The sequence below is a fragment of the Triticum aestivum genome, chromosome 6A (assembly GCF_018294505.1).
Source record: "Triticum aestivum cultivar Chinese Spring chromosome 6A, IWGSC CS RefSeq v2.1, whole genome shotgun sequence".
NCBI lineage: Eukaryota > Viridiplantae > Streptophyta > Magnoliopsida > Poales > Poaceae > Triticum > Triticum aestivum.
The window spans coordinates 283,218,190-283,290,278 of NC_057809.1; the positions used below are offsets into that span (position 1 = coordinate 283,218,190).

The following is a 72,089-nucleotide window of genomic DNA, read 5'->3' on the forward strand; positions in this document are numbered from 1 at the left end:
AGGAGATCTGATATGGATGAGCGTAGCTCTATCTCTAAGTATGAGCTAAACCAACGCTGCCCTAACTAGGAGGAGGTGGAGGAGTATATATAGTCTAGGCGAATGAAAGGGTAAGTGGCTTCGGCCCAACACACGGGCGGGCGCACAGGCGTCGGACGTCCGACAGGTACCGGACGCCCGGTGGCTCGCGAGGGTCCGGTCGTCCGGTGCATGTCGGACGTCCGGCGTTTTGGCTCTGGACAGGTGGTCTTGGACGTCCGGTCGGCGTCGGTCGTCCGGGCGCTGGAGAGTGTCGGACGTCCGGTGTCTGGCGGTCGTCCGGTCGCTGGGAGTCGTTGGACGTCTGGTGGCTCCGGTCGTCCGTAGATTCGGCTCGGGTCCTCAGGGGCCGGACGTCCGGGCTGGGCCGATCGTCCTGTGGCTGTAGCTTCGCGCAGCTTCTTCTCTTGGTCCTTGTACTTGGCGTCCTCGCTAGCTGTTCCATTGGATGTGGTGACTTCGTGGCTTTCCTCCAAGTACCTGATCATGCATAAAACACACGTTGGAGGTAGTAGCCATATCTCACATGCAGAAAGTGATGTTTCGGAGAGGAGCAAGTTCACCTTGTGTCCAATGGCGTATGTTCGAGGTCTCGTCATATGTCCACTTGGGGTTTGGAGAGTAGTCGGAGTGTACATGGGGATGAACGTGGGATGCTCCGCATCATCTCCCCTCCCTTGGGAAAGATCCGACCTCGGATCATGATCCTCATCACCATGGAAACGGTAGTCGTGGACGGACATGTAGTTGGACGGAGTGGAAGACGCTGCGCAATCCAAGTACTTCAAGGTGTCGCCGGAGTGGTATACATGCAAAAAGAGCAAACACAAACGACACTCAGAAATACAATGGTTAGAGCACACAAAGTGTCCATCATGTAAGAATGAGTCCGTGCAACAAGATTGATCATGACAAGGTGCATGAAGCTTATCCAAAAGATATGGAAATGTATGCACAACACTCATGGTAGCAAAAGCAAGAATATGATGAATGCAACCACGGTGCAAAATGATGTCATAGTGAGACGGTTTATCAAAAGCATGAATATGGCAATGGATGCTCAATATGATGTGATCATGCAATTGATGGTAGGCAATAAGATCATGATGTATGAATATGCCATGAAGGTATATCACAACAAATTTGCTAATGAAATGCACAAGCTCATATATCATGGATGACATGGGAATACAAGATGCAACAAGGCAATCATGATGTGAGTCAATCCATGCATAAGATGCAAATTTGTCATGTGTATGATATGTCCATCGAGCATGACATGTGTGAACACAATCAACAAATATGGAGGTGTTGGTATACCAATGCTCGATGTTGTGGCATGAGTGGAGGTTCGAAGGTGCATCCAATAAATCCGAGTGCTCCTCAACTTGAAGGTCCATGGGTTCCATCTCCAATGTCGGTCCTCCATCCAATAGATGTAACATGTAGACAAGAAGAAGGAAACAACAATGAAAGAGTGACCCATCCAATATGCATATTTGAGGATGGCTCAAAGGGAAGGAGTTCACCTTTAGGAGATTCTTGCAAATGTTGGTGTTGCACATCGTGTATGCCTCCACATGACCAAATTGTGTCATGACGGTATCGCCTTGTGAATCCTTCAACATGAAAGAACATGACAAACACTCGGAAAAACAAATGAGGTTAGCGGAAAACCTATCATTTGTGCGGTAAAATACCCAACAAGTGGATGCATCATGCTCATCATAAGAAAGGACAAGAGAGCATTTCATAGTATGGAGGCATATGACGTGAGAACAACCAAATAGAATAGGCGCAGGCAAGCAAGCATGCATCACAAGTAAGGTGTCCAAGTCTCCACGATCAATAAGCATAGATGCAACAATTGGAGGCAAGCGACAATGAACAAAATATATCATGTGAGAGGCATGAATATATACGTCATCAACCCAAGAAAGCAAGTAAGAATGGAACATGGGTGATGTGACAAAGCAAGCAATCATGTGAATCAAGGCAAGCAAGCTAGTAGTGCGAAGATGCAACGTACTAGAAGGAATCATGTCAAGTATGTCATGTGTGCAAATAGGGGTCATGAATAATGCACAAGACATTTCACAAGCATAAAGGCAAGATGTGAGCAAAATAGCATCAATAGCATGAGGCACATGATAAACATGGCAATAGCAACAAGGATCTCCACCAAGCATGCAAATACACATAGGAGTAGCATAATGGTGAATCATGGGTAGATGCAAGCAAGGGTCACAATTGCATGGCAAAGGCATAGGAGTAAAAATAACATGCAAAGTGAACACGGGAAAATGAGCATAAGGTGACAATTGGTAAATAGCCCATAGTCGTGTGAGAGACAAGTAAAAGAGATGCGCGTAGTCCTTGCGCAAAAGGAATGGTGGGAATGAAAGTCCACGGGATCCCAAGTCATCATTGCTCTCAAGAGCTCGTTTCGTCAACTCATGGGATTGAGAAGTTGACGAGTATACGTGAGTACCTACACAAAAGAAAGACAAAAGGAAAATTGTGTGTGCGTGGTAGATGTACACATCATCCATCATGATGTGCACGTGCGTGTGTTTGTTAGCACAAAATAGCCAATGCTCAAATAAATGAGATGCGTGATATAGAAACATGTCATCCATCATGAGAGGTTTGTTATGATGTATGTCATAATGGAAACTCAAAGGATGTAATGCATCATGAGAAATATCTAAAGCATTGTTATTCATGGAATGCATATGGTGTACACTATCATGGGAATCATGCAAAGTATGAAATGCATCAAGATCTCCTAATATGTATGAGGAAACTATGGGGGTCTCCTCATGAGCATGAGTAGCAACATCACATGGAGAATATTGACAACATCCAAAACAATGCATATTTGGAACAATGTGATCATGGCATGGTATAGTAGATGAATTGCGCAAATCATGTAAAGGAAGCATGGCAATATCATCACAAGAGAAGCAAAAGCCAATGACCATCATCTCGTCATCTATGCCATAAGTGTAAATGGGATGTATTTTAATGGGGCATGCATAGTTACTATGTTGAGATTGAAATGAGGCTATATGGGAGATCTCACTCATAGCATATGACAAGTTCAATGGATTGTCAAACATGAAGTGACCAATAGAATTTTCACATGATATCCTATGGAGTATAGCATCACAACTAGGCAAATCAACATGCTCATCATCATATTTATCATAAATAGGTGAGTCATGACATGAAGAAGTCGCACTAGCATGAAGCATGGGAATAGGTGTGTCAACATCATGCAAGCAATCATTCGCAAAATAGTCCACTAGTGGGACAAGAGAAGTACCATCACCTATGTTACCTTTGGAGCGTCGCTCATGTGTTGCAGGTGAGGTGTTGAAAATCGTCTCGTTGTCATCTTCATCTTAATGGAACCATGTGGGGGGTGCATCATCGTCCACCATGGCCATCATTGTCTCCATTGGAGGTATGGACTCGTCGAGGGTAGGCATGTCGTCAAGTAGGAGACCTAGCACCAAAGAAGAAAATACACTAGGAGTAGAGGTTAAGTCGTTAGAAATCAAAGTGGCCTCACATGCCGTGTCAACTACCTCGCTCACTAAGTGTTGTGGCTCACTCACTCCCTCTTGGATGCTCTCACTCATATGGTTGGTGGAGTCACTCAAATGGCTCTCAACCTCACATAGGATGTGTGGCATGCTCTCAAGTATGGGGCTAGTGGTGGTCACACTCATCCTCTCATAGGAAATGCTCTCAATGTCACGTGTGCTGGAGTCACTCATGTCACTCATGTGGTGGTGGCTCTCCTCACATGGCAATTGGGACATCTCGTCACATGTCGTTGTCGGAGAGATGTTGGTTCAAATGTCTCCATGCTCAATCATGTCGTGGTCGTAGCCATGGATGAAGGCCGAAGATGGCACATCATCACTCTCCCCGAAGACCAAAGATAAGGTCTCATGAGCGGTCTCGTAGCTTGACTCGGAGTATGAGTCCAATATGGGTGCCGTCTTCATGTTGTTGAAGAGGTTCATGCTCGTCGCCGTGGTCGAAGGGGATGGCCCTAGGTCGACCTTCTTGTCGCCGTCTTGTTGTAGGACGTCTATATGATGTGGCACCTCATAGCTCGTCTCCATGACCGAAGGGAAATTCCCATGCTCGGCCATCTTCCTTGAGGGGCTTCCGAAGATGGAAGTGTCGCCCTCACTTGTAGGTGGTCGCCTTGGACTTGATGAAGTCAATGTAGGCGTACTCGTGGGAAGTAGGTGAAGATGCCATACGTCTAAAGGCGAAGATGCCTTGATAGCACTTGGTGAAGATGCCGAAGTGGTTGTTGTAGCCGTAGCGTGCTCTTGGTGGTGCTTGTCTCGCGGTCTTCTCTTGTGGTCATGAAGTTTGGACTTGGCGTGAAGTAGGGCTTGTTGGGACTTGTAGGTAGGCGCATCTCGAGCATCTTCATGTTGATGTTGGCGTTGTCGCACTTGAGCTCGTAGTAGATGTCGTTTGTCGTCGTCGTGCACATGTTGCTTGGAGGTGACATGCCCTTCATGACGAGATGGATCACAAGCGTGATGGTGGTCGCCATGGAGTTGTGGACGTGGACGACTTGCGCTTGTGTCGCTTGGGCGCTCCGAAGAGGATCAATGTGCTTGCCGCCGCCTTGAAGATGACGAAGGGGAAGTAGACTTGATCAAGGCCCGAATCTCCTCCATCCTTGCATCTTGCTCCTCCTTTTGTGCGGAAAGCTTGTTGTCGATGTAGTCCCTTTTCCTCGCTTCGGAGTGGCGAATGTCAATGGAGAGGTTCTCGATGCGCTCTCGCAGTCTTGATTGTGTGCCTTGCATTTGTCGTTGTAGATCGAAGATTGACACATTGGTGATGTAGTTGTTCACGCCGTCGTTGTTGTCGAAGACCGGAGATGAAATGCCTTGCGTATCCATCACTCCAAGAGAAAAGTGTGAGTGGTAGAAAGAGAAGAACGAATACCAAATGTACCTTGACCGAAGTTGAAAGTGGATCAATGATCACTCCAATGTGGACAAGGAAATAGCACAATTGGTACCAATTCTTGTCGGTTTCTCGCACCTACACAAGTAAGGCTTATGGTGGAGCTCGATGAGGATAGTGGCACAAAAATTTGATGTAAAATGTTAGCAAGAGTCAATAATGTTGAAAGAGATTCACAAATTCGCAAGTGTAACAAGTAGACCAAATAGCAATATGGGTGGCACACGGAAACGCACACATGGATAGATAAATGGGGTCGTGCAACCAAGGATGAGCTCAAAATGTGGAATCCACGGAAAATGCTCTTGTTGCACAACTCTAGAGAGACGCTAGCATGATTGCTCAATAGGCGGATACGACACTTGTGCACAACCTATAGGAGACAAAAATGCAACGACTTCTATCCCAAGTATGCTATGTATATATGGTTCCCGGTGTTATGATCCAAGATGATCTTATATGACAATGTGGTATGATGCTATGGCTATTGCTTACAAGCTTCTTTGCTCTTTCTCTTTTGCTTAAAAGCTTATTCTCTTTTTTTTGTATGGCCACTTTGCGAAATGCACAAACCAAGGTAGCAATTGTATATATGCGGGAACAAACTTGAGGCACACGAGATGATATGATACCAATATGATATGGTATGTATGCAATGTATGGTGTAGATCACTAATGTGCACAAGTAATGTTGCCGGCAATACTCAAATGGCTAGTCTCGATAGGCAAGTGACGCAAAATGGGCTATGGGTTATCAATGCAATGGCAAGGGAATATACAAATGAAGGGATACCACGATACCAAGATGATATGGAGGTTACCGTCCATGTCGATGATGAGTGGCGGTGATCTTGATGGAGACTCGTCCCTAAGTAGCCGAAACACCTTAGGAAACGTAAAAGCCGCGAACTCAAAATCTCAAATGTCAAAATGGTGGTAGCGGGATGCGGTGGTGGTTGCAGAAGCTCAAAAGGATTGTGGAAATGCAATGATGGGTTGTGGAGTACGCAATGCGGGAGTGGAGGTTATGGTGGTGTACTATACACGGTGTCGGAGTAGGAAGCACGGTCCCTAAGTAGCCGAAACACCTTAGGAGACACAACTCACAACACAACCAAAATTGGGTTAAGTTGGGGTGGCGGAAGTGTATAGTGGTCAAGTCTATGCGGAAAGTGGTGGTGGTGGTTGATGAAGAAGCAGCCGTCCTAAGTAGCCTAGACACCTTAGGAGACTCAAATCACTCCTCAAGCAACCACTAATGTGATGGGGAACAAAATTGGTTAGGTTGCGGAAGTCGATGGTGGTGTAGCGGATGATGTGGTGGAAGCCCTAGGCAAAAATGGCAAAATTGTCAAAATTTGATGGAGTCAAAAGATGTTGGTTGTATTTTTGTGGGAAGGGGGATATCAAGAGCTGCAAAACGAGCTAAAGAACGTCAAAATCGGAGTTCGGATGAATTAGTTATGGCCTAAACAAAAATCAGCCGAAGTTAGTTTTTACAAGTAGCGGACGTCCGGAAATGGACGGATGTCCGGTCACCGGACGTCTGGTCGGGTCGGAAATCCGGTGATTCCTGCGGCTCCGGACGTCCGGTAAGGTGACGGTCGTCCGGTGGGTCGGGGTCAACGCGAAATTTCAGATCCGGGACGCGATTTTGGACGGAAAATGATGATTTTGGGGTCAAAATTGATGAGATTTCATGGATGAAAGATGGGGAAACTTGGGGAGATGCTAGATCCACTTGAAACCAAGCAAATCCATGGATCAAAATCAACAAAACATCATCAAACCAACAAATCACAAAAAAATTTGGGGCTATTTTTGGTGGGGATTTTCGAAATTGGGAAAGAACACAACAAAATCAAGCTAGAAAAAGGAGGGTAGGGGCTCCAAATTCGTGATAAACCTAAGCTCTGATGCCAAGATGATGTAGGGTAGGGACCCTATAGGCCGATCTTTCACGAAAGGAGCGGATCCCGCGATGAACACGAAGAACACAAGGAGGGAAATGAGGGGGAAATCACAAGGGGAACACAAGAGAACACTCAAACCAACAAGAATAATCACACATGCGCTAGATCCTCGAATACATAAGAGAAGATACACGATCCATGAACAACTAAGGACGATACAAGGGTAGCCGGTCTTCTCCGTGAGGAGGTCTTGAATCCACGGGGGGATCTTCCCTTAGAAAGGGGGCTTGAATCCAAAGGGATCTTCTCCGAAGAGGCCGCAGTCTCTCACACGGAGGAGATCTGATATGGATGAGCGTAGCTCTATCTCTAAGTATGAGCTAAACCAATGCTGCCCTAACTAGGAGGAGGTGGAGGAGTATATATAGTCTAGGCGAATGAAAGGGTAAGTGGCTTCGGCCCAACACACGGGCGGGCGCACAGGCGTCGGACGTCCGACAGGTACCGGACGTCCGGTGGCTCACGAGGGTCCGGTCGTCCGGTGCATGTCGGACGTCCGACGTTTTGCCTTTGGACAGGTGGTGTCGGACGTCCGGTCGGCATCGGTCTTCCGGGCGCTGGAGAGTGTCGGACGTCCGGTGTCTGGCGGTCGTCCGGGCGCTGGGAGTCGTCAGACGTTCGGTGGCTCCGGTCGTCCGTAGATTCGGCTCGGGTCCTCAGGGGCCGGACGTCCGGGCTGGGCCGGTCGTCCGGTGGCTGTAGCTTCATGCATCTTCTTCTCTTGGTCCTTGTACTTGGCGTCCTCGCTAGCTGTTCCGTTGGATGTGGTGACTTCGTGGCTTTCCTCCAAGTACCTGATCATGCATAGAACACACGTTGGAGGTAGTAGCCATATCTCACATGTAGAAAGTGATGGTTCGGAGAGGAGCGAGTTTACCTTGTGTCCAATGACGTATGTTCGAGGTCTTGTCATATGTCCACTTGGGGTTTGGAGAGTAGTCGGAATGTACATGGGGATGAACCTGGGATGCTCCGCATCAGGTAGGGCCCGCCGCCTGCAGGCCACACTGATTGCCTTTTGCTGTAGCCTCGCCCTTAATGACGGAGGCCTTGTCGGGAGCCGTATGGCTACAGTCCCGCCGCCTGGTCTGCGCTTACTGTAGCCATGCTTCGTCTCGTCGGATTAATGGTGCGTGGACTCCGAGAGGACGGAAGGGCCGGCTGCTGGAGGCTGGCCGCCTCTGAAGCCACCTTCTAGGGGAGCACCGTCTTCTGGGAGCTCACAGACAGGTAGGGCCCGCCGCTTGCGGGCCGTACCGACTGCCCGTCGTGGGCACATGGCCCCTGTTGAAGAGGGCCATGTCATGAGCCGCATGGCTATAGTGTTGCGCTGGGCAGGCAAGTGTCCGCTTGGTTAGCTTGTACCGTAGCCACGCTCCTCCGTGATCCGAGGGAGTGGGAGGCCACGTAGCCATGCCTCATCTTGTCATAGTGATGAGGTGTAGATTCCGAGGGGAGAAGGGGCCGTCCGCTAGGAGCCGCCCCCCTGAAGCCGCCTTTTAAGAGCGCGTCGTCTTCTGGGAGCCGGCCGCATGTTCGGAAGGTGTGAGGGGCTTTGCTAGCCCCGATGTCTTGAAATGCTAAGGGGAGTGAATGAGGCTACCTATGGCCAATCCCTCCGACAGCGAAGCAATTCCGCCTACATGCGTGGGTTGAAGAAGGTCGGGCCAAACGCCCTTCTAGCCCCTCATTTGTGATACGTCAGTCTTTTTGTTTCTTTCACACATGCATGCAAACAGGGATAAAAATAGATGATGTCAACGGGAATCTTTTAGGTTTTTTAAACTTTAAAATGCTTTATCTCTTAAATGAAAAATCTGATTGAAAATCCGTTTTCATCATTAAATCTGTCGCGACAAGGACTTCAAAACTAGATCCCATGTCGATATATTTCGATGATATTTTTGGCGATCAAAAGTTGCCATGTCTATTGCACATAAATTGCCATGGTGTTTATACTGAAGTTGCCATGATATATTTTTACTATTTTTTCTTCAACGTTTAAAGTAAATTTGACATGTTATAAAAAAGAGGATTAAGAAACTATACTTGCCAAGGAGAATTACTAAAATTTGCCATGATCCATGCAATAATTTTGACATGGTTCACAATTAAAAAGAAATCCGTCGTCAATTATTTTAAAAATGCATATTCAATGACTCAAATCTGCCATGAACCAGAAACTAAAATTGCCATGATGAATTACCTAAATTTGCCATGATACATGCACTAAATTTTGCCATGGTTCATAAAAAAATAATTTTCATGATCAAAATACTAGAATTGCCATGGTCAAAACACTAAAATTGCCATGATTTATAAACTAAAGTTGACATGATGAATTACTAAAAATAGCCATCGTTCACGAATTAAATTTGTTGTGGTTAATTATTAAAAATTGCCATGATCAATTAATAAAATTTCCTGAGAAAAGTAGTTGAAATACAATGCTAGCTATAAATCTAGAAAAAAATAGATGAAATATATCATGGCAACTTTAGTGTAAACACTATGACAACTTTAGTGTAACATCATGGCAAGTTTTGGCTCCAAAAAAGTCATCGAAACATATTAATATGAGATATCATTTTGAAGATCTATTCGAGACGGATTTAATGATGGAAACGATTTTTAATCAGTTTTTTATTTAAATGATAAAATACTTTTAAGTCTGACAAACCAAAAAAAAAATCCATCGATGTCATCTGTTTGATGATCTGTCGGTTTGTTTGACGTGGGAAAATAAATGATAATAAAAGCGTTTGGACCATGTCACTTCATATCACATGTGTGACACTTATCATTTGAGGAAAAAATACTCCTTCCGTTAAAATGAATGTATTTAGATGTATTTTTATTCTAGATACATCTATTTTCATCTATTTATGCGACAAGTAATTCTGAAATAATAAACATGGAAGGGCAAAATTGAGGAAGAAGGAGATCGTCCTGATGCGTGGCGTTGCGGACGGAAGTGGCCCATTCGAAATTCAGCCTGCTTAATGGGTTCCCTCCATATCCAACCCCGACGATACCCCCAAACGCCTAGTACTTAATTTCCCTCCCTCCTTCCCTCGTTTTCTGCTCTCTCCCTCTATTCCCCTCCTTTCCCACCTCCCTAACCCCACCCACCTACCTCCCGCCGCCGCCGCCGCCACGGGAACCCTATCTCCGGCGAGCCCCCCCCCGATGCCCTCCTGCCTTCTCTGAAGCCGAAGACGCCCATCGCTCCCGGGAGTCGGGGGTCCCGCAGCGCGCGATCGCGAGATCGGGCTTATGTCGGGGGGCGGCAGGCCGCCGGCTGCGCAGAAAATCCTGCAGTCGCTGCGCCCGCCCCCGGTGTTCTCCACGCCGTCGCGGCCTCCCTTCGCCTCACCCGACGACTACCACCGCTTTCATGCGCCGACTACCCCTTCTGCCACTGGCTCCGGCGGCATCGGCTCCGGTGGTGTTGGCGGCGATATTGATGAGGGGCTTGTTATCCGGACGCAGGTGAGATACTTCTGCTCCACAAGGAGATCTCGATTTATTCGTTTCTCCTTCTAATTTTTTGCGGGTGTTGCTGAGCTTGTGTGTGATTTGAGCTGTTTTTGTAGACACCAAATGGTTTCTGAGCTTGCGGGTTTTGTTGGGTGTATGTGCCGATTTGAGTGTATCTGAAGGATCCACTTGCAGATTCCTTATTTTTTTCTCAATTTCTTGTTCTCCCCAAAGTTGTCTCTGTTTTCGGAAGCTTGAATGCCCAGTGCCTACAATTGTTTACATGTTAGATAAACATGGACTATGTTAATTGTGTGACGTGGATCGACAAAATAAATATTCATGTCATATTGTCGTGCCACAGCAAGAATTGGAATGGTGGGTAAGTTTCATGTCAATTCTTCAATGGTACAAAGAGGAAGAGTTCTGTCACCTGTACATGTTGCCTGCAGCGAGGTCCTGAATAAACAGATACTTAGGCAACATATGGTAATAATATATAGCCTCATTAGTACTTGCCAACTGTTTCCGCATGACATGGCTGGCAGTAAGAATTGGTTGAACCGCAATTTATATGTATTTTTGCTCTGCAAAAACTCCTTTGAGCTCGAACAGAAATGATTTATCGGTTTATGTTGGTATGTATGTTTTGGGTTCAACCCTTCTCTGCAGCCTGTATGGTGGATGAAACATGTGTGTCTAGCACCTTGAACAGTTTAAGAATAATATAATATCATCAACTGAACAAGTTTCAGCAAGTAACAGTGAAGAGCAGCTGAGTTCCATTTGCCGCTTATACCTGATTCTGTGCAAGCTCGAACTACCAGATGAGTGCAACTGTTGAAGACATGCATAATGCTCTGATAGGGAGATAATTATCATGTAGTACAATATAAGATCGGTTTTCAAGCTTCAAGCTATGTTAGCTTGAAAAACAATCTTATATTGTGCAACGGAGGGTGTACATTTTATTGCCCTCAACTGAATAAAGATAGGTCAAAGCTTCAACTAGTCATAGGCTACACTGTTCAAATGGTTTATAAATACTCTGAATCTAATGAACTAATTTGGTGTAGGATTATCACACAACGTAGGCAACTATTTTGGCTGTCATTGCTGTTGAATAATTCTTATGCTGGTATCTTTTATCCTAATTGTTTGCTGCAAATACATACGAGCTGTTTACTCGTTTCGCAATACACTTATGTTTTCACATGCGATTTCTGTCATTGCAATACCACTGCACAAAGTTGTCTCTATGTGGATTCTAAGTGTATTAAATTAGGTTCAATTGTGCAATAAAATGATATAGTGCCACTATGGAGATGCCAGTTGCTCCTAGTTCTTTGTGTGTCTTCTAGGTTACATCCAGGAATTATGCTGTCAGGTCATTGGATTTTGTATGTGATTGAGCTGATGCATTTTCTCCAAAATCTGAAATAGTTAATGATAGACATCCTTGCCAGACGTCAGCTAGTCTGTCTTACCATCATATAACACAAGTCCCCTCTTCTGCAGCTAAAAAGAAAAGCCACACGCGAAGAAAATAATGCGGCTGAGTCGAGTGACTGTATGATTGTCACCACTGGAGTTACTGGCAATCCGCTACTCACCCCAGTGTCTGGAAAAGCTGTTAAGAATTCTAAATCAAAGACTAAGAACAATAAAGCTGGGCCTCAGACACCTACGCCAAATGTTGGTAAGTGAAAACTTCTTGAGTGCCATTTGCTCTGAAGTCCAAACACTTTTTTGCCTATTTATTCAGGCAGCAAAAGATTAAACATGGACATCTTTTCATGTACAGGCTCACCACTCAATCCATCAACTCCTGCTGGTACTTGCCGCTATGACAGTTCGTTAGGTGATGACAATACTCTCCGTCTATATGATTTTTGTTTTAGGATGAGATGTTACAATTCAGCATTCTGGAAGAACTCGAATTTCTAGTTACTCTAGGCAGCTATGGTAAAGTAAATACTCTGCACATTGGCTTGCTTTTTTTATCAGGGTTAAGTCCCTTCGTATAGGAGAACTAACTTGCCCATCAAGGCAAAACTAAACTGATTACAATCTGGACTCTTTCTCTCTATCTAATCAGACTATGAAGTTTTTAGCTAATTAGATTTGACCCTACAGCTATAAGTCTGGCCCCACATAACATCACTCCCCTTCTCGAAAAACAGCTCGCCCTCGAGCTGGAAGGAGGGAAAAACGAGCAGCGAACTCGTCAAACGGCTCCCAGGTTGTGTCATCTTCAGAAGTACCCACCATTGGACTAAGACCTGCTTGACACCATTACGTAGGCTTCCACGAAGAACTTTGGCAGGGGCAGGCGTGACATGACCATGCTCAATCTCAGGCAACACAAGAGTTGTGCCAGAGGGGGGTGGAGGGGGGGGGGGATCCCTGTGGAACTTCTTGAACAGGCTGATATGGTGCACTTCTAGTGAATGTGTACCAACAGGGAGGGCATGTTTGTACCCGACTGAGCCGATGTGCTCAAGTACCTGAAATGGCCTGTAGAAACGCGGTGCCAACTTGCCCTGCTGGTAGAGATGCTGCCGGCCGATGCTGAAGGAGAAGGCATGTCCACTCGCTGGTGTCAAAGGAGAGCTCTTGATGCCTACTGTCATAGTAGTGCTTGGACCTTTGGACTGTTGTTGGGTCTGAAGTAGATGCTCACACACATCGTGGAGGAAAGAATCACGATCCTGAAGGGCTGTGTCAACAGCTGCCACTTGGGAATTGTCAGGACTAGAGTCACAGAGACAAGGTGGAGAATGCCCATAAACTACTTCAAAAGATGTAGCACGTTGTGAGGAGTTGTGTGATGTATTATAGCAGTATTCTGCCCACGAAAACTACTTCAGCCTGCGACGCGGTTGATCTCCTGTTAAGCAACAGAGATACATGGCAATGACCTTGTTGACCACCTCAGTTTGTTCATCGGACTGCGGATGGAAAACTGAACTCATGTGTAGCCGAACACAGGACAATTTGAACAATTCCTGCCAAAAAGCGCGGGTGAACATAGGATCTTGGTCGCTCACAATTGACCGTGGAAGACCATGAAGGCGTACAATTCCCTCAAAGAACGCGCGTGCCAATGAACTAGCGGTATAGGGATGTTGCAGCGGGATGAAGTGTGCATACTTGGAGGAGCGATCGATGACGGAGAGAATCACAGACATGCAATGCATGCACGGCAGGGCCTCCACGAAATCCATGGAGATATCCTCTCACGTAGAGGAGGGAACCATCAAGGACTCAAGTAGGACAGCAGGGTGAAGGGTCTCCTTCTTGTTGCGCTGGTACATGGAACAAGTACGCACCAGATCAGCTACTAGGTGACGATCACACAACACATGGAAGTCAGCGCAAAGGCGATGTAGTGTCTTTTGCACACCCTCATGAGCCGCACTGGTGTGCTTGAGGATTGCAACCAATGTCAGGGACGTCTCCAGAATATGTACTCGACTTCCATGGAGGATCAAGTTGTCCGCACAACTCCATTGGGTCGCTAGCTTGCCTGCTAAGATGCTGTCACACATGGCTAAGAGCTTCAGGGCGATGTTGATCTCGTCCTGTAGATCGTCGAAGATGGAAAACAGCGGCAGTGACAAAGCACAAATTGTTGGAGAGCGTTGGTTTCACGGCTGGACAAGGCGTCAGCGACAATGTTCAGGCAGCCTGGCCGGTATTGAACAGTGAAATAAAATCTGAACAACTTGCTGGCCTGTTGGTGCTGCAGAATCGTCTAGAGTCGCTGGTCGAGGAGGAACTTCAGGCTGTAGTGGTCGGTGCAAACGGTGAAAGTGTGACCCCACAGGTATGGGTGCCAATGGCGGACAATCTGAACCAGGCTTATGAGCTCCTGCTCATATCTAGTCAGTTTAGCATGGCGAGGGGCAATGTGGCGGCTGAAGAAGGCTAGGGGACCAACGCCTTGATGCAGGACCACACCGAATCATGTCCCTGAGGCGTTGCATTCAACGATGAAGCGGTTGTTAAAGTTGGGCATGTGCAACACTGCACCTTTGCTGATGGCGCACTTGAGCTCTTGAAAGGTGGGCTCAGCTTCGACACACTAGCGGAAGATGTCCTTGGTGAGTAGGTGCGTGAGATGTGCGATGATCAGTCCAAAGTCCTTGATGAACTTGTTGATGAGAAAACCGCACAAGGCCCAAACTGAACGTGGAGTCGGCCAACTATTGCACACACCTTGTCTACGTCCATCGCAGCAGAGATGACATGGCCTAGGTCAGCCACACTTGTGGTGCTGAATGTGCACTTGCTTTGCTTGAGGAAAAGGACACGTTTGCCGCAAGAGTTGAAAGACAACACCAAGGTGGCGTAGGTGCTCATAGGTGCTTTCATTGTGATGAGCTATAAATCAGTATGTCATAACAAAATGAGGACGATGTGACAAATGAAGGGTTGCAAGATCTCGTTCATGAGAGCCTGGAAAGTTGCTGGTGTGTTGGTTAAGCCAAAAGGCATAACCAATTCATAGTGGCCATCATTAGTGCGGAAGGCTGTCTTGGCGAAATCATTTGGGTGCATGTGCACCTAATGATACCCCGAGCGCAGATCAAGCTTGGTGAAGAGCCTAGCACCATGGAGTTCATTGAGCAACTTGTCAACCACCAAGATGGGAAGTTTATCTTTGACAGTCTGCTCATTCAAAGCCTAGTAGTCGACATAAAATTGCCAGGAGCCATCATGGTTTTTGACGAGAAGGACAGGTGAAGAAAAAACGGAGTCGCTGGTGCAGATAAGGCCTTGGTGAAGCATATTGGCACATTGTCACTTGAGCTCGTCTTTGTGCAACCGCACATACCGGTATGGGCACACGACAACAGGGGTGGCGTTGGGAAGCAGACGAATGCGGTGGTCTTGGGTCCTGGCCGGTGGGAGCGTCGTAGTAGAGGTGGACGAACTCGTCGAGCATATCATCCATGGGTCCCGAATCCTGTCTCAAAAGTGTATGCACGACCCTCCCGGGAGGGGGGGGCATGTGACATGGGTGCTGTGGAGGTGGAAGGATACGTGAAAACGATGAAAGTCCCAAAAAATGGGCCCAAACTTCCGGAGTCAGTCGACACCAAGAATGGTGTCGAAGCTGCCGAGCAGAATGGTGAAACAGTCCTTGCGGAATGTCAAGCCTTCAATATGCAGTGGAATGTCAAGCCTTCAATATGCAGTGGAATGTCATAGGTAGAGTCCTGAATTGGCGACCTGATCACCGTTGGCCACCATCATACGGAGGACGGGGTCTACCTCCGGAGTAAGGCTGGTAGGCAGTAGAGCACTAGAGTCGATCAAGTTGTGTCAAGCCTGTATCTAGCAAGGCAGTGAATGTCGTGTCCTTGATGCAGACACGCAACTGCATTATGTCCATCGTGTGAAGGCTCCAAAGGCCGGTGATGGCACGAGACTGGGGGGTGGGGGACTTTGATCCATCCTTGTCGCAAAGGTCATGTGGAGCGAAGTCGTCAACCTCGATGAAGAAAAGCTTGGCGCACCAGTGGCCCGGGACATAAGGCTCATCACAGTTGTAGTAGATGTCTCACGACGCCGTTTGGCAAACTCGGCTGGAGTGAGATGGAGAAGTGCTGGTGGTGCCGGGGTAGCTGATGCCGGAGTTGGGGCAGGGGCAATACAAGGCGCCGCTACACGAGTCCAAGGAGGCTGTGGCTGTGGCGCCGAAGAAGGTGCACGATGGTGCCGCTCATTCGCCTTGGCGAAGGCAATACCGGAGTGGAGGTCAATGGCCGCTGAAGCTCGCCGTCTTGGCAAAGGCCCTCAGGCAACCTTGTGGTGTGCTGGAACTACTGCTGGGCTGGCGAAAAAAGCTCACTGTTACGGCAGAGAAGTGCCATGAACTTGCTGCTGTAGTCAACAACCGAGGGGGTGATGATAGGCGGGCAAATGTGTGAAGAGATGGCCCGAACTTGAGGTGGCAAGCCTCCTTGAACCGCTCCCATGTTGGTATGCCATAGTCACGCTCCAACTACAAGTACCAAAATTTAGCGTCGCCCTGCTGTCCAAACTTTGTCAACCTCGTGTGTGCGCTGACCCTGGAAAAGTTGGTCGCACCGGTTGAGCCAACCGAGGGGGTCGATGGAGCCATCATACGTGGGGAAATCCAGTTTGTGGAAGCGAGGACCGAACTAGAGCCAGAGCCAACATGAGTATAAGGGTATGGTGGGACGGAAGTTAGAGGCGAGGCATTATTTTGTAGGCTGGGTCGAGGGCGGCTTCCAGGCATTAAAGGGGTTGCTGCTGGGTAGGTTGAGGGAGGAACATGGTACTGTGGTGGCAGCAGCTGGTGGTACGCGGGATAAGCGGTGTGGCTTGGGTTGGGGCACAGGCTGGAAGCAATCTGGGTGGAGGTGGTGGGTGGGCAGGACGTGCCTCATGGTGGGCTGAGAGCGTGCAGTGAAGTCGTGCTGGTCTGGCCTGCGGGTGTGCCAGAGAAGACCCTGCCAACGCCAGGCCCTGCGCTGGGGTAGAGACGGGCGCCCCAAAGAATCCACTGTAGCCACCAGAGCTGAGGAAAGCGAGTGCTTGATCCTCCGTGCTGTGGGCCACAAAAGCTTTGAGTTGATCAGAGATTTCTGTGATCTGGGCTACGGCGTCGGTGTTGAGGACCTCGTCCCCAGGCATCTTAAATGTATCTAATACCAAAATTGGAAGAAATCAAATTTATAATTACTCTAGGCAGCTATGGTAAAGAAAATGCTCTGAATTGACTTGCTTTATTCACCAGATTAAGTCCCTTCTTATAGGCGGACTTACTTGGCCATCAAGCCAAAACCAAACCGATTACAATCTGGACTCTCTCTCTCTCTCTCTCTCTCTCTAAACGGACTCTGAAGCTTTTAACTAATTAAATTCTGACTCAAACTGAAGGCTAAGGGAAACCGAGTCTCCCTGCTATTTGCGCTTCCTATGGTGGCTCTGCTGTATTGTTGTGGGCCCTACGGCTATAAGTCTGACCCCACATTCATATGTATCTTGCAGACTTGGATCTTCCAGGATTTGGTTACATCTTAATTTGTGTTCCATGTTACTGTGCACTGTTACTTATATCTACCCTGATCCATCTTCAGGACTTCTGACAAAGAAGTTCATCAATTTGCTGAAGCAAGCTGAGGATGGCATTCTAGATTTGAATAATGCTGCAGAAACACTAGAGGTTACATACACACTGTTATCACTGCAGCTGATACTTAATTGCTTCCAATTGATACAAATTTCACATATTTTTCCTACTATTCAGGTTCAAAAGCGACGCATATATGACATCACAAATGTCCTCGAAGGAATTGGTCTTATAGAAAAGACACTTAAAAACAGAATTCGTTGGAAGTAATGCTATTTTCCTTTCTTGAACTTGTCTTCCTTCATTTAGTCTTATTTCTTTACCACTTGGTGTGTTATATAAAGCTAATCTCACATAACATTACAGGGGCTTGGATGATTCAGGAGTGGAATTAGATAATGGCCTTTCAGGTTTGCAGGTATCTGTTCATGTGAATTTATTATTCCTAATGAAATTGACATATTAATTCTACGCGCACCTGAATACTTTGTTTGAGATATATTATGATAAGGATATCAAAGCTCAGTATTGTATAACCTATTCTTTCAGACAGAAGTTGAAAATCTTAATTTGCAGGAGCAAGCCTTAGATGAGCGTATAAGGTTGGTAGTGTTGCAAACAACAAACTTCAAATTCTGGGCTTCTCTACAAAACATACAATCTGAGCATGATATAACCTGGAATCTTGTTTTTTTTTGCAGTGATATGCGCGAAAAGCTAAGGGGGTTAACGGAAGATGAGAACAGTCAAAGGTAATTGTATTTCTTGTGTTGTGTCAATGTTGAATGATGTATAAAACCTGACTTTCATTTGTCCATTAGATGGCTCTATGTGACGGAAGATGATATCAAGGGATTACCCTGCTTTCAGGTCTGCTACTCTACTTACATGGGTGAACAATGTCACACGTTAGTTGTTATCATTTGCAGTTGACTTTACAGTATTTCTACAGCAGTGATTCTGTATGTTAACATGTATTTCGGGCTTTTCAGAATGAAACTCTAATTGCAATAAAAGCTCCTCATGGTACTACACTTGAAGTACCTGATCCTGATGAGGTAGGATTAGTAAAATTAGTGGAGATTTGCACACACAAATGGTTTTGTGGACTGATTAATGACTTCTTGTGTATCTGCTCCCTATACAGGCTGGTGATTATCTCCAGAGGAGATACAGAATCGTATTAAGAAGTACCCTGGGTCCAATAGATGTTTACTTAGTTAGGTAATGCTGCATTCCTGTAGTGGAGCTAAATATTTGTACTGAATTTTACCTGATCAGAACCTGTTGTATTTTTAGTCAATTTGACGATGGATTTGAGAATTTGGGTGGTGCTGCAACACCTCCAAGGCATACAAATGTCCCAAAACCTGGACCTTGTGAAGACTTACATGCAACAAACGCTACACAAAGCAGCAAATCAATCAATGTGGAATATAATATTCAGCACAGGCAGAATACTCCACAAGATCCTAGTTCTTCAAATGATTATGGAGGGATGACAAGGATAATCCCTTCAGATGTTAATGTAAGTCCGGTTTTCTCAAAGTTTATTTTTGAAAATTTCTCCTGTATCATAAAATTCAAATAAAATGTTACAACATTATGCATGACTGTACAAACTTTTGTTCTGCTCTTTCTGTTAACCTTTTTTGTCCCTTGAACTCTCACATGCAAATCCTATTTGTAAAACTAACTATTAAGTTTGCAGAAGCATACAGTAAGTTTTTCTCTATAGTAATACTCCTCTTGTGCAAAGATATCAAAAATGATCATGACGGAACTATAATGCTACACAATTTTGCAGACTGATGCTGATTACTGGCTCCTAACAGAGGGTGATGTTAGTATTACTGACATGTGGGAAACAGCACGTATCCTTTGTTTGATCATTCATTAAACCTTATTAGGCTATTCACTAATGTTTGAAATATATACATGCTAAGTAGTGATTATCTCAACTTGAAGTTCTTAACATGGAAAATAGCAGAAGTGCAGTGGGACACCGCTGTGTTTTTACCTGAAGATGTTAGCATCCCACATGCACATCATAGTCCGCGGATGCAGGTTCCAAGCATGGATCAACCATAAGGTCATGGCGGTGAAAACTTGACATATGGAATTCCTGGAGTGCTGTTTCAGAAAATACTGATTTCAAAATGGAAAGATCAGGGCAGCAAGTTCAGACTGATCACCGTTCTGAATTTGCTGTTTGTTATGGAGACGATTGGTGCCAACTAACTTATCAGTCTGCTGCCTTGTTTGTTCTGGCACCTGTCCTTCAGTTGAAAAGGCGCCCATGTGCATATTGCACCTTGAATTCGGGCTGCTATGCACATTCGGTATCTGCTTTATTTCTCTAACTGAGTATATTTTGCAAGGCAATAGTGGCTCTGTAGCTCTCTTGGGAATTAATACGAATCTTTTTGAGCAAAAACAGTAGGGAAGTCCCCTGTTGTGACTCTTTCATTATATAAATGGAGTTTATACAAAGGGGTAATACAAGTGGAGTTGGGTGAGACAAGGGCATGTCACAAATGATCTAACCAAGATTGCATGCCCTCCACCAAACTATGTTTAGCTCTCTTTATGATTAAACCAAAATGTTCATTGAAGCTAATGTCACTGAAGCCTAATACCCAGCAATAAGAGCTTCCTAGTAGCACATGATGTCCAATCTGTTTCTAGCTTCAGTAAGCATCTTAAGCAGTTCCAATTCCGGTTTCCATTCAATCTTTAGGGACAACCAGAAGTTTTAACTGAATTCATAGCTGAAGAAGATATGAAGCAAATCTTCATTGGTCTCTTCAGTACACACATGTACTGTCATCAATATGTATGTTTTTTTTTTCTGGTTATGAGGTCTCTGGTGTTTAAATTTGTCATAAATTAGGAGGTAGAAGAAAAATTCTGATTTAAAAGAGATGAAGATTTCCATATCCATCTAAATGGAGCCGGGGCTGGTGGTCGGCCTCCAATCATCTCATTATATGCCTTTTTGTTTTTTTAATATGCCTTTTTGGTGGAATGAGCTTGAAAGAACCATATATCCATGTCAGTGGTGGATCCAGGATTTAAAGATACTCGGGACGGACTTTTTAAAAGAAACAAAAAAAATCGAAGCCATGATATAATCAAGTAACACAATCAATAAAATTAAATTGTCAATTGTGCATTCAGGCAACATGATCAACACAATTAATTATTCAAAATAGTTTCATTCTCAAGAACTAGAGAAAGAAACATAACACATTTTTTTTTAGTAAAGTCTAACTTGGACTCCCGCTTGTTGAATCTTTCATTATTTATCAAAAAATATCTAATTTTCAAGTCCATTGCAATACGCTAAAGATGTAAAAAAGTAGATCAATTTAAATCTTAGCACAACATGACACTTATTCAAACAAAAGATAAGACATGTTTTTGCCACTAAGTTGCCAATGTTGGCTCGATTGTAGTTTTGAGCCGACGGCCCTAGAAACAAGAGACTCCATTCTCTTTCTCCATCCAGTACTTGGACGAACCTGGCAACGCCACGGGAAGGCAGAAGTGGAGCGCCATGCCTTGCAATTGGAAACATCAAGTCCAGGTTGCGGATAAAAAGTAATGGGCTAATCTCATCTTTCATTGGGCCTTACTTGACTGGCCCATCTCCTAGTAAATCATGGCCTATCGTGTATCTCTCCTAGCGAACCGTTCATTTCCTCTCCTCTCGCTCGTTGCTCAACCTCATCTCAAAGCTAATCTGCTCGCCTCCCATGGTGGCCATGCCAAAACAGTAGGTGGGATACCCTAGATCCTCAAAATTTACCAAGGGCGGCCGCCCATACACGACCCCATGCTGGCGTCGCCCGTGATCCTTGTCATCATAGCTCATAAGGCCATTTAGTAGGTCATTGAGCATGAATTATATTACATTGTTGAACAACAAAGTAGACATTTGAAGATGGAACATATCATGTATATTTTCCTGGGCTTATATTCTTGGGCTCCGAAGACACAAATCTCCTTACCTCTAGAATAAGAATAAAGTTGAAGAAAAATGTGTTGGAGTTTGTTATCTTGCCAGAGATCATTCCATAGAAGAGCAAACGTCCCTTTGAAGACCTTGCATTTAGTCATATCTTTAAATGTCCCAAGATAGAACAACAACCCTTCCACCAAAAGGATCCTCTATTAGTAGGAAATGAGGGGACATTGGCATTGCCATGTTCTCTCCATATTAGATCAACCCAGGGAATGTCATGCTGGATAAATAACTTAAATACGTTCTTTGTCAATAGTGTTTTGTTTTGGTTCTGAGATCAGGAACCCCAAGACAACCTAAAGTTGAGTGTGGAATACCCAGTTAGGTATTGCCCTCCCATCCCCGTCTCTATGACACCATCCCCATGGGGAGAGAAAACTTCCCGTCCCTGTCCCAAACAGGCTTTTCATCCCTGTGGGGAAACCCACCTTCAAGCAACATTCTTTCTATAGGAACACTCATCAATCTTACACATGGCTTTGGAAATCAAAAGTGATCATGAAAATCAAAGTCTTTGGTTGGCTTCTCCTCTCAGAGAGACTCAACACTAGAAATATGCTCAAGAGAAGACATTACAACATTGGAGATAACTACAACTGCCTCCTATGTGACCCACCAATCGAGGAAACCCTAGAACACCTCTTCTTCACATGTCCATTCAGCCTACAATGCTGGTCGCACCTTGGCATCAACTGGAGATTACAAGACACAAGACTACAATGGATAGAAAAAGCAAAATCCACATGGAAAAGGCCCATGTTAATGGAAATTTTCTTACAGGCTGCTTGGAGCATATGGAAAGAGAGAAATAACAAGCACTTCAAAGGGATCATACCTTCAAAATCCTCTTGGCTAGCTCAGTTGAAAGAAGATCTCTCCCTACTTTGCTATAGGGTGGGAGAAAAACACAAAGCCTTTTTGAACTCTTTTGTAACTAGTATCTCCTAACTTAGTTCTCCTTTCTTTCTTTTTATCTTAACCCCACCACCCCAGCTTTTCTCATGGCGATGGATGTAAGGTTATGATTCTGTAAGACCTTTTGATACTTTAATTAATATATATGGTAGGAGCATCTCCTACTGTTTCAGGTGTCAAAAAACATTTGTTAGAAATTTAGCAGCATTCCACCCAAAAAATAGCAACATTTTAGCCCGAAAAAATAGTAGCATTTCATCACAAAAGCAACATTTCAGCACAATAAATAGTAGCATTTCAGCAAATAAACAACATCATTTTAGCACATAGAAAGTTCCCAAATCTCAAGTTCCACCCACACAAGTACACAACAGTTCACAATCTTATGAATGGACATTACAATTCAAAGTTTACACACAAATTTAAATTTCTTTTGCCTTTGCAAGCAAAAGAAGAGCAGCAAGCCATCAATGTCCAACATGGTAGCCTCCACATCTTGTTTTTTCATGAAGAGTCAAGCATAACTTCTTAGATTAGGTGGGCAAAATGAATATATGAGATCACACACATAATTAACAACAACAACAAAGCCTTTAGTCACAAACAAGTTGTAGGCTAGAGGTGAAACCCATAAGATCTCGCAACCAACTCATGGTTCTGGCACATGGATAACAAGCTTCCATGCACCCCAGTCCATGGTTAGTTCTTTGGTGATACTCCAGTCCTTCAGATATCTCTTTACAGACTCCTCCCATGTCAAGTTCGATCTACCTCAACCCGTCTTGACCTTATCACCAAGCTTTAGCCATTTGCTATGCACTGGGGCTTCTGGAGACCTGCGCTGAATATGCCCAAACCATCTCAGACAATGTTGGACAAGCTTCCCTTCAATCGGTGCTACCCCAACTCTATATCGTATATCATCATTCCAGACTCGGTCCTTCCTCGTGTGGCTACACATCCATCTCAACATGCGCATGTCCTCCACACCTAACTGTTGAACATGTCGCCTTTTAGTCGGCCAACATTTAGGGTATTTTTGGTTTGTGCCCCATCCTGCCCCACCAATTTTTTGGCATGACCAATGCAAGGGCATGGCCAAAAATTTGGCAACTTCTTGTTGTTTGGATCATAGCCGTTGTATCTTGCAAATTTTTGGCAAAATAGACTTCTGTTTGGTTTGTGACAGGGGTATGATGATTTATGTTGGTTCTAGAAAACATTTAAACAGATTGGTTATACATAATTGAGGATCTGTATATTGATCAAAAGTTAACGATTAGAAGGAGTCAACTTAAAAAACCCCCAGCAAAACAATGAACAGGGTTCTTACACTTGGAGCCGATAATCACATGCAACAACCGTGAATTGCTCCCATGCAGCAATACACGCACTAATCCCATGCATCAATGCACGCGCCTGCTAATCAGCTGAGTTGATAAAGGAAATAAAAAACAAATAGTATACTACATGTACTATCCTGACCCATGGAGAAACAGCGACGCACCGTCGCCAATGTTTTGGCGAACCTCTTCGGCGCCCTTGTTTCGCCCGTGCGTAACACGGAGGGGCTTGGGGCAAGCGGGGCGAGCCAAATTTTCTGCCCCGATCCAAACAACCGCCAAATAATGTTGGCTCACCAATTTTTTGGTATGGCCAGCATTGGTAGGTATCCAAATAGTCCCTTAGCGCCGTACAACATTGCGGGTCGAGTCACCGTCCTATAGAACTTGCCTTTTAGCTTTTGTGGAACTCTCTTGTCACAGAGAATGCCAGAAGCTTGGCGCCACTTCATCCATCTGGCTTTGATTTGATGGTTCACATCTTTGTCAATATCCCCATCCTTCTGCAACATTGACCCAAATATCGAAAGATGTCATTCTGAGGCACCACTTGCCCATCAAGGCTATCCTCCTCCTCTTCCTCCTCCTTGTGCCTAGTGGTACTGAAACCGCACCTAAGGTACTCGGTTTTAGTTCTACTAAGTCTAAAACCTTCCGATTTCAAGGTTTGTCTCCATAGATCTAGCTTCCTATTGACCCCCGTCTGCCTATCACCGGCTAGCACCACATCATCCGCAAAAGAGCAACACCATGGGATATCTCCTTGTATATACCTTGTGACCTCATCCATCACCAAAGGAAAAAAGATAAGGGCTCAAAGCTGACCCTTCGTGCAGTCCTATTTTAATTAGGAAGTCATCAGTGTCGCCATCACTTGTTCGGACACTTGTCATAACATTATCGTACATGTCCTTGATGAGTGTAATGTACTTTACTAGGAATTTGTGTTTCTCCAAGGCCCACCACATGACATTCTGCGGTATCTTATCATAGGCCTTCTCCAATTCAATGAACACCATATGCAGGTCCTTTTGCTCCCTGTATCTCTCCATAAGTCATCGTACCAAGAAAATGGCTTCCATGGTCGACCTCCCAAGCATGAACCAAACTGATTTTTGGTCATGCCTGTCATTCTTCTTAAGCGGTGCTCAATGACTCGCTCCCATAACTTCATTGTATGGCTCATCAGCTTAATGCCATGGTAATTAGTAGAACTTTGAACATCCCATAATTTAAAACTTGGAAAATAGGCACATTCGTTTGTATTAGCAATTATGAATTACTTCACATCTTTATTGTCTTGGAGGCAAGTCCAAAAGCTTGTTGAATTACCATTGTTACCATTTACAAGAAAACAATTTAGCATTAGTGAACATGTAAACAAACATGGCAGAAAGATCAAAGTGAATTATTAAAAAAGCACAAGCGAGTGCACACACGCACATAAACACCCCTTTATATTTGTTTCATATCCAATCTTGTGAGCACATTGGAGCTTTTAACATTTCTGGAGTTAGGCTACAATGATGGTCACTTAGAACTCTATCACTTGTGTTGATTGTTGATTCTGAAGCAACAATGCTGATCGTAATCGCAATATGTCACGTGCTAGCATACACAAAGTAGGATAGTGTGTTCCAACCACTTCCCACCAATCTAACACGTTAAAATTTTCTTTGGGGAGTGGAACTAACTCATCTTCCAAGTAGCGGTATAAGTTAGATTTCATCCTAAAGTTGTTGGCCTTTTTTGAGCAACACTTGCATTGAAGAGCGACATAAGGTTGTGACTCGCATTGAATAAAAAGAGGAAGAAAAGTCCATCACCCTCCTTCTCATGATTGTATTCCTCTAACAATTAACATAGCATGGTAACTTAATTTGCCACATACCCCTCACATTCTGCGGAAGGAGGATTGACACCATCCACCCTTGCAAAGCAAACAAGCAACATTTCATTTTTGTATCGAGGTCGAAGAATTGTAGCCATGCCCATTAAACTTCAAATATTAGTCCAATATTTGTTAAACTTCTGTCATGCTAGGAGAGGCTTATATCACAACATTGCCGCACATTGACCATTGTCTTGTGCTCCTCACAAATATTGGGAAATATATGTTGGCTGTTACATAATAGTTCAAAATAAACATTTTAATGTCACAAATCTTGGGAAAATATATTCTGGCTGCTACATAATTAGTTCCAAAAATAGTTCGGTGATGTCAAAGAACGACTGTGACCTCTCTAGAACATGAATGGCAAATCCCATTCTTCCTCACTAGGGAGACTCTCATATTGTTTGTAAACCTTCCCTAATCTCAGAAAAATAGATCTATTTGGGAGAGCCACACTAAGCATTGTGAAAGTTGAATTCCACTTAGTTTTGTAATCAAGTATTAACCTTTTTTTGTAATTTTCACCGTTAGATACTTTGCAATTTCCTCAAACTTCTTTACTCTTTTTGCTGTAGCAGTCTAAGAGGCCACCCTATCTCTAATATTCTCTATGGCTGGTTTCATAACATCTAAGCCATCTTTGACAATCAAATTAAAAATATGTGCACAACAATGCATATGAAGCAAGGTACCTTTCAACACGAGCTTCCTTTTTCCTATCTTAGGCACCAACAAGTTAATTGTCTTATCATTAGAGGAGCAATTGTCACGACTGGTAGCTTCTAATCAAGATTACAAGATATCAAAGTCTCATGAAGTTCTTCAGTATAACTTCTTCGATGTGAGGAGTTTGCACATAAATAAACCTACATGACCAACAAGTAAGCTTTAGAAAAAAGGAAACATGCACTTGAAGATAAACAACACCTTATATTGACAAGAATGTGCACTATACTTATACAACACCACCATATGTTGATAACACAAACCATATATTAATAAACTACACCCCATATTCATAAGAACATGCACTATACTAATACAACAACACCATATGTTGATAAGACAACAAGGTATATTGATAAAAACACCTCTTATTGACAAGAACACGCACTACACTAATACAACAACACCATATGTCGATACGATAGCGCCATATATTGATAAATAACACCTTATATTTGCGATAACACCGTATAGATCAATAAAGCAACACCATATATACCTAATGATAACACTCCTATGTTTGCAAGAATCATCAATGAAATGGCATGTGATTGCCAGTAACCTTTCTTTTGGTCAGTAGCCGTCCACATATTTGTAGCAATAGTCACTCTTGATTTTTTTCTAGCCATATGCTTAATAGCTTTCTTCCTTTCCACTTTGTATGCATCCATAATATCCTTTCTCTAGTCAGATATTGTTTGGTCTTCGGTCATCCACGTATTAGTAGTACTGACAATGCATATCAAATAAGGAATATAGAAAATATAGCTAATAGTGTTTCTTGTCACCATTTCAAATAACTGTTGAAGGGCACTAACAAATCTTCGAAAACCTACATGATCGAGTATTGGGAACCTCATGCAATACCATCATGGATGCCAACTCCTTTCTAGCCAGATCTTGATCAAATGTGTAATCCTCCACCAATACTTTTCCTTAGCTAATAGAACTAAACCTCACAGAACATTGGCTCAACGTTTTACCCTTGGTCTTGATCTTTCCTAAAACAAAACAACTCAAATGGTAATGAAGATGCTTAGTACCATTCTTTGGTTCTCCTTCAAATTGCTTACTGAAATAAACACACTTTGCCTTCCCTTCCCGCGACACCCTGGTTTTTGGCCCTTTCCTTTTCTTTTGGATCTCTTTGATTTTTTATTTTAATTTCCTTTCTATGGCTCTATGGTCTTGAAACCTAGGAATACCATCTCTTCTTCCTCTCCCAAGTGGCTTGTCACTCTCAAATCTTCCCAAGACCATGTCATTTCCATCTTAGCCCCACCCCAAATTCTTTTTTTTGGGAATATTTCTTTTTCTATTAAAGGAATAACCCTGTTTGCCCTAGGTTGTGTAGTAACATACATTTCTGCTTTGCCATTAATTCCCACAAAATTCTCATAAATTCTATGCATCATATATTCCACAAATATGTCAAAACCCTTCTTTGCCTAGTTCAAAAATAATTCAGAAATATTCATTTTCCTATTATGTCCAGAATAGCACTTTGTGAAGGAAGTGCTATTTATCGTTTATTTATTGCCTTCAAACATTTTGAGCACTCTCTCATATCCTAATCATTGTCTCATGACAAAATTCAGCTCCATTTGCCTAGTCAATCTTCCTCGGCAAATTTCCAAAGTTTCTGACTAGAGAGAAGCTTTGTGAAGGAAGTACTAGCTAGGATTACCCAAATGAGTTCAAAATTTGCCATATCTTCTTTATGCTCAAATAACCCCTCTGCACAAAACTTGAGCTCCATTCAGCAATCCATGTGAGCACATCATCCAATCTTTGATTCTAGTCATATTTTTAGATTGTGAAGCAACTATATTTTATATTGCTCCATAATTGCTGAACATTACCAGGACTTTCTACTACCTACATAACTTCTCTCCACCAAATTTTAGCTCATTTCATTGAGCCAATAATTCTCTAGAATTTCCCAAAATTTCTGTCAAGAGGAAAGCATTGTGAAGCAAGTACCATTTTGGTATGCCCGAATGGTATGAAATTTATACAGTGCCTTCCTATGCCCAAATGATCACTCTCCACCAAATTTCAGCTCATTCTAATCATCCATGTGAGTGCATCTTCCATTTTCATTTCTTGGCCAAATTGGCACATTGCAAAGCAAGTGCCAGCTATACCCCTCCATTTGGACTGAATTTTCACCATAGTGATCACATTAGTGGATTATCATCCTCAGCAAAAACTCAGGTCCATTGGACTGGTTCATTTCCCTCACCATTAATCAAACACCTTCCTGCTAATTAGAATTTGTGCATAGTTAAGTCACCTCTTGGGACACCCTAGTTGTCTCCTTGCTCCTAACATCTTCTGGGAGAGTGACCAACCCACCAGACATACCTGGGCCACCCAGAATGCGTGGCAACAACACAGTCACACGGTGACCACGAGGCTGGCATGCCAAATCACGTGCTCTGGCAATTGGGGGTCTCGACCACGTCCATTCCTCGAGCTCTCGCCACCGGGGCATGTATAGTAGCTTCGTAGTGGATACGCGCTCGCTTCCTAGCCCTCACCCCCTCCTCTTTCTTCCCTCTGTCATGGCTGTGTGAATGTGTCGCCTGCAAGCTCTCTTGAGCGCCCCCGTGGCCTCTCCGTGTTGCATGAATCCTCTCAACATCTTCCTCCTCCCCTCCGCGTGGCCTCCTCACGCCAGAGCGCCGACACATGCGTCACCGTAGTCGCGCTCACCCTCGAGCTCGCCCCGGCTAGTTAAGCCGTCCCCGAGGCGTCCCGAGACCATCAGCAGCTCCACCACTCACCCTGGATGCCTCCCCACCCATCCATTTGACCTTCGTAGCCCCCGTGCCCTCCCATTGTCGCCATGGCCGCCACAACCCTCGCCTTAAATTCGAGCCACCCGGGCTCCTTCTCTCCCTCCAACCACCACCATGGCACTCCTCAAGCCTCTACAAACTCCTCCATATCCGCCATATCATCGGGAGGTGGCCGAAGTGCCGGCAACAACCTCGGCCGACGGCCTCGCCCACGGTTCTCCTAGCCGCTGCGGTCCCAGTTCTCCTTAGTGTACAGGCCTGGGCCAGGCGCGTGCGGCGCTCCGTCCCAAGGCCGCAGGTGCCCTTGCCTTGGCCGGAGGTGGTCGGAGTCGCTGGGGCCAGCGCCCGCCGCGCTCGGCCTCGCCCGCCCTCTGCCCCGACGCGAGGTTGAAGAAGAAGTAGGGTGGAGAGAGAGGGTCAATGCGGGGCCCACGTGCTAGTGACTTAGCCAGCCGGGCGCGTCACTTAAGTGGAGGCGTATTTTGCTGAATACGTTTTCCTGTTCCGAAAATTTACTTTGGATCTTCTTCGAGATAAAATATGTCTTCCCTTTTCGAAAGCGTATTTTCGAGAATACGCTTTCTGTTTTCAGCCTGGCGCTAAAACGGTTAGATTGTGGGTGTTCACCCGTTAAGAGCATAAACAGACACTTTTCTGTTTGTTTTTCTGCCTAATGAATGAACGACCGTATCTCCGCAACCGTAACTCCGAATAAGGTGATTCAAAAGCTCATGTTCTCTATTCGTCAAGCCCATTCTGTTGGTACCATTTCAAGATGTTGCCACCCTCTAAAAATGACCATTTTGCCCTTGCCCAGCTTCACCGAGAGAGAAACTTTTCTGGCAAAATTTTCCGCTAGCTCCTCACACTTCTTCCCGATGAATCCTTCATCCCCAGGCAAGCCACAATAGCCACTTGCATGATGGCCTTGGAATAGCCATGGTTTCCACAATAAAGTTTGGATAATTGTTTGTGTATTTCATTAATTAGTAAATGCTATACATGCTTGCGGATCCATGCTCATCATCTTGACATGTTCATATGATTCTAATGAGTTAAATAATTATTTGTTAGTATTATTATTCTCATGTTTCATTCTTGTAATTATTTCGTATGCTAGTGATAATGATATGCTCATATGAGTTATTATATTTTGTTATGAAAATACTTGTAATATGCATGATCTTCACTATGCCATGCTCATTTGTATCTCATAGAATAAATGATTTATTGTTGTTGATGTTATGATTCATATGTTAAGCAGTTATGCTGGCCATCCATAGTCATGTTGATATCATGCTCATATGCATTGTTATTGTATCATGTTATTTTGTTATGGCTTAGCTCATCACTATTCAAGTTAAACTTGACATTAATTGAACTTGAAAAAAATCTATTGCTTGAGTTATGGTGCCACCGAATAGAGCTCACCAGTGCAACCACACTTGCCTGGATGGGGAGGCCCTAATTCAGTCTATTGTCATGCCTCTCAAACTAGGGAAGGTTATGTACGTGCGCTAACCTGGCCTGGTAGGCGGTTATAACCTTGTGTGCCCGACTTTTAGGCGCCCGTGTCCCAATTTGGGATGAGTTTGTTTTAGTTTTTGCCATGATGGTGGCCGGCCAGGAAGGTGGCGGATGTTAGCAGTTGGTATCGGGGCCACCCATCACATATCCCAAAGGGGAGTTTGTCGGAGTGGTCGGGAGAGTGTCATGCAATAGATTGGTTTTGTCGGAATGTCGTTGGCCCACCCGAATGGGAGAACGAGGCCATGAGTTCTGTGGTGTGGGTACAATGTACTAACCTCTATTGAGTGTATAATCTATCGATAACCGCATCCTCGGTCATGGACACAATTCGTAGTAGGTCACATTATGGGCCAATAGTAATAAAAACCCGACTAAAAAACAACCCCGGTTCCATGAGAAAAGAAGTTGGTTGATCTTTATGTGATGATGTGAGGATCACAATGGTATCGCTTATACGGATGTTGGTTGATTATGAGGTGATCACATGATGATCACAGTGGTAAGTAAGATTGATATCTATGGTGGCTACGAGATAATCTCCGAGAAGAGTAAGTTGGTCCAAGAGGCCTTAAATTTCGTTCCCTCTCTCATGCTAGTGCTATTATCATCGTGTTCATATCATGATAAACATGTTCATGCCATGCTCATCTCATATTGTTATAGTTCTATCATGCTCATCATTAATTAACCTGTAAATGCCATGTTATTGTTTGTCTTGATTGCTTTGGTTGCTGTGAGCTTGCGAGTACATTCAAAGTACTCATCTAGCATGTCATGCCAGATTGCAGGTGATGCCATGATTGAATGCTTGTCAAGGATCCCAAGTTTGCGTGCTAGGATGTGTCCCATCCAGAGTCCCTGTGGATTGGAGTTCATCACCGGCATCGCTGTTCTGCTACTAGAAGTTATTCCGCTGCTAGCATAGAGCTATCTTAACAAGCATAGTGTCGCCATGCTGATGTAATCCTTGGTACTCTCCAAATTATTGTACCCCGATTTGTAATAAAGAGCTGATTTGTTCTATGCTAAGCAGTGCCATATTCCAGAAGACTTGATCTCTAGGCTGGAATACGGGGTGTTCCGGTCTCTCTGATCGGGGTGCCACAAGGTTTGGTATAAGAGCAGGTTTGGCTATAGGACTCCCTAGTTAGCGCGAGCATTAGAAACCAGTAGTATAGAGTCTAATTAGTTTGCGGCATTTGGTTGTCGCATGGCATGCATATAGATTTATTATGATGTCACGATTGATCTTGTAAGTGTAGTGTTGGAAATATGCCCTAGAGGCAATAATAAATTAGTTATTATTATATTTCCTTGTTCATGATAATCGTTTATTATCCATGCTAGAATTGTATTGATAGGAAACTCAGATACATGTGTGGATACATAGACAACACCATGTCCCTAGTAAGCCTCTAGTTGACTAGCTCGTTGATCAATAGATGGTTACGGTTTCCTGACCATGGACATTGGATGTCATTGATAACGGGATAACATCATTAGGAGAATGATGTGATGGACAAGACCCAATCCTAAGCATAGCACTAGATCGTGTAGTTCATATGCTAAAGCTTTTCTAATGTCAAGTATCATTTCCTTAGACCATGAGATTGTGCAACTCCCGGATACCGTAGGAGTGCTTTGGGTGTGCCAAACGTCACAACGTAACTGGGTGGCTATAAAGGTACACTACGGGTATCTCCGAAAGTGTCTGTTGGGTTGGCACGAATCGAGACTGGGATTTGTCACTCCGTGTGACGGAGAGGTGTCTCTGGGCCCACTCGGTAGGACATCATCATAATGTGCACAATGTGATCAAGGAGTTGATCATGGGATGATGTTGTTACAGAACGAGTAAAGAGACTTGCCGGTAACGAGATTGAACAAGGTATCGGGATACCGACGATCGAATCTCGGGCAAGTATCGTACCGATAGACAAAGGGAATTGTATACGGGATTGATTAAGTCCTTGACATCGTGGTTCATTCGATGATATCATCGTGGAACATGTGGGAGCCAACATGGGTATCCAGATCCCGCTGTTGGTTATTGACCGGAGAACGTCTCGGTCATGTCTGCATGTCTCCCGAACCCGTAGGGTCTACACACTTAAGGTTCGGTGACGCTAGGGTTATAGAGATATTAGTATGCGGTAACCCGAAAGTTGTTCAGAGTCCCGGATGAGATCCTGGACGTCACGAGGAGTTCCGGAATGGTCCGGAGGTAAAGAATTATATATAGGAAGTGCTATTTCGGCCATCGGGACAAGTTTCGGGGTCATCGGTATTGTACCGGGACCACCGGAAGGGTCCCGGGGGTCCACCGTGTGGGGCCACCTGCCCCGGGGGGCCACATGGGCTGTAGGGGGTGCGCCTTGGCCTATATGGGCCAAGGGCACCAGCCCCAAGAGGCCCATGCGCCAAGAGAAGAGGAAAAGGAAGAGTCCTAAAAGGGGAAGGCACCTCCGAGGTGCCTTGGGGAGGAGGGACTCCTCCCTTGGCTGCACCCTTCCTTGGAGGAAGGGCCAAGGCTGCGCCCTCCTCCCTTGGCCCTATATATAGTGGGGGAAGGGAGGGCAGCACCACCCCAAAGCCCTGGCGCCTCCCTCTCCCTCCCATGACACATCTCCCTCCTCCCGCAGCGCTTGGCGAAGCCCTGTTGGAATCCCGCTACTTCCACCACCACGCCGTCATGCTGCTGGATCTCCATCAACCTCTCCTTCCCCCTTGCTGGATCAAGAAGGAGGGGACGTCGCTGCTCCGTACGTGTGTTGAATGCGGAGGTGCCGTCCGTTCGGCGCTAGGATCATCGGTGATTTGGATCACGACGAGTACGACTCCATCAACCCCGTTCTCTTGAACGCTTCCGCGCGCGATCTACAAGGGTATGTAGATCCACTCCTCCCTCGTTGCTAGATGACTCCATAGATTGATCTTGGTGACACATAGGAAAATGTTGAATTTATGCTACGTTCCCCAACATTGGCATCATGAGCTAGGTCTATGCGTAGTTTCTATGCACGAGTAGAACACAAAGTAGTTGTGGGCGTTGATTTTGTTCAATATGCTTGCCGTTACTAGTCTTATCTTGATTCAGCGGCATCGTGGGATGAAGCGGCCCGGACCAACCTTACACGTACGCTTACGTGAGACCGGTTCCACCGACTGACATGCACTAGTTGCATTAGGTGGCTAGCGGGTGTCTGTCTCTCCCACTTTAGTCGGATCGGATTCGATGAAAAGGGTCCTTATGAAGGATAAATAGCAATTGGCATATCACGTTGTGGTTTTGCGTAGGTAAGAAACTTTCTTGCTAGAAACCCATAGCAGCCACGTAAAACATGCAAACAACAATTAGAGGACGTCTAACTTGTTTTTGTAGGGTATGCTATGTGATGTGATATGGCCAAAAGGATGTGATGAATGATATATGTGATGTATGAGATGATCATGTTCTTGTAATAGGAATCACGACTTGCATGTCGATGAGTATGACAACCGGCAGGAGCCATAGGAGTTGTCTTAATTTATTTATGACCTGCGTGTCAACATAAACGTCATGTAATTACTTTACTTTATTGCTAACCGGTAGCCATAGAAGTAGAAGTAATAGTTGGCGAGACAACTTCATGAAGACACGATGATGGAGATCATGATGATGGAGATCATGGTGTCATGCCGGTGACGATGATGATCATGGAGCCCCAAGATAGAGATCAAAGGAGCTATATGATATTGGCCATATCATGTCACTATTATTTGATTGCATGTGATGTTTATCATGTTTTTACATCTTGTTTACTTGGAACGACGGTAGTAAATAAGGTGATCCCTCACTAAAATTTCAAGAAGGTGTTCCCCCTAACTGTGCACCGTTACGAAAGTTCGTCGTTTCGAAGCACCACGTGATGATCGGGTGTGATAGATTCTTACGTTCACATACAACGGGTGTAAGACAGATTTACACATGCAAAACACTTAGGTTGACTTGACGAGCCTAGCATGTGTACAGACATGACCTCGGAACATAGAAGACCGAAAGGTCGAGCATGAATCGTATGGCAGATACGATCAACATGAAGATGTTCACCGATGTTGACTAGTCCGTCTCACGTGATGATCGGACACGGCCTAGTTGACTCGGATCATGTAATCACTTAGATGACTAGAGGGATGTCTATCTGAGTGGGAGTTCATAAGATGAACTTAATTATCCTGAACATAGTCAAAAGGTCTTCACAAATTATGTCATAGCTCGCGCTTCAGTTCTACTGTTTAGATATGTTCCTAGAGAAAATTTAGTTGAAAGTTGATAGTAGTAATTTTGCGGACTAGGTCCGTAAACTGAGGATTGTCCTCATTGCTTCATAGAAGGCTTATGTCCTTAATGCACCGCTCAGTGTGCTGAACCTCGAACGTCGTCTGTGGATGTTGCGAACATCGGACATACACATTTTGATAACTACGTGATAGTTCAGTTAAACGGTTTAGAATTGAGGCACCGAAGACGGTTTTGAAACGTCGCAAAACATATGAGATGTTTCGAGGGCTGAAATTGGGATTTCAGGCTCGTGCCCACATCAAGAGGTATAAGACCTCCGACGATTTTCTTAGCCTACAAACTAAGGAGAAAAGCTCAATTGTTGAGCTTGTACTCAGATTGTCTGAGTACAACAATCATTTGAATCGAGTGGGAGTTGATCTTCCAGATGAGATAGTGATGTTTCTCCGAAGTCATTACCACCAAGCTGCTAGAGCTTCGTGATGAACTATAATGTATCGGGGACATATATGATGATCCTTGAGATATTCGCGATGTTTGACACCACAAAAGTAGAAATCAAGAAGGAGCATCAATTGTTGATGGTTGGTGAAACCACTAGTTTCAAGAAGGGCAAGGGCAAGAAGGGATACTTCATGAAACGGCAAATCAGCTGCTGCTCTAGTGAAGAAACCCAAAGTTGAACCCAAACCCGAGACTAAGTGCTTCTGTAATAAGGGGAACAACCACTGGAGCAAAATTACCCTAGATACTTGGTAGATGAGAAGGCTGGAAAGGTCGATAGAAGTATATTGGATATACATTGTGTTGATGTGTACTTTACTAGTACTCCTAGTAGCACCAGGGTATTAGATATCGGTTCGGTTGCTAAGTGTTAGTAACTCGAAATAAAAGCTACGGAATAAACGGAGACTAGCTAAAGGTGAGCTGACGATATGTGTTGGAAGTGTTTCCAATGTTGATATGATCAAGCATCGCACGCTCCCTCTACCATCGAGATTGGTGTTTGCGTTGAGCATAGACATGATTGGATTATGTCTATCGCAATACGGTTATTCATTTAAAGAGAATAATGGTTACTCTGTTTATTTGAATAATACCTTCAATGGTCTTACACCTGAAATGAATGGTTTATTGAATCTCGATCGTAGTGATACACATGTTCATGCCAAAAGATACTAATGATAGTACCACCTACTTGTGGCACTGCCACTTAAGTCATATCGGTATAAAACGCATGAAGAAGCTCCATGTTGATGGATCTTTGGACTCACTCATTTTTGAAAGGTTTGAGACATGCGAACCATGTCTATTGGTGTATATGCATGAAGAAACTCCATGCAAATGGACCGTTTGGACTCACTTGATTTTGAATCACTTGAGACATGCAAATCATACCACATGGGCAAGATGACTGAAAGCCTCGTTTTCAGTAAAATGGAACTAGAAAGCAACTTGTTGGAAGTAATGCATTTTGATGTGTGCAGTCCAATGAGTGCTGAGGCGTGTAGTGGATATCGTTATGTTCTTACTTGATTTGAGTAGATGTTGAGTACATTTATTTGATAAATCACGAGTTTGAATTATTGAAAGGTTCAAGTAATTTTAGGGTGAAGTTGAAAGATCGTCGTGACAAGAGGATAAAAGATCTATGATATGATCATAGAGATGAATATCTGAATTACGAGTTTGGCACAGAATTAAGACATTGTGGAAATTGTTGCACAACTAATACAGCCTGGAACACCATAGTGTGATGGTGTGTCCGAACATCATAACTGCACCCTATTGGATATGATGCATACCATGATGTCTCTTATCGAATTACCACAATAGTTTATGGGTTAGGCATTAGAGACAACCACATTCACTTTAAATAAGGCACCATGTAATTCCGATGAGATGACACCGTATGAACTAGAGAAACCTAAGCTGTCATTTCTTAAAAGTTTGGGGCTGCGACGCTTATGTGAAAAAGTTTCAGGCTGATAAGCTCGAACCCAAAGCGGATAAATGCTTCTTCATAGGACACCCAAAACAGTTGGGTATACCTCCTGTCTCAGATCCGAAAGCAACAAGGGATTGTTTCTAGAATCGGGTCCTTTCTCGAGGAAAAGTTTCTCTTGAAAGAATTAAGTGGGAGGATGGTGGAGACTTGATGAGGTTATTGAACCGTCTCTTCAACTAGTGTGTGACAGGGCACAGGGAGTTGTTCCTGTGGCACCTACACCAATTGAAGTGGAAGCTTATGATAGTGATCATGAAACTTCAGATCAAGTCACTGCCAAACCTCGTGGGATGACAAGGATGCATACTACTTCAGAGTGGTACGTAATCCTGTCTTGGAAGTCATGTTGCTAGACAACAATGAACCTATGAGCTATGGAGAAGCGATGGTGGGCCTGGATTCCAAAATGGCTCGAGGCCATATAATCCGAGAGAGGATCCATATATGAAAACAAAGTGTAGACTTTGGGAGAACTACTTGATGGTCGTAAGGCTGTTAGGTACATATGGATTTTAAAAGGAAGATGGACAATGATGGTAAATGTCACCATTAAGAAAGCTCGACTTGTCGTTAAGAAGTTTCCAACAAGTTCTAGGAGTTGACTACGGTGAGACTTTCTCACTCGTAGCGATGCTAAGAGTCTGTTGGAATTATATTAGCGATTGCTGCATTATTTATGAAATCTTGCAGATAAGATGTCAAAACATTATTTCCTCGACGTTTTTTTTGAGGAAAGGTTGTATGTGATACAAACCAGAAGGTTTTGTCAATCCTGAAAGATGCTAATAAGTATGCAAAGCTCCAGCAATCCTTCTAGGGACTGGAGTAAGCATCTCGGAGTTGGAATGTATGCTTTGATAAGATGATGAAAGTTTTGGGTGTATACAAAGTTTATGAGAAACTTGTATTTCCAAAGAAGTGAGTGGGAGCACTATAAAATTTCTGATAACTATATGTTGTTGACATATTGTGGATCGGAAATGATGTAGAATTTCTAGAAAGCATGCAGAGTTATTTGAAAAGTGTTTTTTAATGGAAAGCCTGGATTAAGCTACTTGAACGTTGAGCATCAAGATCTATAAGGATAGATCAAAAATGCTTAATGGTACTTTCAAATGAGCACATACCTTGACATGATCTTGAAGGTGTTCAAGATGGATCAGCCAAAGAAGGAGTTCTTGCCTGAGTTGTAAGGTATGAAGTTAAGACTTAAAGCTCGACCACGGCAGAAGAAAGAGGAAGGACGAAGGTCGTCCCCTATGCTTAAGACATAGGCCCTACAGTATGCTATGCTGTGTACCGCACCTGAAATGTGCCTTGCCATGAGTCAGTCAAGGGGTACAAGAGTGATCCAAGAATGGATCACAAGACAGCGGTCAAAGTTATCCTTAGTAACTAGTGGACTAAGGAATTTTTCTTGATTATGGAGGTGGTAAAAGAGTTCGACGTAAAGAGTTACGTCGATGCAAGCTTAACACCTATCCGGATAGCTCTGAGTAGAGATACCAGATACGTATATGGAGCAACAATTTAGAATAGCTCCAAGTAGAACAGTTATTTGAAATGGCTCCAAATATAGCGTAGTAGCTGCATCTACAAGATGACATAGAGATTTGCGAAGTACATACGGATCTGAAAGATTCAGACCCGTTGACTATAACATCTCTCACAAGAAAAACATGATCAAACCCAGAACTCATTGAGTCTTAATCACATGATGATGTGAACTAGTTTAGTGACACTAGTAAACCCTTTGGATGTTGGTCACATGGCGATGTGACATGTGAGTGTTAATCACATGGCAATGTGAACTAGATTATTGACTCTAGTGCAAGTGGGAGACTGTTGGAAATATGCCCTAGAGGCAATAATAAATTAGTTATTATTATATTTCCTTGTTCATGATAATCGTTTATTATCCATGCTAGAATTGTATTGATAGGAAACTCAGATACATGTGTGGATACATAGACAACACCATGTCCCTAGTAAGCCTCTAGTTGACTAGCTCGTTGATCAATAGATGGTTACGGTTTCTTGACCATGGACATTGGATGTCATTGATAACGGGATAACATCATTAGGAGAATGATGTGATGGACAAGACCCAATCCTAAGCATAGCACTAGATCGTGTAGTTCGTATGCTAAAGCTTTTCTAATGTCAAGTATCATTTCCTTAGACCATGAGATTGTGCAAATCCCGGATACCGTAGGAGTGCTTTGGGTGTGCCAAACGTCACAACGTAACTGGGTGGCTATAAAGGTACACTACGGGTATCTCCGAAAGTGTCTGTTGGGTTGGCACGAATCGAGACTGGGATTTGTCACTCCGTGTGACGGAGAGGTGTCTCTGGGCCCACTCGGTAGGACATCATCATAATGTGCACAATGTGATCAAGGAGTTGATCACGGGATGATGTGTTACGGAACAAGTAAAGAGACTTGCCGGTAACGAGATTGAACAAGGTATCGGGATACCGACGATCAAATCTCGGGCAAGTATCGTACCGATAGACAAAGGGAATTGTATACGGGATTGATTAAGTCCTTGACATCGTGGTTCATCCGATGAGATCATCGTGGAACATGTGGGAGCCAACATGGGTATCCAGATCCCGCTGTTGGTTATTGACCGGAGAACGTCTCGGTCATGTCTGCATGTCTCCCGAACCCGTAGGGTCTACACACTTAAGGTTCGGTGACGCTAGGGTTATAGAGATATTAGTATGCGGTAACCCGAAAGTTGTTCGGAGTCCCGGATGAGATCCCGGACGTCACGAGGAGTTCCGGAATGGTCCGGAGGTAAAGAATTATATATAGGAAGTTCTATTTCGGCCATCGGGACAAGTTTCGGGGCCATCGGTATTGTACCGGGACCACCGGAAGGGTCCCGGGGGTCCACCGGGTGGGGCCACCTGCCCCGGGGGGACACATGGGCTGTAGGGGGTGCGCCTTGGCCTATATGGGCCAAGGGCACCAGCCCCAAGAGGCCCATGCGCCAAGAGAAGAGGAAAAGGAAGAGTCCTAAAAGGGGAAGGCACCTCCGAGGTGCCTTGGGGAGGAGGGACTCCTCCCTTGGCCGCACCCTTCCTTGGAGGAAGGGCCAAGGCTGCGCCCCCCCTCTCCCTTGGCCCTATATATAGTGGGGGAAGGGAGGGCAGCACCACCCCAAAGCCCTGGTGCCTCCCTCTCCCTCCCATGACACATCTCCCTCCTCCCGCAGCGCTTGGCGAAGCCCTGTTGGAATCCCGCTACTTCCACCACCACGCCGTCGTGCTGCTGGATCTCCATCAACCTCTCCTTCCCCCTTGCTGGATCAAGAAGGAGGAGACGTTGCTGCTCCGTACGTGTGTTGAACGCGGAGGTGCCGTCCGTTCGGCGCTAGGATCATCGGTGATTTGGATCACGACGAGTACGACTCCATCAACCCCGTTCTCTTGAACGCTTCCGCGCGCGATCTACAAGGGTATGTAGATCCACTCCTCCCTCGTTGCTAGATGACTCCATAGATTGATCTTGGTGACACGTAGGAAAATGTTGAATTTATGCTACGTTCCCCAACATGTAGATGGCATCGGTTTCAATCCACTACATGCACCCTCCCGCTTTGCATACCTGCTCTTCGAAGTTTGGCGTCAGCTCCGTCCCAGCGGAGTGATGCCGAGGTACCAAGTGCTCCAGACACCATTAGCAGGATTGATACTCAGGTATCACGCTAATATCTTTCTGCCAGCCACACCTATCAATTCGGTGATAAACATGTTTGTACCCCAGATCTTGCCTTTCACCTTATCGCTTTGGCAACCCTTACTGATCTTCGTTATCTGAAAAGGGTAATGCCAGTAGCCCCGTTTTCCACTGCTATCCTACCCTATCACCCATTCCCTGGACGAGCACGGTTCCCTTCCATACGCTTAATGATGATGTGGTCGTGAACATCCGTGTCTTGCTACATGATCACCATATACGTCCTCACATCTAAGCCTATCCAGATGTAACCAGTGTTAAAGCCAACGCTTGGTGTAGCTCTATTTACACCAACCCATCCACACGTGGATTCAGTTTCGTGCACAGGGCCACAACATATTAGACCGTAGTATCGGAGTTTTCGCTAGATTTGTGTACTTAAGTAGGCATACATATTGTTGTGAATAGTAGTAAAATGTGATGTTACTTGTATGTAATCTTGATGTCTTTTGTTTGAGTCATTTCTTTTGCTTCTTTCTTGGTGTCACCTTATTTTCCCTTATGAAAGTTGCTCATAAACCGACACTGGACTCGAAGAATCAGCGAGGAGTTCAAATATTTGGAAGCTCAGCTAAACATTATGGAATTCTCAGCCGACTGCATTATTTTGGGAATATCTGGTCTGACTGCAAATGACATCCTGGATTGACTATCAACATCAAGTTTACATCAGTGGTGCAATCTTCACAGCAGTAATAATGAAAGCAGCAGGAAGACAAGTCTTGTGCAAGACCAACAGTATATTTTTGTCACAATATTCAGCAAGGAAGATAGTCAGACAACTCTTCTCATACCAGTAACCAGTAGCAAAAAAATATTATGGGTATGTATATGGCATTCAGTCTGCATATCACTATACAAAGCTTCTGGAGTAAGCAATCCAGTCCACCTCCGCACGCCAAAAAATCTTACGATGCAAGATTCCTCAGTCTTCCTCTGTATGTGAATAGATTCCAACATAATATAATCTGCCTTCTTTGGTAAGCTACCGCAGGAAGTTTCCGGCATAAGTCACCAAATATTTCTTAGTAAGCGACCAAGGGAAAAACTTCTGAAGCACGATACCCGGTCTTCTTCAGCAAGCTGCCCCGATGAAAGATTTGAGCATAAGCTATTCTGTCTTCCGCATCACGATACTCTCTATGGCTTCGAACACAAGCTGTCCAATCTTCATCAGTACGACACTACAAACAATTAGCAACATTGGTACAAAATTTTATAGAGTGAGTTGAAAGTACATCTCAAGAATCAGGCCCACAACAGTTTGGTCAGAAACACGAGCTAGTGAGGACACAAGTGTCTGTCTCGGGAATCGAACGCTTAGTTACACATACTTCCATATATATTATGAGCACGCCACCCAAGTCCTGCAAGTCACCTGTACGAGGATCCAAGCACATTCAAAATGAAATACCGAAGAAAGATGAGAATCTGACAACCACACAATCTATGAAAAAAGGAAGAAAGCCAGTTATACACCTCAGTGACGCGAGGCCTGAAAAACTACGAATTAAGATAACCGTGGGACAACAAACTTGGCAGTAGTTATCAAGGCCAGATTCCTCACACCAACAAGGCAACATCGTTAACCCTTGTCACCATCTTGTATTATTGCCAACAACAATGACATGTGAATCTGATATATATCCTATGACACGAGACATGAATAAGGCTAAGGTATGATTGTCGGAACATTGCACCTGACCGCCCCTATGTCACATGAAGAATTAAGGATATATATGGCCAAGCTCTTTCAGCAAAAATATTCAGAAAAAGGGAACAATAATGAAGGAGCAAGACCAGCAATACATGCATGAAATTGTTGCATAAACAACATGGTATGGATACCAAGGTAGTCTAATTCTGTATCGATCACCATGAATATACACCCAAGGGGTCTACTATGTTTTGTAAGGACCTCATATCAAGGTAACCCTCTTTTCCAACTATATATACTCAGAAGTGTCAGTATGGAATATCCAAGACTGTCATATCAGATCGAAGAATCCGTAGCTAGCTCAGCAGCTTGACTTCAGCGATCGTGTTAAAACACCGCACGGTTTACTACCCAGATATGAGTATACTGACAGAACGAGTGATACAAATGTTGAACAACCATCTCAGACCCTGTGTCGTGTAACACCCCAAACTTTTAACCTTGGTTTATTAATTAAAATTTTGCCAGGAAATTAAATTTTTATTTTCTGGTTTTATCTTTTAATTTTCAGATCACTCTGCCCCTCTGAAATTTTGAGTTTTTCCTTCTAGGTGGAAACCTTTCAGAAATATTGTTGGACTTTTATATCTTCCCAGAACATTTCTTCTATCAGTGGAATTATTTCAACAATTATTTTTCATGAGCTTTATTTCTTTAAAAATGATTTTTCATAAGTTTAAGGGTTCCATTTGCACTACAACCCTTTCAAATACTTCTTTAAAATCCCCACCAAAATTTGGGGATGTCATGTGATGTTCCCACATCACTTTTATGCAAAAATCTCTTTTAGTCATTTGGAAATTTTGAGCCCTACCCCAAGTTTTCAAATCTGGTCCAGTTTGTAATTTGCACTACAACCTATTTAAATATTTCTTTGTAAATTCTACCAAAATTTGGGGATGTTAGTAGTAGTGTATAATTCAACTTTATGCAAAAACCCATTGGTGTTCTTTGAAAAATTTGAGCAAACCATCCTCATCTTCATTCTGGTCCAGTTTGGTGATTTATACTGCAACCATATTTTATCTTGCTCTTGTTGCCTTAGGATTTGTCCTGCTTGAAGTACACCCTACCAAACCCTTAAGTCCAGGATTTGGGAACCATTTGAATATTTTTGGCCATGCAATAATGCCCTTTATTTCCTGTCCAGATTTGGTTTTCTCAAAAACTTGCACTAGGGAGTTTTTGTTTTCATCAAACTAACCTTGCCACCCTCTTTATCATCTAAAGAGACTCTGATCTGGAGATTTTGGCCACCCAAAGAGATGCCTAGATGCCCATGGCATTCTGTCGAGCACCTTGGGTTCATGGATAGATTTGACATAGTTTTTAGTTTGCATTATGAACTTGATCCCCTGACCCGACAACCTTATCCACTAAGCTCCTAGCTACCTCTAACCTAGACCTGTTAACTACCAGCCTCATTCGAGCCATCTAACACACGTTGGCATTTTGTCGAGCACCTGGCGTGCGTGCTTTGGGTGTGCCCAGAGCGCACATTTTGCACGCGCGCGCAACTGAGCCGCCGCGTTCGCTTACCCCCGCGCCCTGGCCTTTGCTCGCCCGCAGGGCCACGCCCTGTCCTCACCCGCTCGCCAGAACCCTCCAAGCCACCCCTGGCGCCCTACAACGCCGCTGTCAGAGCTCCCTTGGCGGCACGCCGGCGTCCGTAGCAGGCTCCTTCCATGGACGGTGCCGCCTGAGCCTCTCCAGCGCGCCAGCTCGCCCCTGAACAGCCCGAGCTCATCCACGAGTTCATCCGCTAGCGCACGTCGCCGCCACGTCACTCTGCTAGCAACAGAATGGCGGTTCGTCGACGTTCTTATCCGCAGCCGCGGGGACCGACCTGCCCAGGCTATAAATAGCCCTTTCGATCACGCCTAGGCTCGTGAGCAACCCTGTTCGAGTAGTAGGAAGCCCCCCTCCTTCCCAGTTGGCCAGAGGCCATCATCTCTCCCATCTCCGGCAGGCCCGACCGCCGCCACGTTCCGTTAAAATCCGGCCAAGACCGAGGCCCCTAACTCCTCCCGTCTCCCATCCTCCTCCCCTCGACCGTGCGGAGCCACCCACCTCTCAAACACGATCGAGAACCACCATAGCCCGAGACCCCAATCCACCAGAGGCCACCGTCCACCGCGGAGCTCGCCGCCGGCAACCCCCTTTGTCCCCATGACCCTCTCGACCACTGGGAGGACCGCACTGGACTAGCGGATCCATCCCTGTCCTCGGAATCCCGTTGGGAGCCGCCGTTCGTCGGCGGCAATCGTCGGAGCTCCGCCTCTGCTCGGCCAGAGGAGAAAGAAGGCACGGGCGACTGGTCAAACCTGACTAGTGGGCCCGATGGACCCACTGCCAGTGACCCAGCAATGACCCACGCTGGCTTTAGTGGAAGCGCAAAACCCAGAGTACGTTTCCTCCTTTTCGAAAACGTATTACTCCCCGAACCGTTTTCTTTTTCTGATTTTTATTAAAAACAGATTTTGACTAAACTTTGACTGGCTGTAACTTTTTAAATATAAGTTCAATTGATTTGATTCCTTTTCTGTTGTTTCTCAAATTTTGTCTAGTTTATTTGCATGTTTATTTGAAAATTTTAAAAACAACTTTTTTGTACTATTTTGAAACTATGTGTTAATTTGAAATTTCCTTAAATAGGATTTTTGGAGAGGGAAGCAACTTCCAAAAAGTGCACCCCCACTTGCATACTCTTGAAGGCAAGCATTCTGAACCCTGGCATAATATTGTTGTGTGTTGTTTGATACGAATACGACACCACCTCGACGCGAAGTATTCGGTATTTTATGTGGTTCTATGATCATATTCATGAATGCATAATGAGGATTCCTCGCTATTGGGATTTTGATATGCTTCTGATAGTAATCACCCTCATATGCCTTTCATGCCTACCGGAAGGAATCCGGGAAAGTCTCTGTCTTGGGTAGACACGAGCTGGTCTCTAATTCTTTGTCGAGACGGTTATGTCCGGTAAGGCATGGTGAGGTATGATGAGTGGTGATTCTGTCTGATTGGTGTGAAATATATTTCTTATGCTTATCATGCAGGAAATGCTTTAACCTCCTAAGTCGACCATAGATCGAGTCTTGTTCCAGTAACCCCCATACTTGTTTCGTACTACCACTTGTCCCTGCCATAGGTAGGGTACGGTTCAGTAAGCTGCCAACCCCTTCCTAGCACACACCGTACAGAGAGGCCATGGTGGAAGATACCGGCTGCATCCGGTAGGCATGCCACCTGGTCCGGGGGCATGGGTGTTTCTGGTTGGAGCCGAGGGGGTAGCTCCCCTAGTTTGCGTGCATTATAAATTTTGTGATCCCATGCTAATCAAGGTTGTAGCCTCCCCACTTATAGTTTCGGTTAACGGGTGTCGTGGGTGATTCCAGACACCGGTAAGTTAGGCTGGTGTGTGCGGTCAGGTGTGTTTTCAATTAAAAGACCGTAGATGGAATTTGTCCCGATGGACTAAAGGAATCCGTTACTCGTGGGTAAAGAGTACACCCTCTGCAGAGATTATATCTATTCGAATAGCCGTGTCCATGGTTAAGGACTATAGTCTGGGATGGGTCAAGTGTCGGTCTTAGTGTCGGTCTTCGGAGGAAAAACTGCTAAACCAGAACATGGATCGTGACTTGTGACTCATGATGACTATGATTATTATTATCGTTGACTAACCACTTACATTATTTGAATTATTGAGTATCCCTGGGACGGTTCCACCTCCTGGATATTCACTGTGATTATTCTTTTATAAGCCCTTTATGTGGTGTCGCTCAGACGCCCGACTTTGGTATATGTGTTATTTAAATTATTTATAATCCCTTTATGTGGTGTCGCTCAGACACCCGACTGTGGCATGCCTGTTATTTAAATTATTTATAAGCCCTTTATGTGGTGTCGCACAGACGCCCGACTGTGGCATGCTTGTTATTTCTTTTATTTATAAGCCCTTTATGTGGTGTCGCTTAGATGCCCGACTGAGGCATGCTTTATATTATTATCCTTTCGAGGTATCGCTTCAGACACCCGATCGGTGCATTCTATTTCTACTCCCTTATTGCATATTCATGTTGTATATGAAAACTTGCTTACGTGCATCATGGATTTTTATTTTTTGACTGACGTTGTGATCATAGAATATTTCAGAGCATGATTATCATTTGTTATATTATACCTGTGTTCATAATGTTTGCGAGTACATTCAAAGTACTCACTGGCTTGTCCCTGGCTATTGTCTTGGCCAGATTTCTTGCATGAAGAGGAGCGTTGTGATGACAGCCTCGGAACCTACGGAATGGTGATAGTAGCCTCGCGAAGATAGGAGTTATCCAGGTCAACTGTCCCTGTGGGAAATGGAGTCCCATAGATGCTGATGAACCGCAAACCGCTTCCGCCGTCAACTACTAGAAACCATTTGTTGTACTCATAGGCCAAAATGGTCTTGTACTACACATTTTGTATTTTGCTTGGAGTTTCTGTATCAAGTTGGTGTCTCATCAACTAACAGTAATCCTGGGGCTGGTGAGCACAAGGGCCATTTTCTGGGAAATTAATACCCTGAAAATCCGGTCGCTACAACCTTGGTATCAGAGCCAGGCTGATCATTAGCTAATCCTATCTTAGCCAGGTCAAAAAACCTAGGTTAACCAACCCACCTGACCTTAACCTAACCCCTGCCAAGCTTCTCGTGTAAGATAGCCACACAGTGACCCCGACACCTTTTGGCAGTCGGTGCCCAACCTATCAGCCTAGCCTGTCGATCACGCGCCAGTGACCGACACCTAAAATGTCTCATTCGCAAGCGTGTGAAGGAAGACTCCATCCCCTCTTTCTATAAAAAGGGCACGCTAGCCTCAACCCAACACAGCACAACCTCTACCCCAAACCGAGCTATAATGCCTGGACCCATTGTTCACAATGAGACCACAGCAGCCAACCTTGGAGGTTTTGTGACCATGCTAGCAAACCTCACCCGCCGTACCTTTGCATTAGAAGAGCCCCTAGAATATGTTGTGTACCAAGGGCCCATGAGCGGTGAGAGCTGTCAATTCTGGGCCACTGTGCACGTCTATGGTAGGGGTCTATCGCCAGAACGCCCCTACAGGTTCACCGGAAGGACAACTTCCTTTGAGCCACAAGCCATCCAACTAGCTGCTCGAGAGGCTATAGTTCAACTCCGGCACTTGTCGCCCAGAGTCAACTATTGCTCGTTCTACTACTACCCCAGCCGTGACGGGTATGGTAGGCCACCCCAGGTTGCCAACGGAGACCACGAGATGGATCCTGCATTGTTGCATCTGGTGCGCTATGTAAGTGCACTAGAGGAACTGTTTGATCAAATCACCCTTGATCTGATCGCAGCCCGTGGAGAACTGGTCCGCCGAGCCTCGGCAAGAAGAGAAGATGAGCCCGACGCCGATAACCCAGTCGTGCTGTTCGGACCACCGATCGAGTCCTTGAGGTCTGCCCTAGCCATCGACCAAAATGCCTTGGTGTCCCCAAAAGTGCTTCGTCGCCTTTTGGGAACACACTGCAACGGGATTGTGGCCAACAACCCCCGCGATGGTCATCATCGCTACCCCGACCCTGCAGCCCCTCAACTCCATCCAGCTAACCCCGACGGAGAAACCTGTGGAGAAGCCTCGACGTCCACAAGGCACGCCCGCTTAGATATAAACGAGGTAGACTAAGTCACTCGACTAGTACCAAGTCTTAGTATGCCCACGCCCTGTAATTGTGTGATCTTGTATCGCCATAATTAAATACTGTCTGCTTGTGCGCCCCTATTTTAAATAGTAGCCATGCATAAGTATGTTGGTGTACGGTTACATTTTTAATTCCGGGCGTAGCCACCAAAAACCACCCCGATGACACCCACAATAATACATCACTTCTGTGAGATATGTGTATCTGTGGCATTGACCCCAACCCCATATAGCAGAACCGACAAGCTAGTTACCCCCTCACAGCGATAAATCACCCAGCCCAGATGCTATAGAAAAGGCCACCTTGTGACCTTGCCAAGTACCCCTCACCTTGTGCACAACCCTCACAGCCATTTCTTTGCCATGCTGAGCCCTAGTATTTATCCGAGAACTCCAGATGCAACCCCAGGTAGTTTTATTAAAATATTGTGGGACTTGACCTGCAGTACAATGAGTTCTACCCATCCACCCCAGTACGAGTTGCTCAAATCGAGGATCACCCCTTCCACCTCGAAATATTGGGAAGTGGTGCACATTCCTCCCGCAAACCCAAACCAAGACCCAACGGAAGTCTCCTTCGTGGGGAAATCTATGCCGACCCCGCAAATGGCCATAGAAGCTGCTGCGTCCGAAGCACTTGCTTGCCTTCGATTCGCGGTACCCTATGCCAGCGAACGAGGGTATTATTACTTCCCGAGTCGTGCAGCACCCGAAGAAATAGCATCTTTTCCCGGTGGACGAATTGAGAGAGACCCAGTGCTGACCAACCTTGCCCAATATGTCATAGCTCAAGAGCGTTTGACCCAACGGGTAATGGGTTATCTCCAGAGCCTCGCTGATTTAAATCCTCAGATCGCTATTGGCAGACCACTGAGGCCCGACCAGGAGAGACGCATTCATCGACTAGTCAATCCACTTCCCCCGATAGAAGAAGAGTGTGCCCCAGTACCAGAGACGTTTTCTCAGGACCCTGTCTATTTGCTGTTTTCATTGTAGACATCACTGCTATGTTTATTGTCCCAGCATCTAGTTATGTGTTGCAACTTATGCGTGGTATCCTAAATTTGTGCGAGAATTAAATATTTGGTTTCAATTAATGAGAGTAGTTTTTACTGCTGTTAATTTTATTAATTGTTTTCGCTCTCGATAAATTCTGAAGTGAGATTTTTTCCCTGAGTTGTTGCAGCGTATATGTCTTCACGACATAGATTTTTATTCAGGCAGCACCACGACAGCAGACTCAAAACCACAACCACTCGACCACGTGCACTAATTGCAAATCCACGTGCACATTTTGCACCTAACCGATCACCTCCCTAGCACACCACATCCTCTGAAGGAGAGAATTGTGGGTAATTGTTCGGGTGCAAGTTGCCTCCAGCACACTGACAACAGTTAGCACCCGACACCGCACTTAATCCTCATGATCACCGCCACCGCAGAGAGCTAACACTCGAGCAGCAACATCACGACGATCATCGAGGATCATCACGCACAAGAGCACGGAGAACCCCAGCAATGCCGCCAACCCTCCGCACATCAGGATCATGTACCAGTTTGGCATCACCTCCGCCATTAGAGCCTCATCTCGAGCTCCTGCAAACAGAAATGGAGGAGAAGGAAGGAGAAGGAGAAGCGAGGCTAGGTGTGAGGAAGAAGAAAGGAGCACCTCATTCATTTTATAGCTCGAGATCGGTGTACGGTGGGCGAAGTCCACCAGCGCCGCTCGTCGCTCGATCGCCAGTGTTCGGCGGCGAATCCGCGAGCAGTGCCGACAGCGCACTGGCCCGCGAGGTGAGTGCACACTACACCGGCAGCTAGCGCACCACGCACTACCGCAGTACGGCCTAGATGCCCTACATGCTAGACGTCGCCGGTGGAGAAAGCGCGGGAAAGCGCGCGAGAGAGAGGAAGAAGAGAGAGTCAGAGGTAGAAGAGGAGACTGACAGTGGGCCCCGGGCCCATCTGTCAGCCAGAGAGAGCACTGTGCTCTCGGGTACGACCAGCGTATTTTAGAAATTTAGATATTTATTCTAAATTTACTGTAACCAAGAGTAGAAATTTCTCGTTTTCCCAACCATAGATTTTTCCACGCAGCGCCAGTATTCCGCACTGTAGATTTACACCACTAAATTGCCCACTCACTGTAGCCTCATTTTATTGCATGTGTAGGATGGTTATTTTGTGATATTACTTTGAGATAGTAGGAGTAATTTTTTTTAAAACAACCCTTAAGCAAATCTCGAGGACGAGATTTTTTCTTAAGGGGGGTAGTGTTGTAACACCCCAAACTTTTAACCTTGATTTATTAATTAAAATTTTGCCAGGAAATTAAATTTTTATGTTCTGGTTTTATCTTTTAATTTTCAGATCACTCCGCCCCTCTGAAATTTTGAGTTTTTCCTTCTAGGTGGAAACCTTTCAGAAATATTATTGGACTTGTATATCTTCCCAAGAACATTTCTTCTATCAATGGAATTATTTCTACAATTATTTTTCTTGAGCTTTATTTCTTTAAAAATGATTTTTCATAAGTTTTAGGGTTCCATTTGCACTACAACCCTTTCAAATACTTCTTTAAAATCCCCACCAAAATTTGGGGAATAAAATTTTTATTTTCTGGTTTTATATTTTAATTTTCAGATCACTCTGCCCCTCTGAAATTTTGAGTTTTTCCTTCTAGGTGGAAACCTTTCAGAAATATTGTTGGACTTGTATATCTTCCCAAGAACATTTCTTCTATCAATGGAATTATTTCTACAATTATTTTTCCTGAGCTTTATTTCTTTAAAAATGATTTTTCATAAGTTTAGGGTTCCATTTGCACTACAACCCTTTCAAATACTTCTTTAAAATCCCCAACAAAATTTGGGGAATAAAATTTTTATTTTCTGGTTTTATCTTTTAATTTTCAGATCACTCTGCCCCTCTGAAATTTTGAGATTTTCCTTCTAGGTGGAAACCTTTCAGAAATATTGTTGGACTTTTATATCTTCCCAGAACATTTCTTCTATCAGTGGAATTATTTCAACAATTATTTTTCATGAGCTTTATTTCTTTAAAAATGATTTTTCATAAGTTTAAGGGTTCCATTTGCACTACAACCCTTTCAAATACTTATTTAAAATCCCCACCAAAATTTGGGGATGTCATGTGATGTTCCCACATCACTTTTATGCAAAAATCTCTTTTAGTCATTTGAAAATTTTGAGCCCTACCCCAAGTTTTCAAATCTGGTCCAGTTTGTAATTTGCACTACAACCTATTTAAATATTTCTGTGTAAATTCTACCAAAATTTGGGGATGTTAGTAGTAGTGTATAATTCAACTTTATGCAAAAACCCATTGGTGTTCTTTGAAAAATTTGAGCAAACCATCCTCATCTTCATTCTGGTCCAGTTTGGTGATTTATACTGCAACCATATTTTATCTTGCTCTTGTTGCCTTAGGATTTGTCCTGCTTGAAGTACACCCTACCAAACCCTTAAGTCCAGGATTTGGGAACCATTTGACTACTTTTGGCCATGCAATAATGCCCTTTATTTCCTGTCCAGATTTGGTTTTCTCAAAAACTTGCACTAGGGAGTTTTTATTTTCATCAAACTAACCTTGCCACCCTCTTTATCATCTAAAGAGACTCTGATCTGGAGATTTTGGCCACCCAAAGAGATGCCTAGATGCCCATGGCATTCTGTCGAGCACCTTGGGTTCATGGATAGATTTGACATAGTTTTTAGTTTGCATTATGAACTTGATCCCCTGACCCGACAACCTTATCCACTAAGCTCCTAGCTACCTCTAACCTAGACCTGTTAACTACCAGCCTCATTCGAGCCATCTAACACACGTTGGCATTTTGTCGAGCACCTGGCGTGCGTGCTTTGGGTGTACCCAGAGCGCACATTTTGCACGCGTGCGCAACTGAGCTGCCGCGTTCGCTTACCCCCGCGCCCTGGCCTTTGCTTGCCCGCAGGGCCACGCCCTGTCCTCACCCGCTCGCCAGAACCCTCCAAGCCACCCCTGGCGCCCTACAACGCTGCCGTCAGAGCTCCCTTGGCGGCACGCCGGCGTCCATAGCAGGCTCCTTCCATGGACGGTGCCGCCCGAGCCTCTCCAGCGCGCCAGCTCGCCCCTGAACAGCCCGAGCTCATCCACGAGTTCATCCGCTAGCGCCCGTCGCCGCCACGTCACTCTGCTAGCAATAGAACGACAGTTCGTCGATGTTCTTATCCGCAGCCGCAGGGACCGACCTGCCCAGGCTATAAATAGCCCTTTCGATCACGCCTAGGCTCGTCAGCAACCCTGTTCGAGTAGTAGGAAGCCCCCCTCCTTCCCAGTTGGCCAGAGGCCATCATCTCTCCCATCTCCGGCAGGCCCGACCGCCGCCACGTTCCGTTAAAATCTGGCCAAGACCGAGGCCCCTAACTCCTCCCGTGCTCCCATCCTCCTCCCCTCGACCGTGCGGAGCCACCCACCTCTCAAACACGATCGAGAACCACCGTAGCCCGAGACCCCAATCCACCAGAGGCCACCGTCCACCGCGGAGCTCGCCGCCGGCAACCCCCTTTGTCCCCATGACCCTCTCGACCACTGGGAGGACCGCACTGGACTGGCGGATCCATCCCTGCCCTCGGAATCCCGTGGGGAGCCGCCGTTCGTCGGCGGCAATCGCCGGAGCTCCGCCTCTGCTCGGCCAGAGGAGAAAGAAGGCACGGGCGACTGGTCAAACTTGACCAGTGGGCCCGATGGACCCACTGCGAGTGACCCAGCAATGACCCACACTGGCTTTAGTGGAAGCGCAAAACCCAGAGTACGTTTCCTCCTTTTCAAAAACGTATTACTCCCTGAACCGTTTTCTTTTTCTGATTTTTATTAAAAACAGATTTTGACTAAACTTTGACTGGCTGTAACTTTTTAAATATAAGTCCAATTGATTTGATTCTTTTTCCGTTGTTTCTCAAATTTTGTCTAGTTTATTTTCATATTTATTTGAAAATTTTACAAACAACTTTTTTGTACTGTTTTGAAACTATGTGTTAATTTGAAATTTTCTTAAATAGGATTTTTGGAGAGGGAAGCAACTTCCAAAAAGTGCACCCCACTTGCATACTCTTGAAGGAAAGCATTCTGAACCCTGGCATAATATTGTTGTGTGTTGTTTGATACGAATACGACACCACCTCAACATGAAGTATTCGGTATTTTATGTGGTGCGATGATCATATTCATGAATGCATAATGAGGATTCCTTGCTATTGGGATTTTGATATGCTTCTGATAGTAATCACCCTCGTATGCCTTTCATGCCTACCGGAAGGAATCCGAGAAAGTCTCTGTCTTGGGTAGACACGAGCTGGTCTCTAATTCTTCGTCGAGATGGTTATGTCCGGTAAGGCATGGTGAGGTATGATGAGTGGTGATTCTGTCTGATTGGTGTGAAATATATTTCTTATGCTTATCATGCAGGAAATGCTATAACCTCCTGAGTCGACCATAGATCGAGTCTTGTTCTAGTAACCCCCTTGTTTCGTACTACCACTTGTCCCTGCCATAGGTAGGGTACGGTTCAGTAAGCTGTCAACCCCTTCCTAGCACACACCGTACAGAGAGGCCATGGTGGAAGATACCGGCTGCATCCGGTAGGCATGCCACCTGGTCCGGGGGCATGGGTGTTTCCGGTTGGAGCCGAGGGGGTAGCTCCCCTAGTTTGCACACATTATAAATTTTGTGATCCCATGCTAATAGAGGTTGTAGCCTCCCCACTTATAGTTTCTGTTAACGGGTGTCGTGGATGATTCCAGACACCGGTAAGTTAGGCTGGCGTGTGCGGTCAGGTGTGTTTTCAATTAAAAGACCATAGACGGAATTTGTCCTGATGGACTAAAGGAATCCGTTACTCGTGGGTAAAGAGTACACCCTCTGCAGAGATTATATCTATTCGAATAGCCGTGTCGCTTCACACACCCAATCGGTGCATTCTATTTCTACTCCCTTATTGCATATTCGTGTTGTATATGAAAAAACTTGCTTACGTGCATCATGGATTTTTATTTTATGACTGAGGTTGTGATCATAGAATATTTCAGAGCATGATTATCATTTGTTATATTATACCTGTATTCATAATGTTTGCGAGTACATTCAAAGTACTCACTGGCTTGTCCATGTCTATTGTCTTGGCCAGATTTCTTGCATGGAGAGGAGCGTTGCGATGACAGCCCCGGAACCTACGCAATGGTGATAGCAGCCTCGCGAAGATAGGAGTTATCCAGGTCAGCTGTCCCTATGGAAAATGGAGTCCCATAGACGCTGATGAACCGCAAATCGCTTCCGCCGTCAACCACTAGAAACCATTTGTTGTACTCATAGGCCAGAATGGTCTTGTACTACACATTTTGTATTTTGCTTGGAGTTTCTGTATCAAGTTGGTGTCTCATCAGCTAACAGTAATCCTGGGGCTGGTGAGCACAAGAGCCATTTTCTGGGAAATTAATACCCTGAAAATCCGGTCGCTACATGTCCTCACACATGGAACCCAGTAAAATGATAGCCTGCCATGAACCATGTTCTTCCACCAGAACCATTGCGAGTCAAGTCTCTGGATGCTATTGTTATAAGGCCGTACTCCTTTATACTGGTCACGACAAGCGACATGTGAATCTTTGGTATGAATTTGATACTTGAGATAGTGGAGCAACCAAGATAATTCAGAACTCCCTGCAAGCAGTCAGATTCCGCCAAGAGAATGGTTATGATTCCCAGCACTGTTTTGAACCCGGAGGACATGCATCTATTTGATTAACCCAATGCAAGGATTGAAAGGTTCCGTGTCCACCAAGGAATTTGTTCGCAACTCCATGGAATACTATCCATGCTGGACAGTAGAATGTCACATCAATTAGAAATCACTCCCAGACTTACCGAAAATTCCAGTCATGATAATATCAGATAAAACAGCAGACATTAATGAATTGGAGTGAGCGTAAGGTTGAACATATGAGGTAAGACCCGTCAGAGTGTGGATACGGTGAAGCAAACCACCCCAGAGCAAGGCAATCAGGTCATATGAAATTCAGTGGGAACATCATATAAAGGAAAAGGATACCCGAGTTGAAAACAATTTCCCTAAGTTAGAATGTTCATACTTGTTCCCTGGGAAACCAAATCTCGAGGAAGAGATTTTTCTAAGGGCGGTAGGTTTGTGACACCCTGGTTTTTAGCCCTTTCCTTTTCTTTTGGATTTGTTTGATTTTTTATTCAAAATTCTTTTCTGTGGCTCTACGGTCTTGAAACCTGGGAAGACCATCTCTTATTACTCTCCCAAGTGGCTTGTTACTCTCAAATATTCCCCAAAATCATGTCATTTCCATCTTAGCCCAACCCCAAATTCTTTTTCTTGGGAATATTCCTTTCTCCATTAAAGGAATAACCTTGTTTGCCCTAGGTTGTGAAGCAACCTACATTTCTACCTTGCCATTAATTACCACAAAATCCACATAAATTGTTTGGATCATATATTCCACAAATATCTCAAAACCCTTCCTTGCCTAGTTCAAAAATAATTCAAGAATCTTCATTTTCCCATTCTGTCTAGAATAGCACTTTGTGAAGGAAGTGCTATTTACCTTTTCTTGATTGCGACGAAACGTTTTAAGAACTCTCATATCCAAATCACTATCTCATGACAAAATTCACCTCCATTTGCCTAGTGAATCTTCCTCAAAAAATTTCCAAAATTTTGACCAGAGTGAATCTTTGTGAAGGAAGTACTAGCTAGGCTTATCCAAATGAGCTGAAAATTTGCCACATCTTCTTTATGCTCAAATCATCCCTCTCCACAACATTTGAGCTCCATCTGACAATCCATGTGAGCACATCATCTAATCTTGGATTCCGGTTATATCTTCATATTGTGAAGCAACTATATTTTGTATTGCTCCATAATTGCTAAAAATTTACTAGGACTTTCTACTACCTACATAACTTCCCTCCACCAAATTTGAGCTCATTTCATTGTGCCAATAATTATCTAGAATTTCCCAAAGTTTCTGCCCAGAGGAAAGCATTGTGAAGCTAGTACCATTTTGGTATGTCAAATGGTAAGAAACTTATACAGTGCCTTCCTATGCCCAAATGATCACTCTCCACCAAATTTCAGCTCAACTCAATCATTCATGTGAGTGCATCTTCCATTTTCATTTTCTGGCCCGATTTGCACATTACAAAGCAAGTGGTAGCTATACCCCTCCATTTGGACTGAAGTTTTGCCACAATGATCACATTAGTGGATGATCATCCTCAACCAAAACTCGGGTCCATTGGACTGGTGCATTTCCCTCACCATTAATCAAACACCTTCCTGCTAATTAGGATTTTTGCATAGTTTAGTCACCTCTTGGGCCACCCTTGTTGTCTCCTTGCTCCTAACATCTTCTGAGGTAGTGAACAACCCACCAGACATGCGTGGGCCGCCAAGAATGCATGGCAACACTGCAGTCATGCGGTGAACACACGGCTGGAATGCCAAATCGCATGCTCTAGCAATTGGGGTCCTCGACAACGTCCATTACCCGAGCTCTCATCCAGGTCCACACAAGGTGTTCCGGTCTCTCTGAGCCGGTGTGCCACAAGGTTTGGTATCAGAGTATATCTGGCTGCAGGATGCCCTAGTCAGTGACGAGCTGAAGAGTCCATCGTCGAGGTCTGGTTACCGGGTCACTGGTGTAAAATCCCTACCTCCAGAACCTAATTGTTCTTCTCGAAGAGGTTCATCACATATAATTGTGATAAACCCTCCTCCGGACCAAATGATGAATCCTACAAAAACTCAGGACACGGGTGAGTTGGTCCTAGAGTTCTTGCAGCTGGACATGAAGACATTGTAGCAGAATAGAGAGGAGGACAAGAAGGAATTTTATGATTTCATGGCCACTATCTGTCACAGCCCTAGGTTAGTCATTGCTTGCCGTTGCATAATCATTCATGCATCATGTTAAATTTCAGTGAAACTTGAAATGGGGATTGATCAAACCCTAGCACCCCTCTGAAAAACTAGTATCAACTGAAAATATTTTCAGTGAACCCAAAATGCCCTTCAGAAAAGTTCATCAGTTTTGAAATGGGTGAAAACCCCTGCCAAAAATGGTGCACTTTTTTGGCCATTTTGGATTTTTGAGTTAAATCATATTGTATTTGAATTGGAGCAGTTAATATCTATACATATTTTAAATGCTTCAATAATTCTGAAAACAATTGAGGGTTGTTGTAAATAATTCAAAATGTGCACACAATTTATTTCAGGAATTTTGGAAATGAATTAGTATTTTTACTAGTTCGAAACAGAGGAATAAAATCAGAAAACAAAATAGAAAGAGAAGAGAGAGAAGACTTACCGTGCCCAGCACCGTGGCAGCCCATCCGACCCATCTGGCCCATGCCAGTCATCTCCTTCCTCCCGCCAGAAGGATGAGAGGCGCGTGGTCGACGCGCACGACCACGTGCTCCGCCACCTCCCGCTTCCCGCCGCTGCCCCGACGCGCCTACGAGTGCCACGCACCCCTACACCCCCTCTCCTCTCCCTCACCCACTGCTCTCTCTTCCCTCTGTTGTCTCTCTCGCGCGCAGCCACCCGAGTGCCACCGTCGCCGTTGTGCGCTGTTGCGGCCACGGCTACCACCTCGCCTCCCCAACATGTCCACGAGGTCTGCCTCCATCACCTACGCCTTCTCCATAGAGTCAAGCAACGCCAGGAGCCCCCGAACGCTGCCGACGCTGTCGTCTTCAACCCCGGGATCTGCCATTCGCCGCCATAGAAGCTTCCCCAAGCCCGCTGAGTTGCTCCCCCGACCCCTTGTGAGCTCCTGCTCCTTTCCCTATGTCCGCCCCCTCCATTCCTCTTCGCTAGCTCGATTCCTGCCGGAGCCAAAGCTTTCACCTGCCGGCCATGAAGCCGTTGTGGCTAGAGCGAGTTCCGCTCGCGTCCGAGCACCGATATGTGCTGAACAGACCGTTAGCTGCACAATGCCACCAACCACGCCTCCTGTCGTGCTCTGTAGCCCCGTCCCGCTTGACGCCCTAGCTCTGGCAGCCGCCAAAGTGGTCACCGCCGTCGACGCCGGCCTCCCCGTACCCAGCTGCCTACACCCCTCGATGCGGGCGAGCGAGGGCTCCCTCCTTTTGCCCTCAGCGCACCTAGCCGCTGCCCCTAGCGCCACCTCGACGAGCCGCCGCCGCACTGTGAGGTCGTTAGCGCTTAATCTGGTGACGCTGACATGGCAGGATTAGCTTAGGTGCTAATCACCCAGTTAATCAACCCTCAGGTCGATGACATGTGGGACTGTAGATAGTTAAAGTTAAATAACCCTTGTTAACCCCCTGAGTCAATGATAGGTAGGACCCACCAGTCAGATTTGACTTTGGTGAATGCTGATGTCACCGTGACTTAGTGCTGACACAGTAAATGTTTCTAGATATAAAAATAAATCAAAGATGATTTATTAATTCTAGAAAATACCTAAACCTTCTAACAATCGTAGAAAAACCGTAGCTCAGATTGAAATAATATATTATATATATATAATGATAAAAAAATCCAAAGAATCTATTTATGGCGTTTTCATGCATGTTTGAACAACTTATACCTACTGATTAGGTCAAATCAATTAAAGGGCATTTTAAATGCTTCTTTTGGAGTTTGAATTTGAATCTTTGATTCAAATGAACTTCACCTAACATGGTAGCATTTTTCATTAGCTCAAACACTAGCATGTCGCCATGTCATGATCATGCATCATATTGTTGCATTGCATTGATTGTGTTCCCTCTTGTTTGCAGGTGTTTATCCCCTCTTAGTAGACGTTGTTCCGATGATGTGATCGATGACACTGATGAAGAAATTATACTATCTTCATAAGTGCTAGGCAAGCAACCCCCTTGAGCATTCTGATATAATCCCTCTCCCTCTCTCTCTCTCTCTTGCTCTCTTTTACCGCATTAGGACAACAACGATTCAACTGTTACATGTTGCGGTAGTTGAACCCATTCCTTTGCATCACCTGTCTTTGCCACAGTAATTAGTAGAAACCCACTAGCATGAGTAGGAGTTGTTTGAGCCATGATGTGCCTACTCATTCATGCTTGCCTGTTATGCTTGCTATGCTTAGAGTTGTGTCAGGTCTGATTCATCTGGGATGGATTGGAATGGTGGTGAAGATGTCCTACTATTGAGAGCTAAGTGTGTGAACACGATTTGGTAAAGGTAGCGATAAGAGTCCATGTAGGAGTACATGGTGGGTTGTCTCATTGAAACCGTCCTCAGGAACTGAGTTCCGTGTTTGTGATCCCAGACAATTACTACCACACATTGGGCTCCGGGAACTCAAAGCTCTCTCAACTTATTAATCACCTTGATCTCTGTCTTGGAGTTCCAACTAGTTTCTGGTGTTTGTAGGTAGTGCTAGTAGTCTACCAAGTGGCACCCGGTACAGGTGGGCTTGGGACAGACTAGGCACAATGGCACGGTGTACCAAGTGGCACCCGGATGGTAGGCTTGCGAAACCTACTCACATCGTTTGGGGCCGTGATGGGAACTTCGGCCGGACTTCCTTTGCGGGTTCAACCTCGGATAGGCGATAAACCTAGACTAGAGACTTGCATGGTTAGTCAGGTCGTGGCCGACACCCTCACCAGGCTTCCGAGATACATGACGTGTACATGGCGCTAAGTGGGGAAAGCTTGTGTGAAGAAGTACACCCCTATAGAGTAATATGATCTCTTCGAATAGCCGCGTCCGCTGATATGGACTACTTGGAAAGCTTACATTGTTCATAGATAGCTAAAAGTGGATACTCTAGAATGCGCAAGATAAGAGTGAGTGCTATGGACGGCCTTCTCGTAGGGAGACGAGAGCGGATCCATAGTGGTGTATTGATATGGTGAATATGTGGACTCGTTTGTGCCTTATCACCTCTAAAGAGTTACCAGCAATCATAGTACAGGATAGCCACTAACTCAAAGCTGGCTTGCTGCAGTCGAACTCCACCACCCCTTCGTTGATATAGATGCATACGTAGATAGTTTTGATGTAAGTCTTCCTGGGTACATTTGACCACACGTTGCTTAATTTATGTTTTTGCAGTAGAGACTTCAGTCTCACTAATGATCCACAAGTACAGGGGATCAATTGTAGCTCTTTTCAAATAGTAAGAGTGTCAAACCCAACGAGGAGCAGAAGGAAATGACAAGTAGTTTTCAGCAAGGTAATGTCTGCAAGTGCTGAAATTGTAAGTAGCATAATAGTTTGATAGCAAGGTAATTTGTAACGAGCAAGTAACGATAGTAGTAACAAAAGTGCAGCAATGTATCCCAATCCTTTTGAGGCAAAGGATAGGCCATAACGGTCTCTTATGATAAGCAAAGCGTTCTTGAGGGTACATGGGAATTTCAACTAGTCACTTTCACCAAGTTGGTTCGATTTGTTTTCGCTACTTTGATAATTTGATATGTGGGTGGACCGGTGCATAGGTGCTATTCTTACTTGAAAAAACCTCCTACTTATGATTAACCCTCCCGCAAGCATCCGCAACTACGAGAAAAGTATTAAGAATAAATTCCAACCATAGCATTAAGCTTTTAGATCCAATCGGTCCCTTACGTAATAGCGCATAATGTAATGCCCTCGATGCGGCTATATCTCCCACGTGTCGAAGCACGACTTAGAGGCATAACCTCATTGAAAGCAATGTCGCGAGTGAGGTAATCTTCACACAACCCATGTAATACATAAGGGAAAGAGATACATAGTTGGCTTACAATCGCCACTTCACACAATTACATGAATAAAGCATTACATCAACTAGATACAATCAGGGTCCGACTACGGAACCAAAATAAAAGAAGACTACCCCAAATGCTACACAGATCCCCGATCGACCCCAACTGGGCTCCACTACTGATCAACTAGAATGGAACAATACAAAGGACAAGATCTTCGTCAAGCTCCTCCTTGAGCTTAGTTGCGTCATCCGCATGATTCAACGGCACCTGCAAGCTGGTTTTGAAAGTATCTGTGAGTCACGGGGACTCAGCAATCTCACACCCTCGCGATCAAGACTATTTAAGCTTATGGGTAAGGTAAAAGGTATGAGGTGGAGCTGCAACAAGTGACTAGCATATATGGTGGCTAACATACGCAAATGAGAGCGAGAAGAGAAGGCAAAAGCACGGTCGAATAACTATGACCAAGAAGTGATCCTAAAACAACCTACGTCAAACATTACTCCAACACCGTGTTCACTTCCCGGACTCGGCCGAGAAGAGACCATCACGGTAACACACGCGGTTGATGTATTTTAATTAAGGTCAACTTCAGGTTTTCTACAACCGGACATTAACAAATTCCCATCTGCCCATAACCGTAGGCACGGCTTTCGAAAGTTCATAACCCTACAGGGGTGTCCCAACTTAGCCCATCACAAGCTCTCACGGTCAACGAAGGATATTCCTTCTAGCGGGAAGACCCGATCAGACTCGGAATCCCGGTTACAAGACATCCTCGACAATGGTAAAACAAGTCCAGCAAGACCGCCTGATGCGCCGACATCCTGATGGGAGCTGCACATATCTCATTCTCAGGGCAACACCGGATGAACACTACGTATAGCTAAAACCAGCCCTCAAGTTTCCCCGAGGTGGCGCCGCAAGTGGCTCTGTTTCGGACCAACTCTTAGACAAGCACTGGCCCGGGGGGGGGTTAAAATAAAGATGACCCTTGGGCTGGCCCAACCCAACGGAAAAAAGGCTAGGTGGCGAATGGTAAAACCAAGGTTGGGCCTTGCTGGAGGAGTTTTATTCAAGGCGAACTGTCAAGGGGTTCCCATTATAACCCAACCGCGTAAGGAACGCAAAATCCGGGAACATAACACCGATATGACGGAAACTAAGGCGGCAAGAGTGGAACAAAACACCAGGCATAAGGCCGAGCCTTCCACCCTTTACCAAGTATATAGATGCATTAATTAAATAAGATATATTGTGACATCCCAACAAGTAAACATGTTCCAACAAGGAACAACATCTCCATGTTCCAACAAGGAACAAACTTCAATCTTCACCTGCAACTAACAGCGCTATAAGAGGGGCTGAGCAAAGTGGTAACATAGCCAAACAATGGTTTGCTAGGACAAGGTGGGTTAGAGGCTTGGTTCAACAATATGGGAGGCATGATAAGCAAGTGGTAGGTATCACAGCATAGGCATAGCAAAAGAGCGAGCATCTAGCAAGCAAAGATAGAAGTGATTTCGAGGGTATGGTCATCTTGCCTGAAATCCCGCAAGGAAGAAGAACGAGTCCCTGAAGAAGACAAACGGACGTAGACGAACGGGTCCTCACAAACGTGACGTTATCGGAACTAACCCGAAGAAGCAACACCGGAAAAGGAGCAAACAACATAGTAAACAACCAACACATAAACATGGCATGATGCACAACCAAGTATGATGCATGTCCGGATTAAAGAGGCATGGCATGGCAAAGAGCACAAACAATCCTACAAATTAAGTGGAGCTCAATATGCAACGAGTTGCATATTGACGGAACACCACATCAATTATTTAGTTCTCTCTTGGGTTAGGTACTCAACAATATTAAATGTTGTTAAACATGGCAAGAGGTGAGGCATAACAAAACTACATCATCTAAACAATTTAAATGGGGCCGGATATAACAAATAACGAATCCGGTAAATCCCCATATGCCTTAGTAATTTATTGCAACAACAATTTTAAACATTTTAATTGTTGTTATCATGATGCGGATGACATGTTCAAGTTTTATGCAAGGTTTATTAAAAGTTGACAAGAGCATTAAGAAGCATTTGTCACCATGGTGGAAAGGAAAGGTGCCACGGCGACGAACCCGAAAATGATGCCACGGCAACATATCGGTTCCGGTAGATCATGGAGATACCGGTGTAAAGGAAGGGTGGCGGGAGCGGGCAAAAGATGGTGGGGTGCTCCCGATTACCGGGTTCCCACATGTCAGTGGCAAGGCAAAAGGGGGGGGGGCAACGTGCACCGACAATTCGAGCACGGAGCAAGCACGAGCATCTCATACATCACACATGCATTCGTTCACGGGCGGTCGTCTCGGGGTTATACCTTCAAAGCGTGCGTTATCGGAGGGATTCGAGTTCGATGCGGTGTAGGGGAAGTAGACGTTCTCGGGACACCGAGGGAAGTAGGGGTACATGACGACGGTAGAGGTACTCGTGATCTTGGCGGCGGTAGTCGTTCACGTTCTTAGATGCACAATTTTTCCGTAGATGTTCGGGATCACGGCGAGGAACTTGACGTCCACGGAGGCTTCGAGGGTCGACGGTAGTTGTTCTCGTATCATCGTGGAAGTAGTCGTACTCGGCGATAGTGGTGCTTGGCGTTATCTGTGCGTAGAGGTACTTTGCAGTTTCGACGACGGGCATACACGTTTTCATAGATGAACTTTACTAATCCGAGGGATCTGAGTGTCGCGGTACTTGGCAAAAAAACACGTTGAGGTACTTTGCGATGTTCCCTGTTCAGTGGTTGTTGGACTTGGCGTCCCAGCCTGTAGTCATTCGGGCTTCGTGGAAGAACTTGGCGCTCACGGGGTCTCGGTCTCGACAAGAGAAGGTAGCGGGGTAACGTCCTTGACGGACATAGCTGGTGCAGGGGAACCCTGGCGAGGCCGAAGCTGGGGTCTCGAGCAGGAGGTGTCCACACCTGGAATAGAGGAGCTGGTCGATGTCGTGCACGAGGCGAGGTCGAGGACGATTGCAGGTTGAGGGACTTGGCACGCAGGGGCGCGAGGTGGAGGAGGAGCTGCAGGGGAGCGACCGGAGATGCGGGGACTTGGTGCAGCGGCGGCTTGCCGAGGCGGATGAAGGAGGAAGTAGATGGACGGCCACAGCGGGGCTAGTCTCCGTCTCAGGCCGCGTAACCCATGGGCAGGCAGCGAGGGCGAGGAAGGGAGCACCAGGCTCGGGGAAGGAACGTCACGAGCGGCGAGGTCGGGGTTCGTCGGGGGAGCCGAGGTCGGGCACCATGGGGATGCAGGCAGCGGAGAGGCGCGGGGCGTCGTGGCCAAGCGGAGGGAGGAGGAGGCGCGGATGGGACGGCGCCGGTGGCCGACGTTAGGGCCCGTGGGCGACAAACAGGCCGCAGCCATGGTGACGAGGTGGAGCGGCGGTCCTCTGAGTTTGGCCGGCAGCAGCCATGGAGAACGGCAGTGCAGAGGCGGGGTAGAGGAAGGAGCGGGCGGCGACCTCTGCCACGGCGCGAAGGCGGAGATCGAGCGCGTGGCTCTCGCTGCTCTCTGGCGCACGAGCAGGGGAAGGAGACGAGGGATGAGGGAGATCGAGTGGAAGGTAGGCAGCGAGCGAGAGAAAAGGATCGAGCACAGGGCTCCCTGGCTCGATGCGATCGAGAGAAGGACGAGGGAGACTGGCGGCAGTAGGGAACGAGGAGGGGATGCGGTCGGGAGAGGGTAGCGAGGGGAGATGCTGGGCCTAGGGTTAGGGACTGCAGCGGGGCGCTGCTGGGCCTTAGAGGCCGCTAGACCTAGGTGGACCGCGGGGATGGTGCCTGCTTGGCAGGTTGCAGCTGGGCTGGGAGGCCCAGCCGGGCTCTTCTCTCTCCCATCTCCTTCTCTTTACAAAAAAAACAAAGAAATAAAAGAAGGGAAAAGAGAGAAGAGAAGGTTAGAGGAAGAATTTGGGCACGGGGGTAAATTTTATGGACTCAGAAAAATGTGCACGGTCCGGGAAAATAGAAAAGGTCAAGTTTGAAAGATTAAATTGAAATTCCTTTGAATTTAATTCAAAAGGTTTGAACTGGGACAGGTTTATCAAAGTGCCCAAAAATGTTGAGTATTTAGGTGGAGCTCCGGAAAATGATGGAAGAATAAATGGCAAGGTTTGAGGTCAAGCTCGAAGAGGAATAAACATGGGAATTATTTTGCACGTGTGTTTATGGGTGATTCCGAAAATGGAATATTTAATATAGCTCCATAATATCGGGAGGATATGTTATAAAGAGAATCACCACGTGAATTCCCTCGGTTTAAATGGAGCGAAGATCCATGCAATTTATTTAGTTGAGAGTTAAGAAAAAGAAATGACATGATGGCATGATGACATGATGCAATGCACATGACGGAAAGAACCAAACAAATCACACGACGAAACCCGGAAACCCTGGAAGGCATCTGAAGCTCCGGTCTTGGGGCGTCACAACACTCCACCACTACGAGAGGATCTCGCCCAGAGATCTAGGATAGCACCGGAGAGAAAACGGAAGAGAAAGAGAAGAGGTAAAACTAAGTTGCTTCTTTGATGAATGAGTGAAACCAAAGAACCTTGCGAGGTTGAAAAAATTGGAGAAAAGAATACAAGAAGGTGAACAAAGTCGAAAACACTCTGTTAGAAAAGAGGAACAAGGAAGAACAAATTCAGACAACACTCCAGTTGAAAAGAGATATGAAACTTGATAAGATGAGAGAACTTGAGCAGAGGGCACAACACTCCGGTTAAAAGGTTAAGCATGAAAAGAACATGATCTTTGACAAAACGAGACGATGGGTGAAAAGAACAACATCACAATGCCTCCAGAACGAAAGAATAGAAGATAGATAATTGAAATGGAGAATGGAGAAGAAAATGCCAACTTCTGCCACAAAAGAGCTTGAAAAGGCATCCTTAGGAGAAGGGTCGAACATAGTTGTTGGGAAAAAACCAACAACAAAAAGAGTCAGCTTGTTGTGGGCTTATGAAGAACATCTCAAAACTACGAGGTGAAATTCTGCCACTAACGAAAACGATAAATTGGATTGATATGAACAAGGAGATGAGAAGGTTATCTCCCCGGAAGGATAAATGAAGAACTTGGATCATTTATAAGCACCATAATTAGCAACAATCCTTAGGGAAGGCTTTAGGTGAAATATAACCCAAGATAATTCCAACGAAGAGGTTGATGGATTTAAAATACCTCATTCTTAACAACATGTGAATCATGAAACATGAACTCAAATTATCAAGAATGACATAGCACCACCTTAAATGGTACGGAAGAAAGAATTGCACTCCGGATTGCAAGATCAAGAATGCTTGAGTTCCTCTGAAAAGAATCTCAATGAACATCTCGAGAAGGAATTACGTCCTTGATGAACCAACATGTAGAACCTCCATGAAGAACTCCGGTAAACAAAAGGATAACAAAAGGAAGGAGAAGTTGAAAACTCAAGGTGAAACCTTGTAAAGATTTAGGAGGAGCTTCGCAATGAGATAATGCGGAAAAGCTAGGAACTCCGGAAAAGAAAAGATGAAACAACCGAAATCAAGAATTTTGATGAACCTCCGGAATAAGGAATTAATCACTTGAGTGAAACAAGAGTAAGAATTATGTTATGCGTATCTTTCACCAATTAAATTGATGACAAACAATGGATTTGGCATACTACTTACTCTCTTAGAAAGGATTAAGATAGATATTGCGTAAACTTGAAGAGGCCTTCAATGATCCACCGATAGGATTGAAATAACGAATAAATTGATATGGTAAAGAAGGAAGAGAAGTCTTGAACGAACCACCGTAAGAATTGGAAATGAAGGAAGTAAAAAAAATGAATCACCGGTAAGAATTAGAGAACGAATGATGATACTTGAGGGGATTTAGATACCACTGAAACAAGCTGATTAGAGAATATTGAGTAGTGCACCGGTAAGATTTAGAGAAGGAGAGCCGAAAGCTAGAAAGAATAATTCTGAGATGATGGGCTCTGGAGAATCAGACTGCAAGGACTCCTGAATTACACCGGATGGGTGAAAAGAATTTGATGATCGAAAATAATTATGAGAGGATGGCCTCGAACTAGAACCACGAATCTCTGAGAGAACGAATAAGATATGGAGGTAAAACTCTTCTTCGGTCTTCAAATTCTGAGAATGACGATGAGAAACACCACCATGAATTTTTGAGATACTCCGAAAGAATCAAAAGTGAAGAGGTAGAGCCAACGATGAAAAGAATTTGAAAGATCTTGGAGAAAGGCATTTGACTGATGATAATTCATTCTTACGTCAAACTTTGAAAGATTTGAGAATAGCTCCGGTAAAATAAGAAGAGTCAGGTAAGATTCTGGGAAAAGACCTGTGGGTTAGGGCCCACTCAAAAGATACACAGTTGAACGATTCAAAAGAGAGAAAGCACCGGTTGAATTAAATGACTTGAATGAGGGAACATCCTCGAAAGAGCTTGAACGAATGTAGAGTGGAAACACGAATCTTCGAGATATCTTCAGTACTCCGGAATAATAAATAGCGAGAAGTTGAATGATAATGAGGTGCACCGGCATGAGAAAGCATTGAAACAAGGAAAAAGGTATGATCAACAAAACTTGACTTGAATCCACCGGAGAAGAAAAGAATGAAGAATGATGAACTTGAAGCTCCGTTAGAATCCTCATGAGAATCACTGGGTAAGAAACATGAAGGAAAAGAATGGAGAGACTTCTCATGAATAAAATGATACTTGATTAAGAAATCTGAGTCCTTGAAGAAAAAGGGTGGGTGGGTGGGAAAAACAAAGGCAACCTGGAGACTGATGAAACAAACACCGTTGAGAAGAACTGATAATTGATCTTGCGAATGTTGAAGTGATCGGATCCACTTGAAAAGAGACACACCAGTTGAAAAGGATTGACATGACAGACTCGATGATCGAGAAAGATTAGTATTCACATCGGAGTATAAGAACACCACTTAGGAAAGGTATGGAATCAACACTTGATTTCGAAGCAACTCGAATACCACAAATCCAAACAAAACAAAGGATTGGCTTGCAGAATAAGCCGGAACAAACATATGATAGAGATTTCGTCCGAAGTTTCCGTGGTGGGGCCTACACGGGCTCGATCGTACAACACCATCATGTGCAAGGCAGTGCACATGACATACGAAGCATCCCCGAGTCGGCATAGCCAAGGACTCTTTAAGACACAACGATACCACTGTAAAACCAACCGTGAATAGGCGGACCACTAGACGTCGAACCCCAATTTCATATCATACATCTGTCGGAAAGATATCCTAAGAGCTACTTGAATTCCCACTTATAAACTCCCGAAATTTTCCGGTTATGCAATCAGGTGTTGGGGATACAGGGGAAGCATAATATCTCACCCAAAGCTAACAAATCCTACATCCAGCCGTATCCATCCTTCAACACATAACCAAGAAACCTTTGGAAATCGTTTACCTCAACCTTCAAAAAGCATCCGTTATACGAGTTATGGCGATACTCCCGAACTCCCGCCCCAGTACTGGGTGGCGTCGAGGTTATCTCACCAACAACTGCATAAAAGAGATTTTCGATGTTGGTGAAACTAAACTCAGGTATTCTAGAATTGCAACGATAAAATTGTGACGACAACACCTCGGAGCTCAACTCCCTGGGACACTGCCACAACCCCTAAATGACAGGAGGCACCAAGAACAATGTTCTCGTCACAAATCGACCGGAACGATTCCAAGATACCCGCGTGATCCTAAATTTTTTTAGTGAAATTTGAGAAGAGAAGTGTCAAAACTCTATGTCAGGATGCCTCACAAGAGCAACGAAGGCACTGAGGAGTAAAAAGAATTCCTAACTCTCCGATATATATAATTCCCAAATGACTCAAAACATTTTTCTAGACTCAACAACGCCAGCTATTCGATCAAGCAGGGGCTCCTAAGGTCGGGGAAGGCTCTGATTACCAACTTGTAACGCCCTCGATGCGGCTATATCTCCCACGTGTCGAAGCACGACTTAGAGGCATAACCGCATTGAAAGCAATGTCGCAAGTTTGGTAATCTTCACACAACCCATGTAATACATAAGGGAAAGAGATACATAGTTGGCTTACAATTGCCACTTCACACAATTACATGAATAAAGCATTACATCAACCAGATACAATCAGGGTCCGACTATGGAACCAAAATAAAGAAGACTACCCCAAATGCTACATAGATCCACGATCGACCCCAACTGGGCTCCACTACCGATCAACTAGAATGGAACAATACAAAGGACAAGATCTTCGTCAAGCTCCTCCTTGAGCTTAGTTGCATCATCCGCACGATTCAACGGCACCTGCAAGCTGGTTTTGAAAGTATCTGTGAGTCACGGGGACTCAGCAATCTCACACCCTTGCGATCAAGACTATTTAAGCTTATGGGTAAGGTAAAAGGTATGAGGTGGAGCTGCAGCAAGCGACTAGCATATATGGTGGCTAACATACGCAAATGAGAGCGAGAAGAGAAGGCAAAAGCACGGTCGAACAACTATGATCAAGAAGTGATCCTAAAACAACCTACGTCAAACATTACTCCAACACCGTGTTCACTTCCCGAACTCCACCGAGAAGAGACCATCACGGTAACACACGCGGTTGATGTATTTTAATTAAGGTCAACTTCAGGTTTTCTACAACCGGACATTAACAAATTCCCATCTGCCCATAACCACGGGCACGGCTTTCGAAAGTTCATAACCCTGCAGGGGTGTCCCAACTTAGCCCATCACAAGCTCTCACGGTCAACGAAGGATATTCCTTCTAGTGGGAATACCCGATCAGACTCGGAATCCCGGTTACAAGACATCCTCGACAATGGTAAAACAAGTCTAGCAAGACCGCCCGATGCACCGACATCCTGATGGGAGCTGCACATATCTCGTTCTCAGGGAAACACCGGATGAACACTACGTACAACTAAAACCAGCCCTCAAGTTTCCTCGAGGTGGCGCCGCAAGTGGCTCTGTTTCGGACCAACTCTTAGGCAAGCACTGGCCCCGAGGGGGGGGTTAAAATAAAGATGACCCTTGGACTGGCCTAACCCAAGGGAAAAAAAAGGCTAGGTGGCCAATGGTAAAACCAAGGTTGGGCCTTGCTGGAGGAGTTTTATTCAAGGCGAACTGTCAAGGGGATCCCATTATAACCCAACCGCGTAAGGAACGCAAAATCCGGGAACATAACACCGATATGATGGAAACTAGGGCGGCAAGAGTGGAACAAAACACCAGGCATAAGGCCGAGCCTTCCACCCTTTACCAAGTATATAGATGCATTAATTAAATAAGATATATTGTGGTATCCCAACAAGTAAACATGTTCCAACAAGGAACAACATCTCCATGTTCCAACAAGGAACAGACTTCAATCTTCACCTGCAACTAACAATGCTATAAGAGGGGCTGAGCAAAGCGGTAACATAGCCAAACAACGGTTTGCTAGGACAAGGTGGGTTAGAGGCTTGGTTCAACAATATGGGAGGCATGATAAGCAAGTGGTAGGTATCGCAGCATAGGCATAGCAAAAGAGCGAGCATCTAGCAAGCAAAGATAGAAGTGATTTCGAGGGTATGGTCATCTTGCCTGAAATCCCGCAAGGAAGAAGAACGAGTCCCTGAAGAAGACAAACGGACGAAGACGAACGGGTCCTCACAAACGCGACGTTATCGGAACTAACCCGAAGAAGCAACACCGGAAAAGGAGCAAACAACATAGTAAACAACCAACACATAAACATGGCATGATGCACAACCAAGTATGATGCATGTCCGGATTAAAGAGGCATGGCATGGCAAAGAGCACAAACAATCCTACAAATTAAGTGGAGCTCAATATGCAACGAGTTGCATATTGACGGAACACCACATCAATTATTTAGTTCTCTCTCGGGTTAGGTACTCAAAAATATTAAATGTTGTTAAACATGGCAAGAGGTGAGGCATAACAAAACTACATCATCTAAACAATTTAAATGGGGCCGGATATAACAAATAACAAATCCGGTAAATCCCCATATGCCTTAGTAATTTATTGCAACAACAATTTTAAACATTTTAATTGTTGTTATCATGATGCGGATGACATGTTCAAGTTTTATGCAAGGTTTATTAAAAGTTGACAAGAGCATTAAGAAGCATTTGTCACTGTGGTGGAAAGGAAAGGTGCCACGGCGACGAACCCGAAAATGATGCCACGACAACATATCGGTTCCGGTAGATCACAGAGATACCGGTGTAAAGGAAGGGTGGCGGGAGCGGGCAAAAGATGGTGGGGTGCTCCCGATTACCGGGTTCCCACATGTCAGTGGCAAGGCAAAAGGGGGGGGGCAACGTGCACCGACAATTCAAGCACGGAGCAAGCACGAGCATCTCATACATCACACATGCATTAGTTCACGGGCGGTCGTCTCGGGGTTATACCTTCGAAGCATGCATTATCGGAGGGGTTCGAGTTCGATGCGGTGTAGGGGAAGTAGACATTATCGGGACGCCGAGGGAAGTAGGGGTACATGACGACGGTAGAGGTACTCGTGATCTTGGCGGCGGTAGTCATTCATGTTCTTAGATGCACAATTTTTCCGTAGATGTTCGGGATCACGGCGAGGAACTTGACGTCCACGGAGGCTTCGAGGGTCGACGGTAGTTGTTCTCATATCATCGTGGAAGTAGTCGTACTCGGCGATAGTGGTGCTTGGCGTTATCCGTGCGTAGAGGTACTTTGCAGTTTTGACGACGGGCATACACGTTTTCATAGATGAACTTGACTGATCCGAGGGATCTGAGTGTCGCGGTACTTGGCAAAATAAAACACGTTGAGGTACTTTGCGATGTTCCCTATTCAGTGGTTGTTGGACTTGGCGTCCCGGCCTGTAGTCGTTCGGGCTTCGTGGAAGAACTTGG

General features: G+C 45.0%; 1 protein-coding gene across 3 annotated transcripts; it reads left to right on the forward strand.

The window, feature by feature from the left end:
- Window positions 1–10,102: 10,102 nt before the first annotated feature.
- LOC123127442 (transcription factor E2FA) lies at window positions 10,103–20,103 on the forward strand. Of its 3 annotated transcripts, none has more exons than XM_044547149.1 (14): window positions 10,103–10,514; window positions 12,021–12,201; window positions 12,307–12,363; window positions 17,618–17,703; window positions 17,788–17,876; window positions 17,977–18,028; window positions 18,187–18,212; window positions 18,312–18,362; window positions 18,432–18,480; window positions 18,603–18,668; window positions 18,758–18,834; window positions 18,910–19,138; window positions 19,418–19,484; window positions 19,598–20,103. In XM_044547149.1, the coding sequence occupies exons 1-14, from the start codon at window positions 10,299–10,301 to the stop codon at window positions 19,699–19,701; spliced, it is 1,350 nt and encodes a 449-aa protein (XP_044403084.1). In that variant the 5' UTR covers window positions 10,103–10,298; the 3' UTR covers window positions 19,702–20,103. The 3 variants fall into 3 exon arrangements, with proteins under 3 accessions (XP_044403084.1, XP_044403083.1, XP_044403082.1); XM_044547148.1 differs by having other exon boundaries at window positions 10,104–10,514; window positions 18,160–18,212; window positions 19,601–20,103; XM_044547147.1 differs by having other exon boundaries at window positions 10,105–10,514; window positions 18,160–18,212.
- Window positions 20,104–72,089: the final 51,986 nt, after the last annotated feature.

What these genes read in the sequence shown, in the direction of transcription:
- LOC123127442 (XM_044547147.1), top strand. Translation starts at nt 10,299, where the DNA reads ATGTCGGGGGGCGGCAGGCCGCCGGCTGCGCAGAAAATCCTGCAGTCG. An exon ending in CCGCTATGACAGTTCGTTAG is followed by an intron (nt 12,364 to 17,617) that starts GTGATGACAATA and finishes ATCCATCTTCAG; the next exon opens with GACTTCTGACAAAGAAGTTC. An exon ending in AGGGATTACCCTGCTTTCAG is followed by an intron (nt 18,481 to 18,602) that starts GTCTGCTACTCT and finishes CGGGCTTTTCAG; the next exon opens with AATGAAACTCTAATTGCAAT.